The sequence below is a fragment of the Amblyomma maculatum genome, chromosome 6 (genome assembly GCF_055883805.1).
Source record: "Amblyomma maculatum isolate TAMU_Amacu chromosome 6, ASM5588380v1, whole genome shotgun sequence".
Classification (NCBI taxonomy): domain Eukaryota; kingdom Metazoa; phylum Arthropoda; class Arachnida; order Ixodida; family Ixodidae; genus Amblyomma; species Amblyomma maculatum.
In genome coordinates, this window is record NC_139349.1 from 54,803,780 (window position 1) to 54,859,618 (window position 55,839).

Below are 55,839 nucleotides of genomic sequence, written 5' to 3' on the forward strand. Positions count from 1 at the left end.
GCTAATAAAAACACGTAATAGATCATAGGTATAAACATTCGCCGGCTCATGCCGGTTCGAGCTTAAAAACAAATTCACTTAGGTACATATAGCTTTTCCTTTTCCTCACTTACTACAGTTAACTGCCATAACATTTACCATCTCCATATTTTTTTTTTTTTCAGACCTGATCTGGAAAAAAATAAAAAGAAAACGGTTATTGACCCTTAGGCATAGAAGGCGGACAACATGGCTCCTCAATATGAAATTGCTTACTCAGGCAGGTGCTTTTGCATTTCGACTGCATTGAAATCGCCCTGCCTTGACAAGGTATCGAATCCATAAATTCATCGTAAGGTTACCGGCTTTACTGCTTCGCTCTGAGCGATTAAAGTTTTTCATTCATTCATTGGCTTAGCTTTGGAAGATTATGACATAATTTGGCCCTCATATAACCTTTGTATTCGAGGCATGTCTTGACCTTCAGTGCTGTTGATATGGCTTTTAACTTGCGCAATGACTATGCGTACGTGCTCCGCAGTCTGAATTGTAGTAACAGCAATCGCCATCTTCTGCCTACTCGGCAAAATAAAGAGTTTTCAGTGCTTTTTCTCTTCCACAGATGGCAGCACAAATTCGAGACGGGCGTTCGCTTCGTTTGTTGAATACTTGTGTTGATTGCAAAAAGATAACATTGATAATGTAGAAGTCAGCTACATTGGCATACACACATATTCGACTTGTGCAGCAATTTTATAAGCCTTTCGCCGCCTGCTGTAATCCAGCGGTCTGTTTCTACGCAGCTGGCCGCATTACGTCACCGTTTCCCGTAAGGTCATGCGAGACAGTTGCGAGATTCCTGAGTAGCGGAAAGAAAAAAACAAACGACGCCCTTGGCGATTGGTAACGCTCCGAAGCGCAGTCTATTCGCGATAAAAGGTGACGCGGTGGCTCGACAAAGCACGGCACGAAGAGCGTTGACAAGTAATGGAGTTGGCGCGCGAAACTGTCAAGCGCCTCGGCTACCTCGTCTATGTCGTTAGCCCAAACGAGACGTCTTTCGAGAAACATGAAGACGTTCCGGACTACATTGTACAGGTAAGTCCAAAAGAAGCGTCAGCAATACGCTATCACGGTGAAAACCCACGATGAACAGTTGCATGAGGCGCCGCTCGTGTGCACCTTTGGCCGTCACATACTTCTAAGTTAACAAGTGCATATGTGGGTCGCAAAGCAGTTTCGACAGCTCTTTTCTTTATTTTTTCTCCAGAATGTGTAGAAATCTAGGTTTACAAGCTTTTTGCAAACAGCATAACAGAGCATATTACCAAGTTTATACTTTAGATATTTGATAGCACCTGGAAAAACATTTCCATGGCGCCCTCTCGCGGCTGAACGAAGTGACGTCATGGACATTCAAATTTCTGTAGTATCCGCAGAATGCGGGGTTAATTTGCAGGCTTCGTATGGTTGCATGCAGAGCTGGAAAAACTAGAATGAGAAAGGAATAGTTGTGTAATCAAGCAACAATCAGCGTCTTGGAATTCCGTCTTCGCAAAGAGCACACCGTTTTGCGTGTTCGCCAACTGCTGCCGGTATTGTTTGGCCAAGAGGCCCGAGAAGCGCAATAACCGCAGCCGGGATAGCGAGCAGGCTCCAAAAGAACTGTAAGAGAATGGGTCCGAGAAAAACGCGAGACCTAAAACCAACAATTCAATATGCAGACCTATAGCAGAGTCCTTATTCGTAGCTCAGGGCTAAATATAATGCACTGTTATCACGTCGGTAATTCTGTGCTGAAAAACGCGTATTAATAGCCTGCGTAACTTAATTTTATGCAACGAAACACTAGAAGTAATAAAACAGCAAGAGACTCATGGCATTATCTACCCCGAGCGCTTAAATGCATTTACCTATGAAACAAACCGAATTATAGAGGAAACGCTATTTATCTTGAATATTTCTAAAAAGCAGTAAAACACTAATTTCTTTAACTATACATGTGTTCTCAGTTCACATGCAACAAGAGAGCGCCTTAAGTCCGTTTTGAACAATCTACAGTACCGTACACGCTTTCTCTGGCACGTGCATGCGATCGCGACATACCACCTGCATTCCGTCTGGTTAATTTGGCAACCTGCCAAGGATTTCCATGAAGGAAACTTAAAGTCTTTTTATACACGTCTGCACTGTAGAGCAGATGATAGACGGTGATGAATCACGATTGACTGTGAAATGCGCTTCCCACGTGATCGAAATCATAGTGTAGGAAGTGCATCTCAAGATAGTTCCGCTATGTAATTTATTGTCATTATAATATGCTTAAAATGTGCAAAAGTATTAACACCACTGTGAAATGAAGCGGTTCGATTGCTTGTTGACGATCGTTTTTGGCTGTAGCATAGGATCATACATAGTTTTGTTTTTATATTTCGACGTTATTAAGGAAAATCTTTCAGTCGAAGAAAAAGTATACAGTCCGAAAGTGGTGTTTCTTTAGGGGCACGAATGACAGACTCAAAAGCATAGTAAACAAGGCACATAACCGGCTTGCTGGCTCGGGAGAGAGGTGAAATCCAAGCTCAGTGAAAGTTGGTGTACTGTTCGTCTCGTTTATTTCGGCTCCTATTAAATTGTTTTGCTTCATTTGTGATATTTGATTTACACTCGTGAAATTTGTGACGCGATTGGTGTCCTCCGTGTGAGTAGCGTCGACCAAGCCTTCGGTGCACTTTTGTGTCGAGTTTGCGACATATTTTTGTTATTGGCCAATTCGTTCAAATCTGTAAAATATTCTCAGCAAGCAATGTTTTCCAGCAAACAGTCTGTTTCCACGATATTTTATCGGTTGTTTTAGAAATAAAGAGGGAGGTGTCCCTTAGGCCACATTCACACATGCGAGTCGATCGCCGACGTCGCATACCGGATATATCTGTTGATTTCGGTGGTTTCAGAGCGCTCACAAAGCAGGGAAAGAGCACAGAATATCGGCTAAACAAGTCACACGCGGAGAGCGAGACACAAGAAAATCATCCATACCCTTAATTTTCTAGGCGTGGTAATAAACCACCTGTACTCTTTCGTTACCCTCTTCAAGCCATATTTGTCAACTGGCAACATTTCGAGGTTTACGCAGAAGGGGGAAGTTGGCTCTTTTCGTTTCCACAAACAATGCGAAGCTTCTCATAACAAGGCCATTCGGTTGGAAACAGGTCTTGGGAAAACGTTGACAAAGGAATCTGTATAGTTTAACACAAGAGTCTTGTTCTTTACCACTTCACCTGCTGTTGTGGCTACCCACGACACAACACTACTCACACTACTTGGTTTGCATCGGCGGAAGCGTTTTTGTATCTCAAAAAAACCGTCTATTACTTTTACTTCTAGTATTACTCAGACAAACATAAATATTTCATTGGAGCTCATCGTCTGTCGCGATAAACCCTGACGTCTTCTTGTGCCACTGCACTCGTATACTCTTGGTACCCACCTGCATGAGATTGCGCTCAGAAGTTGTGCTAATGTCCTGTCGAGCCTGATTTATAAACTGGATTTGTCACTTTCACAGCATTTCACTAACCCAGTACCAAATATTGCTCAAAGTGCCTTTTTCGTGTGTTTTGCAGGCCGTGCCCCTCTTTACAGCGTTCCTAGTAATTGAGCTCATCTTCAATCTCGTGCAAAAGAACAGTGACCGCTTCCAGTTGGACGATGGACTCACCTCCATAGGGCAAGGAATTATCCAGGAGCTGTCCCGGTGAGCGGATGACGCTTGTAGGAACTTATGCACCTTCGCACTGACCAAGGCGCAGTAATACAATGTTATTTATTGCTCTGCTAACTATATGCGGGTTATCAGCACGGCGCAGGCTTCTCATACATGGATGTTAGGAAGACCTTCCAACCGCTACAGTGAATGCCCGGTTGAATCACTTAAAGAAGCCTTGCAAACACACTTCATGTGCGTCTATATTCCGCAGAATAGAAAATAAATGTGTGGGGGATGGGGGAGGGGGGAACGACCGGTACTCTGCCTGAGAATTTCCTGACGTACATCGCATTTGTATTAACCTTTCAAAGCGTTGCGATATCATTAACTTCTGTTACCGCTCACATTTACTACATTTCTGTCAACAGGTCGCCATGATGGCTTAATTTGTTTTCTGGTACAATTCATCATCATCAACAGCAGCCGGACTGTACCCACTGTAGGGCGAAGGCCTCTCCCATATTTCTCCACTTTACCCGGTTCTGTGCTCGCTGCATCCACTTGACCCCTGCGAAGTTCTTAATCTCATCCGCCCACCTAACTTTCTGCCGCCCCCTGCTACGCTTTCCTTCCCTTGGAATCCACTTTGTTATCCTAAGCGACCATCGGTTATCCTCTCTACGCACTACGTGCCCTGCCCATGTCCATTTCTTCTTCTTGGTTTCTACTAGAATGTCATTAACTCGAGTTATTTCTCTGACCCATTCTGCACGCTTCCTATCTCTTAACGTTACATCTACCGTTTTTCATTCCATAGCAATCTGAGTTGTCCTCAACTTAAGTAGGACCCTTTTCGTTAGCCTCCATGTTTCAGACCCATAGGTGAGCACAGGTAAAATGCAACTGTTTTATACTTTCCTTTCAAGCGATTCTGGTAAGCTGCTAGTCATAATCGGCGAATGTTTGCCAAATGCGTTCCATCCCAATCTTATTCTCCTAGTTATTTCCCTTCCATGGTCCGGATCTGTGGTTACTACCTGTCCTAAGTAGACATATTCACCTACTACTTCCAGTGCTTCGCTAGCTATTGTGAACTGCTATTCCTTCGCGAGGCTGTTGAACATTAGCTTAGTCTTCTGCATATTGATTTTCTAGCCTACCTTCCTGTTATTCCTGTCTCAATCATTCTTTGCAGTTAATACTCTGAGTTACGTACTAAGGCAATCAGCGAATCGCAGATTACTAGTACAATTCGCAAACACAGAAAGGGGTTTTAAAATAGATCTTCACTTCCTTATTCCAAGCTCGAGCCGTTCAGCACGCAACGTATTATTTGTGGTATCGTAATGCTTAGCGTAGCGTCCTTGCTTGATTAGCGACATAAGCAGGTGTAGTGACTGAAACAGTCTATAAATCCCTCTTTTGTACAGACTGTTCACGGAAGGCACCCTCCTCGGCGGTTACATCTATGTGTACAACAACTTCAGGATTGCAACACTCTCGTGGGATTCGACGGCCACGTGGCTGTTCGCTATGCTGGCCATCGACTTCGCCTACTACTGGGTGCATCGCTGGGGTCACGGTAAGCATGTCACATTTCTACATTTAACCACATATGTGCACTTCGAAATGAGCATGCAACGACAATAAAGACAGTTCTAATGGAAATTGCAAAGACCATACAGTATGCCCTCCCTGCTCCCCGCCCTTTCCTCCTCACTTTCTTTTTTTACTTTTTTTTTTTTTTTTGCGTTCGTCTACAAGTATTTCGAGAGACGTTTGTGTCTACGGTGTCGCACCGCAGCCACCGGATACGGCAATATGTCTAGGCGTCCTTGTCTATATATGGTGATTCTTCGTCTAAATAATGGAGCGCTCATGGCAAGGAAAATAATTAAATGAGCAATTTCGCACAGTTGAAGTACTTGGATGCAAGAGCACGACATTTCGACGAAACTCCGCGTCAGTTAAAATGCAAATGCAGTTAAAATATGCAAAAACCAGCAAAAGTTTTATGCATATTTTAGAAGAGGTCCCCTTATCAGATCTCCGTGATTCAAAAAATAACAGGAGTGTTTCTGTGATATTTTGAACTCATCTGAGAAGTCGTGGCTATAAAAACAATTAAGGATCGAGTCAGTGCCTTGCACATGCTTGTGCTAAAAAATTGCCTGTTCAGGAATATAGTTGAGGAGGACAAGTTCAATAAATTCGTGATGCAGTTTGGTCTTCAAGTGAACAAAATACCTTTTAACCAATTTTGATCAATTGCGAATTTTGGACGTCCTAGTTTCTGCACAAATCGTATTACACAAGTTTCTTCAGGCGTCTCCCTTTCGCGTCCGTACGCACGCCAGAATTAATGTTGCACAGGCGGATGTAATTGGTACTATCTGTTTTCTTTCATAATAGTACTGTTAATACAGTAGACGGAAGGGTGAAAACATTTTGGGAAAAAAGGGAAACTTGACCGAAACAACTATCGCGTCTTGAACAAATAAAACAGCGCAAAGAAAGAAGGACAAGGCTAGACGACAAGACATGTACCAACACGCCCAATTTAACACGCTAAACTATCGCGTTATCTGTCTTTCTTCGTTATAGTTGTCATGAAAATTTTTTCCTTCCCATGTTCCGAGCCCAGAGATCAACTTGGCATGGTCAGGCCACCAAGTCCACCACAGCTCCGAGTTCTACAACCTGACAACAGCGATGCGTCAGTCGGCTCTTCAGGCCTACTACGAACCCGTAAGCCAGTCTCTTCAGAGAACGAAAATCATGATGTGGACGTGCTCTCAAATAATATTTTTTATAAAGCTGCGCTACGTTTTCCGCAATGTCTATTCCAAATCCACCTGCGCAGTGTCAAAATATGTGCGGCCCAACAAAGTATATTTCTATTTGAGTCACGCCTTGTGATTTCTGAAGTAATGGACATCATCATTTTTTTTTTAAAGGCAATTCTCACGTTGTTCAACCTGCGCTAAGCGTTGTAGCGAGCATCTGCGATGGTTTGTACGTTTTCGGGTATTATGTGGGTTGAAGGCATATACTTAAAACATTCTTTTCTGCGCGTACCTTTTGCAGCTTCTATACCTTCCCCTGGCGCTGTTGGTGTCACCGAGCATGTACCTGGTGCATCGTCAGTTCAACCGCCTCTACCAGTTTCTCATTCACACAGAAGCCATTCAGACGCTGGGACCACTCGAGTTGGTGCTCAACACACCCAGCCACCATCGAGTGCACCACGGTAATATTTATTAAGACGAGAGCCTTGCTTATTTGGCTCATGAGTCGCATGAACAGGAAGTGTTCACCGCGAGTGGCACAAAAATCCCGCCATGCATCACTGGTTGCCACAGCTAGAAGAGTTGCGCCTCCAAGTTTTCGGCGGAAATTTCTGCTATTCTATTACAGGCACGCACACAATGCAAAAGTAATCATCAGCGCGCAGGATCACACGGTTGCAGAAGGAAATTTTCCGGGAGAGAAGTCCCAAGGGCCCTTGAGAAACTACTTGAATTACATATCTGTCAACTGATGTAAAGTGAAAGTGGAAAGTAGGCGCTCTTTGTTCGGTCTTGTGATTGTGAGACTTTCATTTCTCGGCTGTGGCCCGCCGCGGTGACTCAGGGGTTAGGTCGCTTGACTACTGTTCCCAAGATTGCGGGATCGAATCTCGGCCGTGGCGGCCACTTTTCGATGGAGGCGAAAGCAAGGCTCCCGTGTGCTGCGCAATATCAGTGGACGTTAAAGAACTCCAGGGAGTTGTAATTCCCGGATCCCTCCACTATGAAGTCTCTGAGTTGCCTCGGAATATTAAACCCTGTAAAGCAAAACAAAGCAAACCACGTCTTGGTTGTCGCTAGCGTGCCTGTGCGGTTTTGTCCAGTGTGGAACGCGGCGACGACGCGTATCCAGACGAGCGTAGGAGCATGAAAATAAAAAAAAAACAACGAAATGTGAGTAAATAAGAAAGTAACAATAAGCTCAAACACCTATTGAGCCACCGAATCGACTGGTCATATAGGCGGCTAAAGGTTAAGCAATGGGTAGGCCATGTAGGACGCCTGATTATTTGGATGTGACGCATATAAAACAGGTACCTGACTTTCCTCTGCAGCCTCACAGCTGTACCCTTTGCAGTGTGAGCACAAACAGGGACACGGACAGAGAAAGAAGAGATAACTTCATTGCTACGAGTACTAAGCGTATACGATGTCCTGCGCCCACAATAATCGTGTACGAGTGGCGTCAGCTGGTCCGAGGGTAGTCAGGCCAGCCTGCTACATAGGGGGAGTGGGGTGCGGAGAATTGGGGGACGGACTGGCAGCGCTACACCAGAAAAGGGAGTGTTGTAGGTTGGCATAGGGTTCGTAGAATTGGGCAGGCTGGGGAGGGATGGAGGTGATAGAGAAAGGAATGGGTAAGTGTGGGGTGTGTATTTATGGGTGAATGTGGCGATGAACGCGTAGCTATAATATAGGGGTGGTATGCAGGCTACCACATCATGTACTAGTGCTCTTGAGCATGCGTTTCGCATGAAATGTACTGCTTATCTTTACGTAACGCTCAAGATCGTCTTGCTTATGCCAACATGCAAATCTTAATTAAAGTGAACATAGTCAGGCCGTAGATTCCTTTAGATACCCTGCACTACTGGACGAAAATGCGGTAATCGTCATAATCATCATAAGTATCTGCCTTACTACTTCCAATGCCGGAAAGAGGCTTCTCCCACATGCCTTCATTAACCTTAACGAGTTATGCTAGCGGCGACCACCTTAGCACCACAAACGTCTGAATTCCCACCGACCACCCAACTCTCGGACGCTCCCTGCTACGCTTGCCTGCTTATGGAGTGTGATGGATGGGCAGATAGGACCCGGGTTAAGACTAGAATTCACGTATTAGTCTAAATGCGCAGTGTCGTACTAAGCGTGCATCCAGGAGCAGCAACGTCGATTACAAGGGGTCAGCTACGTACGAACGAGCAAACGTATGGCGCGCACGCGTTTTGCCCAGATTAAATGTCCGATTCCTGAAACTTCGTTGCTACTAAAAAAAAAGTAAAAATTATGCAAGAGCGAGGGCGCGCCTCTTTACCAGGCTATGATTTGAATATCGCCATAAACATTAGGAAGGAAAGCGTAGCAGGGGGCGGCAGAAAGTTAGGTGGGCGGATGAGATTAAGAAGTTCGCAGGGGTCAAGTGGATGTAGCTAGCACAGAACCGGGTTAAGTGGAGAAATATGGGAGAGGCTTTCGCCCTGCAGTGGGTATAATCAGGCTGACGATGATGATGATGATGATAAACATTAGCAACGACACTAGAGTTTAAACAGAGATAAAATAAGCCTGCACTGAATCGTTCGTTCGATCTTAATTATGCTAAACAGGATTGCATGCTCTCACCTCCAGTTTTTATGTTTATCATTATTCTATCTATATATATCGATTTCTGGGTTGCTGTTAGTTTGACTTCCTGTACTTGTTTGTTATTATGCGCCGAGCTAGGCACGTTCTTTAGCAAAGCTGCAGGCACTCGATCGGACACTTGACTCGAATGTGCGACTATTAGCTGGGGTTTCCGCGAGTGTCGTACTTTTCACGTATTTATTGCGTTCGCTGCAGCGCAACTTGTGCCGGCTTGAAGCTATCACAATGGAGCAAGGGCACTCGATGAGATAACACGTACGTCTGACCATTGCCTATCGCTATTTATATTATCTCACTTCTTTCCGTTTCTTTACTGACCGAATTATCTCAGTCTATAGAGACGGCATTGCATGTAGTAACAGGAAACTCTCGTACAAGAGAGCAGGTGCTTTTAAAAACCGTGCATAATCACGACACGCGTTTGTATGCGGCGCGGCTTTGTATCATGTGCCTGCGATTTGTAGTGTGCACGTTCATGTGTCCATTTCGAGTTTACGTAAGGAACTGGGAATGTGTCATGATTATGCATGTGGGTCACGCGACTATCGTTGTCACTTCTGTCAAGTCCGCTCTTAACTGGAAGCAACTGCTCAAATGAGTGGAAGTTTGTAAGAGATGGAACGCAGGCCCTTTATTATTCGTGTTATATCCGGGGCGTTGAAAAAGGAAAGGCTGTTTATAATTGTTCATCTAATGACCAGAAAAGGTTGCTTTCGCTGGCTTTCACATTAACTTTTACATTGACACAAAGAGATTCTAAACAGCAGGGCCCGCTTGCACAAAACAATGTTAAGACTGTCTTAGTTAAGTCCAGACTTAACTGGAGTCTAAAGAATAGGCCACTAGCATGGCCGCTTAAGACCGGCGTCAAGACTGGGCTTCAGTCCTGACTTGAATAAGTCGCTTGTATGATTACGACTCTAGTGCTGTCTTGGTTAAGACACAAGGACGCCAGGTGTTTAAGTAGAGAAATTAGGAAAATAAAGGGATGCGCTGGCACTGTCCCTGCTGTAAGATGTACACATTCCGTCAATTTTGCGTTGTGTAAAATCCGTGCCATTGCTTTTTGCGGCTTAAGATTGTGTTACGAGGAAAAATGCCGCATGTGGTTGCTGAGGCCGTTCTGGGAAGCCACTCTGGTGAACATGAACCCGAAGCGTTCGACGTTCGGAACACGAGCCGTCCTAAATAAGCTTGGTCTTTCTAAAGACACCATTTAAGTCTGGACTTAGCTCGGACTTTATCGTGCAAGCCGGCCCAGGCTTTTCACTCTTCATTGCCTGCACAGTAGCGCTCACGAAATCATGTTTTCTGGAAGCTGCACTACATCTTCTCATTCGCACTGGCAGGGCTAATTGAACAGACGCCACAAGTGCGCAACTTGGCGTAGCGCAGCCAATGAAGGGCTGAATTATTTGCGCTCGTAGCAAATGTCCGGCAGAAAGCCTGCGTTTTGTATCACCGTTATGCCTGCGTCATGCGGAAATAGAAGTTTCTGTGATATAGCACATGGCTTAACGTCCCAAAGCGACATTTCTTATGAGGGGCGCAGTAGTAAACGACTTCGGCTTGCTTTCATCCCCCTGGAGCTGTTCAACGTACGCAAACATCGCCAAGTACATAGGCGCCTTGCATTCCAGCTGCTCTATCGAAATGCAGCCGCCGCGGCCGCGGTCGTACCGGCGACGTCAAGCTCAGCAGCCGGAAGCCCAAACCACTGAGCCATCGGGATGAGGAAAAGTGTTTTCAGGAAACATTGATCTCACGTTGGGCAAATGCGTAGTATTTGTACTGTTGTTGGTGAAAGAGCACTGTTTTTTATTGTTAATTTCATCTCTCACCACAGCAGACCCTTCAGTACTTTCAGAAATTAAAATACTGCGTTTTATTCCTAGTAGATGGCAAATACAACCCACTCTAAGATCAGCACAATCTTTTTGCCAATCCTGCGTCAAAGTTCCGGGGCCACCCTAGTTCCGGGGCCATCCCCTTTCTTGAACGTGTTGCCTCTAACCTTCCGCAGCGTCACATGCAAAGTTTATTTTGTTCTTAGTAAAAGCAGCTTAGAGAAAGTGAGGCATTCTAGCTCTTTTCTATGGCCCTTGTTTGGCTACACGCTGCACGCAGTCGCGATAGGAATGCTCAGTTAAGGGCTCCGATGCGTTTTATTGTTGAAGTCTTTATGCACTTCATAGGCATTAGGAGAACACTTACGTATTACTTATACATGCCTGCTATTGCATCGTTTGTTTTCTTTTATTTTCAGGAAGAGATCGATACTGCATAGATAAGAACTATGGTGGTACACTTATCATTTGGGACCGTCTCTTCGGCACTTTCGCTGCCGAACAGCGCAGGCCTGCTTATGGGTTGACGCATTCTGTGAACACATTCGACCCGTGGTCGCTCCAGGTGCGCCTGCCCTCTTTTTTGTTTGTTTGTTCTTCAATTTTGCTTTTTTTTTTTATTTTCCTTGTGTGTATGAATGTTTTGCTCGTTTCAATTCCACTTAATTCGATAATGATTCAACGGACAACCTTGCGTGTGTGACATCACGGTTTCATGCTGATTAATATTCTCTCAACGTTTGCTTCGGGCTGGATCATTTCAAACTAAACATGATAAAAAGTGCTACTCTATTGCAGCTGGCAGGTAAGACTGTTCACGTGCTCAGATAAGTCCTGTGGCAGTACCTGTGTCGCATGTTTGGTCTTCCATAACGTCAATTTGGTCGAAACCCACGTTCCAAACGTTCCTAAACCCCACGTTCTATAACGCCAGTTTGGTCTATGGTTTTTAGCGTTTTAAAATATTTCTAATAATAATTTCTAAGAACTGATGTTCATGCGCAGAGAAGGGGGCTATTAGGATATGATGCAACTCTAAACTCAAAATGCTAGAAGAAACGGAGCTATTCTTTTTTTTTTTTCTGCTCCCATCGGTCAGAAAAAAAAAAAAAAATTGGTGGTGGCTTAGCCTGGATATCAGAAGCGAAAAGCTTCGGCGATGCCATGGCTTAGCTTGCGTTTCCTTGGCGTAGTTGAGGCTTAACTTGTTGTTCACGGTTGCACCTTATAGATATTCCGTGGCCTATTATCACGGTGAAACTCGATAACAGCCGTATATCACATAAGATTAAACTTTATTCCAATTCCATATCATCATCACAGTTACACTTCTGTATAGACATAAACACAGCCCGGTGAAAGCGCGCGGCACAGGCTAAAGGTCAACTGGTGGAGTCGCGGCGGCGGCTCCGACCACCTGCGCCTCTCCTGTGACGCCACGTGGTTTGCGCATGCGCAGTTGTGGCATTTTCTAACGACGGAGCACACGCGAGACTCAGAGTTGACTAGCCTAGTGAAGCTTTTCGCTTCAAATTTTCACTTAAAGTTCTGTCCAATGGCACCAATTATTTCCAATCAAACTCAATATCTACAAAATGTCATATTGGGAACACTATAAACGGAAAGTCTTGAAACAGCCTTTGAGCTATTCGGCGGTTTAAGTAAAGTAGAAGGAGCGCAAAAAAAAAAAAAAGGGGGGACAGAAGAGAAAGACGCGAACATACACAGCGCCAGTCCTGTCGTTTGTGTCTTCCTCTGGTGTCTCTGTTTTGTTTTGTTTTGCGCAGCGTCTACTTTAAAATTGCGTCAAGCGCTGCGATGACAGTTCATACGATGAAAAAAGGTTTCAAATGTGTAAAGGCATGCATACCAGGAAGACAAAGGCTGATACTGGTGTGAATGCACATGATAATGGTATCAGCCAGAAATTATTACAAAGGAAAGAAAAGTTATATACGACAGCCGAAGTACGTATATTTGTTCAGGCGCGTTTGGGACATTGAACTACTTTATGTCTAATAGAAAACCAGCTTTATTGATTATTCAATGACAATAGGAGAAAACAAAAAGAAATACTTTGGAATCGTCTCGCAAACATTGTGATATATGTACTCAATTTTATATTCAAGAAGGAGCGCCTAATAATAGCACTCAACATTTTGAAAAATGGAAAGCCATGATACCAAGTTCCACCTCATATTGCAATGCGTAAATGGGATTTGCTCCAACGTCGTAATGTGGTCAGGCTGGTTGCCATCTCTCAGGACTACGCGGTCACTGGTATACGCGAACAGATTCCTTTTGTTTTCATTACGTTGAGAAAAATTTGCGCTGTACTGATGGCAACAAGGCAATGGTGAAGGTGAAAACCATATAACGTAACACTTGTTCTCCTACATTTGACTACAGTGTGGTGGCGGAGCTTATGTGACTTAATCCATCTCGGCTGCTTCGTTAAGTCTGCACGTAATCATCGTTCTGTTTATGCGAAACAATCGCCAATGATTTGCGCGTTTATAATGGAGTAATTTAACGTCTATGCTTGTGAATGTCGTGTAATTCCGGTGCCTATTTTGGTTTATATTTTGGTTCATATATTTGTTATTATTTTCAGATATATGGCTATGGTAAATACAGGCCAGCTTAAAATATTCTACTGAATACCTGCTTGTGTAGTGCATGGCACTACACAAATCGTAACAAAATACCCAAGAATTTCCAACAACTCCTTAAAAGAAAGGGTTCTTAAACATTTCATTATCTTTATTCTGACGTTATAACATCACTGCCTTGTTCTCTCTATTTTCAGACGGACCACTTCATAAATATCTGCAAGCAGTTCGTCAGCATTAATGGTCTTAGTAACAAGCTCTCCACTTTATTTAAAGGTCCTGGATGGCAACCTGGGAAGCCAAGATTAGGCGATCCGAACGACATTCCAGATGTGAGTTCACAAAATATAGGATTAAGAATTTGCGCTAATTGCGTTCTAATACGAATTGTTTGTTTGTTTGCTTGCTTGTTTGTTTGCTTGTTTGTTTGTTTGTATTCCTAGCGGTCACCTCACGAAGGGAAATCGCCTCGGCTGATAGCACTCTAACATTCGATTACGCATTCCGCTTTTATTGGATACTACATTGAATGGTAAGCTTTGGCGACGCACATGCATTGAAAATATCTCAAGGGCACCGCCAGTTAAGGAATAAGCTATTTAGCACTCTGCGTAGTCGGCGGCTTCCTAAATTTCGCAGCTTACTGTACCTGTAACGTATACGTACTTTGGTCAGGTACTATATATAGCCTCTGTTTTCTCATCCTGTCTCCTCAATGTGGCAAGAAAATAGAATTCGTTTTCTCCTTTTCACTGCAACGTGAGGGCAGGGAGGAAGAACACAAGTGTAATTAGGAAGAGAGAAAGAATCGCTGCTAATAAGTTCGACCACCTTGGGTTTATTACCGAGCACTCCGGTCGCACAGCAGACGATCCTCTTGCGTTTCACCTTCATTGAGACGCTGCCGAGACTTTCGAGGTTGACTCCATGCATTGACTAGGCGACTCACGCTATGGGGATGATCTAACGTGTACTAGCGTATACAGCATACGGAAGCATTTTAGGTTTCGCCTCCATCGAAATGCAGTCGCCGCGGGTGGGATCGAATCCTCGTTTCCCGACACAGTAAACGAGCAGCCGAACCACTGAGCCACCGCGGCGGGGAAAGTTAGCACTGAGTTATAATTAATAATGTTTGTGTGTAAGATGTTCACCACCTTTTTACCAATATTGCTTGTTGAGGAGGTATGACTTTAAGTCTTGTGCACTGGAAACACGCAGGAAATATTTTCCACTCACTAAAAAGAGAACTGGTGCTGTAGCTAAAACGGCGATGAAGATTGTGCACACCTTTTCAAAAGATCATTGCTAAGACCGATAGCACATCCGGCTTCGAAGAGATCCAAACAAAGAAGTTTAGTAAGTCCTTTTGCCGATTTCTATGCCCACCATAAGTTGACGCTGAACGGGATAATAATGAACGCCGTAGCGAATTCTGGCACAAATACTGAACTGAAGAAAAAATTTTGAAGCAGTACAACTTTCAGGGACTATCATTGATCGGGCAATTACCATGTGCGAGGGATAAAAGGCCTTCACTGTCTCATTTTTAAGCATAAATACCTTTAAAACGGCCGCCTGCCATCGAATTTATAATCTGGTGAAACGTGTAAGACGTTTATCATCCACGAAATAATAGGCAGGGTTCAAATCCGGTCGCAAATGTGAAAAATGCAAGATGAAGGCCAATTATAATCATGTGTATTTCCGCACTAAAATTATTGCGCGCTTAGGTAAAATTGGACCGAATCATCTTGGACGTACTGGGTTCACACCATGCTGGTATTGGTCCCATTGAAAAGTGTGCAGTACGACTGTTCATTGGGTGCTAACGTGGATGCCTTGCTGTAGCGAATAAAGTTTAGCTGGTTGCTCAACAAGTTTTTTTTTCTCCCGTGCAGGTACGCAGACCGGTGGAAACGTACGCGCCGAAGACGTCACTGTTGAGCAAGTTTTACGTAACTTTGCATTTTGCATTGATCGTCATCGCTTACGTGAAACTTAAGCACTGGAGCTCTGTAAGTTGATAATTGCAACTTGTCGTTCTTTAAAATATGCTATTAATGGAACCAACTTTGCGCAGAAACAAACGCTGATTTCTCCGCGTATTTAGATTAATGAGCATAATTTGATCGCAACAGGGATGGCGGCAGCACAGCTAGTGCATGAGTCGGAATAACGCAAGAAAATATAAAAGAACAGCAGATTAATTTTCTTACTTACTTGCTCGCGCACGACTCTTCTATGGCTGACTGAGCAGCACGCCGCCTGCCGTCCGCCTGTCGCCCTCAAGAACAGGTACCGCCATATCCGGTTGAAGATAGTTTTGCTTCTGTTTTCTTTAACGCTCGCTTTGTCACTTTTCCGCCGTATCGAAATTAGACGCTGATTACAAAGTGATGGAGGCAAAACCGAAGCGTTGCACCACGCGGGCTACAGTCGCTGCCGGCAGCACACTGGGCTGCATAGCTTGCGATTGCTTGGAGGTCCGAGTGTGAATGCGGCGTTTGAGTGGAAAAGCTAGGAAACTAACGGCAAAAAAAAAAAAAAATCTCAAAAGAATTGCAGATCGGATGGGCGAACCGGTCTCTGACGAATACAGCTGGACGCCACGCACTTATCTGTTCGCGCTCAGTTTGCAGCTGGTACCATTTACAGTTTCATGACGGTGTGTGTAAACTCAATGATCAATACGAGATCCGCGAGTGTAGATAGAAATGGGACGAGGCGCTTTGCTTTAAAGACAAAAATCTCGGGTGTCGAAAGCCATCCCTTCCTTCAAATAAAGGCTTCATTCATTCATATATGAGCTTCAGCAAGATACGTTGTTGGACAAGTTGGTTCATTGGATGGGTAGGTAGTGAGCGTTAAAAGGTAATCACGAAGAATACAAGGCGTGGCGAGCACATACTTTCAACTGATGTTTTTTTCGAAGCAGGCGTGCATGGGTTTGCCACAGGCTCAGAACGGTATAGGGCAGATATCGTAATAATCACAATAAGCAGGGGTGTTGCGGAGGCAAGTCAGGACAGCATGCCTTCGAACAAACGCATTTCCCTTTCGTATAAGTGCATTGACGTATGTACCCATTTTATTGACGCATTACGCTTCTAGAAGTTCTCGTTTTGCTGTTCGTGGTGTTTTGTCGTTGCATTTGCACAGGATCGCCATTTAATTTAGTAACGGCTTACATTGTGTACCAGGTAATGTTTAGGCAGATGACATTTATCATCTTCTCGAACTGACCTTTCGTGTTCAGAAATGCGGATAATGATGAAGCGGCTAGTCTGCCCTGCATGTTTTTTGCCACCATGTTAGGGGCATCTCATATAATGCGCGCGCATACTTGGCTGTCCGCATAGCAATTTTTTTGTGCTTAATTTACACTACAGCTATTGTATTTCTTTTTGGTGGTGGCTCGGTCAATTCGGGCCCACAAGCAGGTTAGTTTGCTGAAAAAAGACAGCCGGACAGCGTGCTTGTTCCCTACCTTTTTGTCATAAGACGGCACATAACCTGTATGAAAAAAAAAAAAAAAGTGCCTCCTTCGATGTAAGCAATTGTCGATTTCAGTTCGCTGTGGCTAAAACTATACTCAATGCCCGTTTTAAATTGCTCAGATTTGTAAATTTTTTATCTACAATCACCAGATCCGCGCGCACGAAAGCGACATTCAAAACGGCGCACGACCCCATAAGACCGATACACCAAAGTATGATGCCCGCGAGAATTTACGTATCCTTTTCTTCATCATCTCCGGATAATTTCGACCACCTTGGAATCTTTAACGTGCACTCACATCGTACACTATACACGTTAAACGGCTAAATGGAAGCCTCCTCCGCTGTTTAATTTTTCACATCCCCGCGCAGGAATTTGGGCGAAAGGGATTCACGCAGGCCGAAAGCAGACGACTTTAAGAGCTGTCGGAAGTCTGTCCATGATGTCGCGGCCGTCGTGGCTGCAACGAATGGCAGCAGCCTGATGCCAGTGACGCCAGTGGCATCAAGGATACTTCTAAAATTCACCACCAGGCGCTATATCATCTGCCCGCGAATTAAAAAAAAAGGCTGTTTCTTTCGTTGGCTTTGTTCCAGACAGGTATATTTTGGATGATTGCTTCAAAGAACTCGTTCTGCGCATTGAACACTCTTATCGGTGGCCTTACATCACCCTTTTCTGTGGCCCTTTCACTCTGACAATACAACACAGTTTTCTTCTTTTTGATTACGCAGGTTATCGGCACTGGCACCCTGCTTTGCGGCATTTCATACATATTTTTCTCCCTCGCTGTAATGGGTGCATTTCTGGACAAGCGGTGAGTCTAAAAACATTAAGGCGAGATATCTTTTGGTTTGGTTTTGGGGTTTAACGTCCCAAAGCGACTCCGGCTATGAGAGACGCCGTAGTGGAGGACTCCGGAGATTTCGACCACCTGGGGTTCTTTAACGTGCGCTGGCATCGCACAGCACACGGGCGCTTAGCTTTTCGCCTCCATGGAAAAGCGGCCGCCGAGGCTGGGATTCGATCCCGCGTCCTTGGGCACAGTAGTCTAGCACCCTAACCACTGCGCCACCCCATCAGCATCAACCGAAACAGAAACACATTAGCCGCATTTGTTAGGGGGACCTTGTTGGGGAGCACGCAGGTGAACAGAGCAGAAGTATATAGAAAGATAGGCAGAGGGAAAGTCCCTTAAAAATGTTTCTGAAAACTTTAAAAAAAAATGACCAGCTTCCTTCGAAAGGCTTGTGCTGTAGTAATATCCTGTCTGCCTCGACTTGGCCACGATGCACCTTCGCAACGCCACTTCTAGAATCATTTAAATCTTGCGGCCGGCAGTTACCCTTTTTACGATTCTAAAACAGCGTGCAGACTGCGCAGCTACAGTAAACACCATGAGCCCCAAGCTGCAACAAACGCTATCAAGGGTGCCGCTTCTCAACGTTTAGAACTTTCTCCGCGCGAATGCAGACTCTATACCACCCGCCCCGCCAACACGGGACCGTTGAAGGTACTGCTCGAACAGCCCACATTGTATTTGCCAACACTTTACCACTGTAGAGCCCAAAAGTGCGCACTTGCATATCCCACGATAATTGTAGCTCTCTGCTTCAAACAGCCATTGTTACTCCAGCCTGGGCTACGTAGGCAGCCCATACTACGATTGTTTTCGCTCTGACTCTTTGTAACCCGTAACTTAGCTGATGTGTATGTATGGTGCTGCCGTGGTGAGGTGGACTTTGTAACTATTTTCGTGCGCAGCCCTCGCACAGCTGAGTAAAACTCGATTTAAATAAATGCAGATGTATTTTAGCTGCCACCGCTGCGCCTTTTTGAGAGAAGCCGCAACCCGCACTGTTCACGCCAGGCCTACAAGTATCTGTCATCATGCATCTACTATCGGAGGATTGCCACCTGAACTTGTGCCAAATTCGCAATTTAGATGGCGCCACTAAAGTAACAGACTCATAAGCGCTGTTGTGTCTGTGCTGAGCGTCTTACCTTTCACGTGCACTGTTCTTGATCTTTCGAGGCCTCTCGTTTCGCAGGAGCCATGCCTGTGAGTTCGAGGCCCTGAGGTGTGCTTTGATGTTCTTCGTGGACGCCCGTGTGTTCCATCTATCGGCTCTGGCTGACACGGCACTCTCCGCGATGTTTCTTCACATCGTCAGGACAATTTTCGCGGCGTCCTTTGTGGGTTGCGTCGGCTCCAGCGTATGGGACATGATTATTGTTGCTAGGAAAGCAAAACTGGTCTGAAAATAATAGTCGCGAATTATAAGCACACAAAGTCCAGCAAAATAGTGACGAGACATCTTTTTCGGGTTCATCCTTTTCATTTAGGTGTACGCGACTTCGTTCAGAACTCCTGCCAAATTTTATTTTTCAAGGTGAACAAACTTTTTTTCCAGTCCTTCTCTTGATTTAAATGACGCCTGCCCACTAAGAGGTTAAATGGAAGTCTTTTTAGGTGCATTCAGTATCGATTATAGCGTACATATAACAATAAAAATAAGTAGTGTCTCTGAACGAAGATGGAAAAGCACGGAACATATACAGCTTACAGAGATTCGTCTGTTGTGGAAAATGAACGTGTTGTGCAGGCCTTTGTAGTTCTTCCACCAGAGTTAATCACACGCCGGAAGTACGGCACCGACCGCCCACACTCGTTTGTGATAAAGCTTTATGCTATCCATGATGCAATAGACTGTAAATAGCATCCCGCCTATAAGAGCAGCTCACATTTTCACGGACTCTTTTGGGGCCATTAAACTACTCAAATGAGTTCCAAAAACACTCAGCATCACCTAAGAGATGCATGCTCTGCATGAGATAACAATGAAATACATCCATATATATTGGGCTGAATAAAATGCTCATGAATTCCTCCCCCAAATCCCTTCCTCACTAACCTTCCTTCTATCTCCACGTTGTTGTGCTCTTTAAATGGAAGGCTGCCTCAATCCCCGTGCACTTATCCCCTTCACCATAGCCTAACGAGATTGGAGGACGTGTTACAAGGATTATGGTTGAGGTGGCCTCTCAAGACGACACAGTGTCAAGCGCATGCTTTATTTGCTCCACACCGGCCGCTGAAGTGGATCTTCGCCACTTTTTATGGGCGTGGCCAGGGATGCGGGCCAAAGGACCAGGCGATTACAAGACGTTGGAGTACAAGGGAGTGAAACCAGTCCTTATGACTAACGAACAATGCTATGAGTAGGAGCCTGATTTGGCTTCTGATCTCATATTACGTCATATGCCAAGTCTTCGAGTAAAAAAAAAAAACGAAGTGACGTCTGCTGCCTGTTTTGTACTGGCATTTATTTACTTCAGAAGAACGACCCGCAAAATAAAAGTGGCAAAACTTTTGGTTTTACATTGGAACACTTACTGGATGCTAGTCTGCTTCTCTGAATAAAGGTTCATATACGGTTTTGAAGTTTGCTGGGTGGAATGAATGTACACATGGTTTTGGAGGTTGATGGGTGTACTTAATCGAATCAAGCGAAAACCAAATCCATCACAGAGCAGTCGCAGCATATCAATGACAGTGCTTCTATGAAAGTGTAGCCACTTCTATGAAATCTGCAAAAACAGACCCAGAAAACACGGACAAGTGCTTTTCTTAATATAGAATAATTCATCAGCAGTTTTTTTTTTTTTTTTTTCGCATATAATATACGACCGAACATACATTCGCCAATCATTCCATGGAGAACTTGCTTGGGGGGAGCACTTGCGAGAATAGTACAAAGTTTGTTTATGTGACGGTTTCAGCTACTCGTTGCGAGCGCTAAACAAAGTTTAAAAGCAATCTTCTCCCACGCGCATCAGAGCAATAAGCCATTCCAACATAAATATTCATGTCATAGTAGTTTTTACAATATTCCACAGTTATCTAATTGTTGCTTTCGAAAATGCACCCTACTGGTTCTCGTCACAATCTTTACTCGGCACGTTCCGGAAAAACTTGAAGCAAGATATTGCTGCGCACTGCAAGGCTTGGCATTGTCATCAATACTTTTATAACAATATTCTGCTGTTCCTTCGTCATTAGCAAAAAAAAAAAAAAATCTGGATTTTAGAAAAGAGTGGTTTTTCTTTATGGAACAGCTGCTTTTGTTCCCACTTTATTTAGATAATTGAAGTGCCTAGTGGCGCCGTTGTGAAATCGGTGTGCAACCTGCGGCCACTCCTCCCATGGTTTTCCGACCACCTTTTGATGGATGTGCTGGGAAGTTTATGCAATTTTATGAGGAGTATGTTGGCGGCAACACTCCGACAAGATCAGAGTTGCGCTGTAGGTTCTTTTAACTGAACACTGGGGAGGCGGGGAGGGATGAGTGTGAGGGTGCGGGGGAATTTACCTTGGCAATTCAATTAAGCTGAGTACGAAATGCATTCCTCTGCATTTTAGAAATAATGGCAGCCTTGTCGTGTGGCGAAGTTTTTCCTTCCTTCGAACGTGCACCAACTAGGTCGCAAGAATTCTCTACTGCAAAACCGCTCACGCGCCCTATGTAGATTAGTCTTCGACCCTTCATTGACCGGTCCCTCAAGCCACATGCATTATGAGTGCCAGACAACGTAGGCATTGCAAGATGCAGCCGATTTGAGAGGATTTTAGCGCAAATCTTATAATCAACATTCGAAAGCTGAACGTGATAGGCCTGCAGCCATCTAGAAATCAAAGTTTGTTCTTATCGTCAGTTTCTGGTTTTAACACAATATCATTTTCGTCAATGACTGAGGCAAAAATCAAACATCAAAACTGGCCTAAAAATTTGGGGTAGGAAAGAGGATAAAGCAGATTGTAATGTCTTGTAAAATTTGAGACCATCAGGTCCCACAGCTTTCAGCAAAAGGTCAATTCTTCTTTCATCTCAGCTAATGTAAAGAACAACTTATTTCAGCATTCATCTCGGGAGGCGACTTAATCACAGACACAATGTGCTCTGCATAAAGTATATCTGCTGTACCTGAGGTGGCAGAAAAAAAGATATGTAGAATTTTGGGAAAAATTTTAATATTGTGAAAAAGCGACGTTGCCCAAGTTTTTTTTTTTTTTTTCTTCTGTCACCTAGTTATGCGTGTTTGGTTGGACTGAGACACATATTTGCCATCAATTAAAAATCTTCTTTTGTTGATTGACTCTGTCACTGCGGCAACATATTGTTGGACTCACCGTTGCCTCGGTCATGGGTTCTAATGCAGCTATGCGTAGCAAGATGCTGATATGCAGCTGTTGCTATGCTGCTCTTGACCAATCGCTGCTGCTGCACAAACTAAACAGCATTTTTCTCGGGGTAGTAGCCTCTGTATAAGTGCTTTAGCACTCAAAGAAACCTGTAGTACATGATTTGCACACTCGATTAGTATTTCATCTGGATTTGTGAGCAAGGCACACCAAAAATAGAGTTCAAAGACACATTCGGCAGCCGCGTGGCGACGCTCCGTAAACAATGCCTATCAAGCTGGCTCCTCAGAGTGCAAAGCACGTTTGAAATATATGAGATCATAACCGCGGGCCTCCCAAAAGTGCCCTGCATCGAACAGTCTTATCGCTGAACTTTACAGTAGGGATTTCTTTTGTGTACATGCAAGCCAGGAGCCTGACACTCAAGTCGTACAAATTACAAAGCCTCTGAAGCAACCGTTTCTCCTCACCCTAAATGAAGTAAGACCTCATGGAGCTAATCTCAACAATTATGCCATGAACATCTTGCTTAAGCGTCTCCTATGCCGCAAGTTATGGGGCACTTATGGTCAAGCAAGACTCCAGAGCTATATTCACCCGCTGCATGCACAAAATCCACCGCGTTTCGCATCGAAGGGCCATGCTTTCGAAGTGCTCACTGTGGCTGAAATTTTGGAGCGGCGCTTCCTCTAATCTCCACAATGACTATAGAATGATCGAAGAAAGAAATACGCTTGACATCGCATGAAATGCGCCTCATAAGAACCCCTGCGGAGACGTAAATACAGTGATAATGATGATGATAATTTCCTTACTTGTACTGGCACATACCCATGGCCTCGGTAGCTGCTTTCGTCATGTACTAGTCTTCTTCTTTCACGAAGCGCTTCGGATGGCATCTTCAATGTTTTCATCTCCTCTGATAAGTTGCACGAACACGTTAATTACGACTCCTCCACGCTAACAAAACAATAAAGGTGAACATGGAAAGCCGGTCACTTCGTCGTAGCTGAGCTGCTGCTAGCACTAGTGGTTGGGAACACGATGGTGCTGGGGAACAAGTAGAAGTATAAAAATAGAGTGAAGCCAAGGCGTTTCGTACTTTCGAAAAAACTGCACTTCACTAGAGAGCAGCAGAGTCGTCAACAGCGCTAAGCGTCTATCGATTTAAAAGTGGTTGCTAAAAATAAATTGAAAGACCATGAAAAAAACAGTTCACATTTTGCGACTATGTGTCGTTTAAAAGAATTAGGAAAACATTCAAGCTTCGCTTAAAAATACACGAAGAACATGAGATAGTGACTTTAACACCACGTTTTCATTTCGCGAATCTTATGCATATTTGTCAAAAAAAAAATTAAAATGGCTTATAGGGAAGAAAAGGCGCAGTGTCTGTCAAACAAGCTCGTGCACCTCTGAACCGTGCGGCAAGAAGAAGGAGGATCTTGGGATTGAAAGGAGAGAGAGAAATATATGATTTAGTGGAGGGCTGCGAAGTAATTTCGACCGCCTGGGGATCTATAACGCGCTCATTACACGGACACATCGGCGTTTGGCCTTCATCAGAACGTGATCGCCATGGTCGGGTTCGAACTCGATAAACAGTCCGGAGATTCCTCGAGTAAACATGGCGTGTGTTCTCTTGAGGATATTCTAAAACGTGCGGTATCAAACATGGCAACAGGGGTCGGGGGTAAAGGGGGTGATAGGGGCAATCAATTTTTTTAAACCGGATCCTCATCACCGTTAATCCGGCCCTGCCCACCGCGGTGGCGCAGTGGTTTAGATGCTCAACTGCTGTACCGGAGTACCCGGGTTCCAACCCGACCGCCGGCGTCTGCGTTTCGATGGAGGCGCAACGGGGAGGCATCCATGTGGTGCGCGATGCTAGTGCACGTTTAAGATCATCAGCCTTCCACTGCGACTCCTCTTTCTCTCTTTCCACTTTCACTCACACCTTCTTTCCCTTATGGCCCGGATCAAGTGTGCACAGAAAAAGTGTGACAGATACAGCGCCTTTCCTTGCCTGTAAACCTATTTATTTATTTATTTATTTATTTATTTATTTATTTATTTATTTATTTATTTATTTATTTATTTATTTATTTATTTATTTATTTATTTATTTATTTATTTATTTATTTATTTATTTATTTATTTATTTATTTATTTATTTATTTATTTATTTATTTATTTATTTATTTATTTATTTATTTATTTATTTATTTATTTATTTATTTATTTATTTATTTATTTATTTATTTATTTATTTATTTATTTATTTATTTATTTATTTATTTATTTATTTATTTATTTATTTATTTATTTATTTATTTATTTATTTATTTATTTATTTATAGAACACCGGTGCACTCCGATGCGTTGAACTGAACGTTGGTTGTGTTCGATGCAAGACTCGGTCACCCATAGCCAAAGCTTTCGCTCGACATTCGGTTCAGCAGTGTTGAACCCTTCCAATCTTTTAATGCATGCCAAGTAAATATTGCACGAGTCCCCAAAGCGCGATACATTACTGTTGTTGCTGTTGACCAAATGACACATACCAACACAGGGAGATCGGTCAAGATTCTCCAGGCAGGGCAAACAAAATTGATATTACAGAAGCCTGGGAGACTTTGCTGAAAAGCCCAATTCCGGAACACCAGCTACTAGCGGTTCGACTGGCTGAAAAGGCCGCCGAGATCCAGGGGATTTTGGCCAGCATCTGAAGCGGATTCTCACCTACCCCAAGGCGCCTCTCCTCTAGAGGGGAGGACCTGAGGTATAAAAGAGCCTTTTCTGTTGGACAATAAAGTGATTCACTCACTCACTCAATTGGGGTGCAGAGTTTTAGGGCGAGAGCCTTTTGAGACTCATGGTGAAAATTTTGCGTCGGCGAAATTCGTCAGATGTGTCAGCGAGGTTCCGCGGGTGACAGATACGGCACCTTTCCTTTCCCGTAGACCGATTATAGAACGCCGGTGAGCTTTGATGCATTCAACGGAACGTTGGTTGTGTTCGACGAGGGGCACACCATTTACCGTGTGTTGTAGCAACGCTCAGGCTTTCGCATATGTCCACTGCAGATTCTGCAGTAATCTTGGAACTGTTTAGATATATATTTGCGTGCCGATGCGACCGCCCGTTCTAATGGATACAGCCGCGCCATCATCATCACTAACGTCATCATCAAAATCAAGTAGCGAGTTTTTCAAGACATCTTTCACTAATACTGATTCCTAAATTTTAATTTATGTTTGCTACATACCAACGTTTTTAGATGGCACGTGCTCGTATGAATAACACACCCAGAGTATGTAGCAACGTACTTAATATTATTTATTATTAAGAACGTTGCTACATACTCTGTGTGTGTTATTCATACGGGCACGTGCCATGTTTTCTGAGGCAAGATGAAGAAGGACGACGAGCGGCAGCTGCGCTCGAGCCATCAGTGCACGCATCCCACGTCTCGGCGGCCGCACGGGATTTCGAAGCAGGAAGCCTGAGGTGACATTCCTGGCACAGGTAGGCAACTTTTAACCCAGTTCCGTTTCGATCTTGCTTACAGAGCACTTTCAGCGGCGCTGTACACACATTAGAGGCCTGCATTAAGTTCGCAGAGCTGTGGAACCGGCATAGGGTTATTCTGAGCTCTCGATCGGCACTGAGATGGCGACGCGCGAGCTCAGAGAGCCTCCGCTGTGCGCTTCCTTTGTGCCCCACGCATGCATGGAAGGGTCTCATTGATGTTATTTTTTTTTGTTTTTTTGTTCTGTGCAACGCACATCTAGTCAGTAAGTTGTGTAGGTGAGTTTTGCGTGATGTGTCCGAAATGATCCTGCACTACGAGCTAAGCCTAACACTCTTGGTACGTCCACTGTGTACTCTCGCTGCAACGCTTCCTTTGTTTCTGCCTAATTACCCTTAACACAAAGTAACCTTAATATGGAATCGCGCAAGCAACTACGTACAGGATTACATGAGCGATTGTGTCATGCGTGTCTTCCTTTCTACAGTCGGGCTCTGCGGTCTGGAGAATGAAGGCTACCATGGCTTGCGCACTGCTGGCTGCCGTCTTGGTCTTCGCCGCACTTCCGGCAGAGTCGGACGCCTCGTGGGGCGGCTGCCAGTACTTCAACTGCACACTCAGGACACCCGTGAGTACCGAGTTCTCTTGCTTCAGCTCTTGGCGACATGAAGTATCGGTGGTGTAACACCTACAAGAGGACCAGTCCACTTCTGTTTCTCGCGCATACCTTTAAGGGAACAGATACCGTTAAAAATGCATTGATCTCGAAGGCCGGCGCATACAAGATCATTTCTGTCTGATGTCCATGCCAGCGTTTTTACACTCAAGTGCCCCGACAAGAAACAGTTCGTTTTTGTGTGCGTGTTTAATTAAAGTGGTTATGACAGAACGCCCTCTTATAACGACGTGTATAGTGAGAGGCGGCGTTGCGACAAGGGAATTCTAGCCGTCCTCCCGCGAACCTTGTGGCGTGGCACGATCAACGTTCTCTCAAGTGATCAACGCCCACGCGTCTCCAAGCTTCACTCAATAACAGCACGTCAATTTTTGCATTTCCACGGAATGAATTAGCGAAGAGAATACACTGTCGTATCGTGTTCTCGCGAGCAGCGCGGAGTATTGCTTTTCTCTCATTGCCACGTGCTTTGATAATCATGAAAAATTAAATGTAAGGGGACACTTAGGCTCCGCCTTCAAGGGCATGATGACGCGATAGCATTGATGGCTCCCGTCCGCATCTTAATTTGCCGATACTCGTTCACGTACATACGCTTTGCACCCCACGTAATCCCACATCGATTAATTTGTTTGCCTTGGTTGCGTTGGGTTTGGACTCTGCCGCGATGGTGCAGTGGTTAGGGCGCTCGACTTCTGTAGGGTGCGGGATCGAATCCCGGCCGCGGTGCCCGCTTTTCTATGGAGGCGAAAAGCAAGGCGCCCGTGTGCTGTGCGATGTCAGTGCGCATTAAAAAAACCCAGGTGGTCGAAATTTCCGGAGTCCTCCACTATGGCGTCTCTCATAGCCTGAGTTGCTTTGGGACGTTAAACCCCACAAACCAACCAACCAACGACAAAGGCTTCCCTCTGCTGTGTGATGTCAGTGCACGTTAAAGATTCTCAGGTTGTCGGAATTGTAATCCTCAGCCCTCCACTGCGTACGGTACCTCTTTCCCTCTTTCTTCATTCACCCAGGTAACCACCGAGAAGTGTGATAAATACAGCGCCTTTCCCTTTCCTATAAACCAAATTTACATTTACATTCCTCACAGCACCACCGGAATCGACCGACATCTCACTATACGCGTATACGCGGGCACCATCGAAACGCGCGCGCAGCGGCTGGTACTTATCGGCGTGCTCGCCGGGTTCAAGTGCGCTAACAACTGAGCTACCCCGGCGGGTACTCATTAGGTACCTGTCACTCGAAATCCCGAGAAATGGAGACATTAGCTTTTTATATATAGTAGGTCGGCCGGCGAAAGCATGATCCTTCCCTGCTCAGGTCCTGTAGTGACGTGACGGTACACATTGCTCCTGCAGAGCTTTAGGAACTTTCTGAACGAGGCGTGTTTCCTTCTTTCCCGCAGGTGCGGCCAAGTGACATGAGCAACTTCATGGAGGCCTTCAGCACGTTCAGCTCCCATCCTTGCATCAACTGCACTTTTTACGGGAACATCTTCCAGGCTCAGTTGTATTCCCTATGAACACTCCTGGCATACATGTTCTTTGCAAAATTGCCTCTGAGAGCGATATAAACATTCCCTTCACAAGAAGGAAAGCGAACTTGTAGTTTCTGTGTGCCATGGTAAACTGAAATACAATTCTTTCCTTTCCGCGGGTACGTAAATGACTTTGATATCAAATGATTCCACATAGAGGCAATACACTATCGACTTCCCTGTACCTTGCTCCTGCATCCTCAAAGCAAGGCGCCCGTGTGCTGTGCGATGTCAGTGCACGTTAAAGAACCCCAGATGGTCGAAATTTCCGGAGTCCTCCACTACGGCGTCTCTCATAGCCTGAGTTGCTTTGGGACGTTAAACCCCACAAACCAGGCCAATCAACCTGAGAGATGTTGGCATTGCCCAACCGCATGCACAGCCTAATGCAGAGACTAACTTCGGCGCCCAAGGGCTGTCCAAGAAAACGTGCATTTATATGTCGGCACTTGAGAGGCAAATATTGAAAAAAAAATGCAATGTTGAAGCCAGGTACAATTTCTCTCTCTCCCAGTTCTCTATTACAAAAGCACCAAAATCTCGCCAACTTCTCACTTCAGTATGATTTTACAACAAAACTGAATTTTGTGTTAAACTGCATTGTCTTAAGGCCGTTTCACATGATGCGACGCGCACGAAAAATTTCGCCCCAGTCGCAGAGTCGTTGCGGCACCAATCGCAACAGTCCTTTCAGAATGCGGCGCCTGCGATTTCTGTCGGTGAGACACGTGCGGCATCGGCAAAATTTTCCAATAACAAATGTAGAAAACTCTTAACATAAATATCAAGCACTATATTTAAAAAAGGTATATTTAAACTTTTCCTTTCTACACAACTACGCACAATATATTTTACTGTGGCTAAGCGTCATTTTAGCGCGCTTTTCGACATTGTTTCTGCTGGCCCAGAATTCTAAAATCCTCTCATTTTGTTGGTGGACGGGGCGCATATCTGGCGAACCACTGGTCGTAGACACATGCGGGTGGTATCAAACGATTTGTCTTGGCGAGATCTATGTGAAATGCAGTTGCGATGGATAACAACTTAAGTTCTTGCATTTCGACGCCTGTCGGCGGCGGCTGCACCTTTTCCCTCGCGGCTCGGTTGAGGTGGACACCAAAGATTGAGCCAGCTGCTTTGACTTTACTAGAATGAACTGCGAATAGGGCTGGCTTGGAAACTAGACCGTCTATTTGTTCAATACAAGCGGGCCAGGACCTTAGCCTTTTTTCATAAGCTTTGAAAGCACCTGCTTCAGATATCAATTCCCCGCTAGAATGCACATATTTGGAAAACGACAAAGGTACAGATACCCTCAACTTAAGTGCTGTTAAGGCATATTTGTAACGGGAAAGTCCTGAACTTTTAACCCTCTATGGGGCCAAGTTATCAATTGGTAACGTACCGCACATTACCCGACCACCGAGACTCAAGCACTTGTATCTGTTCACTAACGCGCCAAGCGATTATTTGATAACACACTTTTTTTTTTTCTTCGCTAACTTGCCATAAGACATAATATAGAAAGCCATGCAAATCGTTTTCTGCCAGAAACTGGAGCTGGAGAAGCCTTTTGCTTTTAGTGTTGTCCGTATGCCACTTGGAGAAATCCTCTTCCCTCGTCGCCGACAGTCCTACTTCCTAGGGAATCCGCGTCCTTGACGCCCTCGTCCCTGCTCAAGTTCATAGGAAGTGGCGAACATCCACCTCTGCAGCCGCTGTAGAACATTTCGGGCAGGTGGTCAGTCGTATGTCTTGGAAGTTCCATCGACACGTGACCGACGGGGTAGGGGCCGCCCCAGCCCTTATCCTTCTAAGGGAAACTTCCTTCGGTATAGTTAAGTTATTAGGGAGGGTTTCTCGATGCTCCTAGTTCTCATTTTCTCCGCGACGGGTGCCGCGACTAGAACTTTCCGTCGAGGTCGCAGCACGCATCCTTCCGTTATTTACGGTAAGTTTTCCTTTTATTTTTATATAAATGCATGCTCTTATCTTGGGAATGCTAAAATGGTGCACAAATGTATCAATAAGCGATAGATGTCTGCGCCTCAGTTAAAAGTTTCCCCATTTATCACGAACTCGTTACACTGAATTTTACGTTCGTGACCGTATGGTAACATGGTGCAAAAATACACAATACTTGCCCGTCTTTTCCTAATGGGCTTTGTGATTTTTTATCAGTCGGTGGCTCCCTATAAGCTATAAACGTATTTGTTGCATGCCGACGCAATAAAAAAAAAATGCACGTGGGGACTTTTTCAAGAACGTAGCTTCTCAGGCGAGAATAAGGTGCTCAAAATCATGTACGTAATCAGAGAGTAGCATGGCGCGTTAGGTTCTGCATAGGCTTTTATTCGTGTATTCCTATTCAACTTTCTCCGATTCTATTCATGCATTAGAGCTTTTTTTCTTCTTTTTTAGGTGGATGCCGGATTTTTATAAGCATTCATCGGTACGCGTCAGATGCATACCGAGTGGTAGTAAAGACTGAACTCAGTGGCGACGACGACCCTGACTGTATGTTTGTATGCTTTGTGGGACGATTTACCTCATTGCGATTATTATATTTTGTTTTTGTGTGCAGTGGTCTGTTGGGATGTTTAAGTATTTTGTACCACTTCTCTGCGCTCTTTTGTCTTTTTTCTTTTCTTTTTTTTTCTTTTTTTTTTAGATGTGCCCTTTGCAGGAACGCTTTTTTCTGACATGAATTCGGAACCTGAGGCCTCAGACCCCGAAGTCAGCGATCCACTGGATCATTCAGCACCAGCTGCGCCTTCGAACAACTACTGTCAGCCTACCAATTCTGTGATACATGTGCCATACAGCGGTGGCGTGCAACTGCCGTATCTCATTTTGGCAGGTAGAAAAGGAAACCAAAAGGTAGCCTGAAGAGCAAGAACTACCAAACAAGAACTGTTGATTTCAAGGGATCAGAAGCACTGCCAGGACATATCCTCAGTATGGAAAAGCTTGCATCATTGCTTTAGTCAAGAAATGGGCTGCTTATATGCCTTCCACACAACGGAAAAGTAACCTCTATCACGCGGCATGTTACCAAACGGTAACGCACCTATTTCTATTTTTTAAATAAAAGATTCAATTCTTTTACATTCGTGTAAGTGCCTATTTGTGCGCAGTGCGATGGAGATAAAATTTTAATGATTATTTTTATTGTACGGCCCCATATAGGGTTAAAGTTTGTTTGCCGGCTAGGAGGAAATTTTACTGTAACGCTATCAATTCTTCCGTTTATGTCCTTCCCGATGTCGCCACCTTTCACCGGCGTTTGTACCCCGATAGTTTAAAAATCTCAACTAGGTACCCTTAAAATATTTACCGGACAAATTATAACCTCGGTATGGGGAATCAAGCGAGTGTCAAAAAAGGTGCGGAGCTTTCATACGCATAACTTGCACGCAGGGTAGTTATCGTATCTTGGTTTATTTTGGACGCAATCGTAATACGGGCCAGACCACGCCGCAGAATACCGGCCTTATTTCTACATGCATTTTTGTCCTTCGATTCCTCCTTTACAAAACGAACAAAACAAAATTGTTGCAAAGACGCCACAAAGGTATGTACAGAGCCACATATCAGGAGAAAAACTTTCCACAAGAGCATTACATGACTCGGCAGCTCGAACAAGTGGAAGGCTCTTCTTCGAAATAGACATCATCACTAAGGTGAGTGCCCTCAAGAAAGCAGTCGCGACACGTTCTTTCACAGCGCACGCCTCGGCATATCTTTTTGCCACACATTTCTGTGCACTGGGAACGCACCTCATGCGCGTTAAGCACTGCAGAACAGGGAACCCTAACGACGTGGTCGCAAGGGCTCAAGGCATTCACCATGACACCGCACTGCGCCAGACAGGGTTCGCCGCAAAGAGCCTTGCAAGGATGATCGCACGGGAGCAACTTCTTGCACGGCTTGGTGCAAGCTATCTCTTGGTGGTCTCTGTCCGTCAAGTGACAGGTTTTGGGACATGGATGTCCGCAGGGCAGGTGGGCGTCGCAAGGTGTACTGCAGCCGCCGTCGAGCATCGCGGCAAAATCTTTTGCTGTCGAGACAGTAGTCTTCTTACCTGGGTGTACCTGGCACGTAAGCTCCAACGGTCCCACCAGGCCTTCAGAGTGCAGGACAGGTGCAACCTGCTTCCAAGTCCTGCTGTGTTCCTCCAGGTAGGTCATGTTGCCGACGCAGTACAAACCCAGCATGGATGAAGCGATAGCCTGGTAGTGGTTCCTGCTGGAAAGCTCGATGTCGTACGTTGTGTTAGGACACGAGAACGACATAAGGACAATTTCATTCTTGCAGCCTTTTGCTTTATCAAATGTTGTGACAAGGGGCTCCTCTTCCAGGCCACACATGTTTGACTTAATGAGCTCGACTTGATCTGTGGTTGGTGCATAGACAGTGATCTGATAGGCGCGGTACCCCTGCAAGAGTAGATATCTGGCCAGTGATGCCACAAACTCTGCTTCTACGGCGCATGCAATGATGACGTCCTTATCATAGCAAAGGCAATGATCTACAAACCGCACACCCAGCGATACTCCCCGAACTTTGGAATGTTCTTTGTGGAATTCGTACCTTTCAAAAAGTTTCTTCGTCTTAAATGCTTCCAGAATTCTCACTGTCTGGGGGTTAAGTTGGTACTGGCCTAGAAGCTGGCAACAAGCTACACCTTGCTCCACAAGACGGTCGAACAATGAGCTCTGAGAATCTGAATTTTCCAGCACATCGAAAATATTACGGGTGTCACTAACAAGCACAATGTGGTACGGGTTGAGTGCAATGACAGAAAACATAAATGGTTCTGGAATCGATCGTCCCTCTTGGACTATAATCACCTGTGGCCTGATATCCCTCAGAGAACGCCATACTTTTTGCAGAGATGCAATAGTTGTTCCCACAATTTTCGCTGTGCTAAGTGCCTCCAACTGCAGCTTTTCTTCCACCTCTTTCTTCAGAGACAGCAAAACTTTAAACCTCTCCACAAGATTGGTCCACTCTTGAGATTTTCGATCGTAGTACGCATCCCTCCAGTATTCGTACAGTCGGTATCTGCTCTCCATGTCAAGCGCCCATACATCGCTAATGTAGCATACCTCCTCGTCGGATAAAGAGCTATGTTGTTCTGAAGAGAATCTGGAGGCAACGTCTTCATTATCAGCCAGCAGCCAGTCCCTAAGCTTGTCTTCAGCCCCGGTGAATAATGTGAAAAACAAGCTCTTGTAATGTGTCTCGCTCATGACGGACTTGAGTTCGCTCTCTCCCAGCAGTCTGGATGGGGTGCGTCTCAGGTTATCCTGTTCGGACCTCGCTCGTGCCTTAAGGTATTCAAGTTCATCTACATGCCGCCTCAATAGGCGTAAAGCTGTTGGTTCCACTGTTTTATTCTTCGGATCAGATGACAGCAAATTCCTGCCAATTTGAAAGAGGTCACTTTCTGCGGTCACTACTTCAACGTCGTCGAGTACTCCATCAAATTGTGTCATGAATGAGCTGAGGCTTTCTGCGTCTTTAGAAACAACTAAAACAGGTCCTCCATGAAAAACGTCCCTGTTGTCTAGCATGACGGATATGAGCCGAGTGGTCATAAACGTTTTTCCAGTTCCAGGGATTCCCTCCACAAGTGTCACAGCTTTTGAAACCGCAGTTTGAACGGCGTCATACTGGTAGCGATCCAGTACGCTCTCTTCGCTGCCGGGCCAATCTCGGTCCCTTTGTGGGCGTATGAAAACGCTCTTCTGAAACAATGCTTTCATGTCAAAAACCGTGTTGTTGTTCATGTAGCCAGGCGACATGGGATGACAGCGTCCTTCAATAATGTACTTCCTGAAAGGCATCTGTAGCTGTTCAGTTTCAAACTCTCTCATCACAGCAAAAACGGACGCGTAGTCATCGTAGAACTGAGGGCACTCAGTCATGACAAAGCCGCGCGCTGGCGCCAAGGCTTCCAGCCGCCTGTGCTCGAGAAAAGAGGCAACCATGTGTCCCCTTTGCCTGTCCTTGAAACTTCGCCAGATCACCGTGCCAAGAAAGATAGTCTGAAAGCCATCATTACTCACACATACCATGGACCCTGGTAGCAACCGCGACTCGCAACCTCTGCTGTCAACGACTGAGAAGTTTACCTTGTGGCCGACCCCGTTGAACGTGCAGATTGGAGGGCCTATTTTGACCCTTGTATATATAACAACGCTGCTGGTGTCAGCAGGCGCAGGGTATGATTGTAGCGTGGTCAAAATTCGCCTGAGCGGTGCCAAGAAAAGTTCCCTGAGGCGACTGTATTGGAGGCTAAGGTAATCGGCTGTAGTGCTTGTAGGAGCAGAGTCGAGTTCCGCTGCTTCGGTAAGGTTCGCAGTCTGGATGAATTCGGCCGGCAGTGCTGAGAAGGACTTCTCTTCGCCGTCTCCGTCACCAGGAAACGAGGCATCTCGGCCTCTACTGACGACACGATGGGTGTCGGGCTTGTTGGCTTCAGCTAAGTGAGTGCCGATACTTTCGACCACCTCCACGATATCAGCGTCGACGGGCTGCGTGTCCTGCAAGCTGTTGTTGACAAGATCGAGTAATGCGGCAGCCACGCCGCACAGGTTTGTCTTCAGCCCGCGTGGAAGAAGTTGCACAGCCTTCTCCACGACTGTTACCAGGGGCACGACAAACTGGTCCCAGAAGACGGGCAGCCGCCGCCTGTCAACGAAGAACATGAGGAAGTTTGTAGTTCACAGGTTTTGATAAGAGAAGCATACAGAAGAAACGATAGTAAAAGAAACGACAAACACTAACCAATTCACAAATGTAGCCGTGAACCAAGAGAAGTCCCCTCTGCCCAATGGCTGCCCTATACAGCCATGCGCTGTGGCGTAACGTGCAAAGCATGCCAGGAACAGAGGAAAAAACTTAGCCGAAAATAAGCACATTAACTAAAACTGTCAAGTCGCCGGCATATTGAATCTCTAGAATTTTTCCGCTGCCTCCTTCCGTCACACTGTTGGCTTGAAAATAGCCTTTACCTCACACCAGCTCGGTCAACGTCAACATGACTTTGCCCTGACCTTGGCCTTGCTCTTTACATGGCTGGCGCTGATTGATTTAAATATAGTGTCGCCATTTGATACATTCGAAAATCAGAAATGCTGTATGGCTTACAATGTTCATTTCCATTATGAAAACGTATTAAGGTTGTTAGCGGGCAACGACCACCAAAATAATTTGCCTCGCATAGCCATCAGTCAATCGCCACCAGTCTATCGCTCAATTTATGTCGCTTCTTCTGCTCGATTTCTTTCATTCGTCTAGTATTTCATAGCTAGCACTTGTTCTTCCCTCCACGCCTCCCACACTCACGATAGCTATGAACGGCACTGCAATAAATACGTACAAATGAATAAATTCCAAAATTTGTATTTTTGAGTAAACGTGGAAGCAAATATACCAGGCATCTGTGAGAAGGCCAGCCTGAAATGTTTCACTTTTAATCTTAGAGATATATGGCCATAGATACGCTTTTGGTCATTTTCTTGGATAACGTCAATTTCATATGCGCCCCGATGAAAACTCTAAAGCACATGATCAATCGTCTTACTTGCCGATTACTAATTGTTTCTGAACTGCATTCTTCTGTCTCTTTACGACACAAAGAAACTAGTACACCCGGCTGCATCGTTGTTTCACTGACACACATAAAGCATCGAGATATGTAACATCTCTGTTCCTTGCAGTGGCGTGGAGACGCGGCGGCTTACTGAGGCACTTGTACGTCCCCGTCACTTTCCCGGGATACCGTGAGTCCCATAAAACATCCCTGAAAAGTCCAGATGCATTTTATAATGTCTTTCACTGCGGCTTAGTTACTGTTTCTCCTCGGCAAGGTTTGCTAGATTCAATAGGCGATTTACCCGCGCTTATAATGCTGAAATATATTGTGGTTCATTTTCAAATATTAAAGGTACATCGGACTTATCTGTTATTTTCGTACTATCTGGTTACGCTCTGTTTCTGGGAGTGTTGTATGCTCCATGGTTTATGCATGTGTGTATATGCAGAGCTGAAAACGCGTTCTGTTTCATCGCGCCGTTTGCTCGGCAGTGATGCGACGCTTTCGTCAGTGACGCGGTCACCAAAAGATGGCAGCAGCATGACAAGGATGGATAATGGAGATGGGCGCCCAGCGCTCCGTACCTGCACACGAGCTGCTGCTCGACGTTGCGCAGGAACCTGTCGTTGGCCGCCACCATACCGAGCAGGAGCCTGAGATGCTCAGCCTGGCGGCACATGCATGCCTTGACGAGTAGGGCGAGCACCATGTTGAGCGCAGCGCAGTCGAGCGCGGCGTTCTCCAGCAGAGCATCCAGGTTGTGCCCCATGAGGACGAGAGCGAACAGCACCTCCGTCTCGGAACTGTCCAGTAGCCGCGATAGGGTAGCCACGTCCACGTTCCTAGAAACGTGCTTCCAGGACCTGTTCACAGCGAGTAAAAAGTGTGTTCTCTGCCTTGGATAATCTGTACCCTATATTTCTTTTACTGCTGAAGCTTGAGATAAACGAGGGCTGTACTGAAGCTGAAATCAAGACTGTACAATTTGTTTTTCGTGACCTCGATATTTCGCGAACTGGTGTTGTTAAAGCTGCAGTTTAGTAATATTTTAATAGCATTCAACTTCGTGGACCAGAGCAGTAACCTCTTGTCCCACTTCTTCCCTCTTCTACAAAGCAGGTTCAAGAAGTGGAACGCCGAGCGAGTAGGACGGGCGTTGGAGTAGGAACAAGGTTTACTGAATATAAGCTAGTTCACAGACTTGGCACGGCAAAGCTCTATACAATGCATCCTTCACTCAAAGGGTAAAGATCTTGTGTGGAGCCGATACGCTGTGGCAGGTATGGAGTAAGTACGCACGAATTGTGGCTTGCATCGCTGCTTTGCATGAAATGCATATTGAAGACGGCGATTTACTGATGCCTAAAAAAAGTAAGAGGTATCTATACACTTGCCACTGATGGATCGCGACAGGCGATGCACTGACGACAGGAAAACTTGCACTCCTTTAATAATATATTTTAGTCGATTTATAGAACAGCCTTTTTTGCGCATTACTGCTCCATAGTAAGCGGTAACATTTTGCCTTTTGCGAGTTCGGCAGGATTCGCCCAAAATGATAAAATTAGGTTCAAAATTTCAATTAGGTGCAAAAACATATTAAGTTATTTCGAGTAGGCACAGACAGGAATATACTGTAAAATAAATGAAGAGGACGCTAAGGGAAGATAAATGCAATGCAGGATGGTAGAGAATAGGGCGAAAAGAAAATATTTTAAAATGTCCTCACATATTGCGTGCAAATGCATTGTGAATGACTTGCTCGTAAACTTTTACAAGAACTTCAACTTAATAAATCACAATAATTTTGCAAAAACATAAGCTCTATGGCATTCCTGGGTAAGCAATCATGTTATAGAAACCTTACCTATCACACAGGACACAACTAATTGATATAAATATTGTATGTTCAGACGTAAAAACATTGCATTGCAGTGTAATGCAAGGAAGCATATGATGACGTCTACTGTTTAAATAATACATATATTACTTTTGAAATTTTAAACTTGACGCAAAACTCGCAATAAATGCAGAAGACACAAATATACTTTTTTTGCCGGAACTGAGATCGTACATACAATCTCAATCATCTAAATGCACTATTACAATACTGAAATACATTGCTCTTGAATGCCACGCGTATAAATGGAAATAAAAATAAAGTCGCAATTTCTATAGACCAAAAATAAAAACTATGCCTTCCACATGACAATATTGTGTTCACTGCACAAACTATAGAGAATGTGTAGCATCTCAAGTATCAGTCAATAAGACCTGGGCTTAACACATCATTTATTTAGCAAGGAAGCCAGCGAAAGTAATAGGTATAATAGGCAGAATTATGTATCTTGTTCGCAGACGGGACAAAATTCTATGCAACACTCTCTTTTATTCAAGTCTTAATAACCGTAAGCCGCTGCGGGGAAAAGCTCCTTACTCCTTTTCACTAACCCAGAGCGTGCTTATTTACAGCAGCTGAAGTACGTTTTATAAATATATAATCCAAAATATGGATCTTCTAGTAGAAATCTCTACATTTAGTCTAAATATTATAAAACTTTTCACCTATATATATATATATATATATATATATATATATATATATATATATATATATATATATATATATATATATATATATATATATATATATATATATTACGACTAACCACTAAACTTAAATTTGAGAAGCATAAACGTAAACCTAGTCTACAAAATCTAGCTCAAATACAACGTAAAACTATTATCGTTCGGCATTATCTTGATGCCCGTTTACGTATTTTGCTGGTCAGTTTGTGTGCCTTGCCTCGCAGGCACGTTCCTACGGCTTGGTTAGAGCGGGGCTTCATATGTTGGTCGGCATTTTCTTTTATTTCCACAGCCCATTTATACATACATTTAATTATAAGTGGGAAGGAAATGTAATTCGGTTTGATTTGATTTGATTTGCGGTAGGGTGGGTGCACTTGATACGAGGCAGGCTGAGCTGTTGATGGAGACAGAAGAGAGGAGCCTTTATCGCACAGACAACTCAACATACTGCCGATGGTCACGATGATGACCAGAAATCTTAAACTGACCCCGTGTGATTGCAAACAAGTTGAATTTGCCTCTAATTCGTCAACACTCACAGTGAGTCAATTTTTTAAAGAAACTGGAAAGATCCTTGAGCCCCTCCTTTAAGTATATGAGGCGACAGGGTTAATGGCCCCGCATGCAGCTCCCCTAGATAGTCTTCGTTCGCGTACAATGACTTATTTGCTTCTCGCTTAGTCACAACTATCTCACTGTGTACCTCTATTACCTCCCACATGCTCATTAGCATGCAGTGTGAGCTACCACATTATGCAAGCGACAACCAAGCATAGACATATTAAGGCCCCGCTTTAAGCCAGATCCGTACGAACTTGCCTGCGTGCTCTAGGAGTAGCGTGTTAGACTAGGGACCCAAGGGCCCAGAAAGGTTCGACCCCCTCCTACCGCAGCATCTCATAAAAGTAGTCCGAATTGGTGGCTCCTGCTAACTTCGTGACGCTGCAGAACTCGATAGTCACTTGCCAATTCTACCACCTGAGGGTAGCATTCTGCTGAATTTTCGCTCACATGCCGATGCCGGAATTTTTGGAGACGGAGACTTCAACACTCGCGCATTGAAAAGTGAAAACGATTGCTGAAGTTTTGGGGCAAGAAATTGAAGGCAGCGACAATACACTCATGAAGCAGACTGGCGTTAGCAATGTGAACACAACCTGCGGTGATCGATGAGGCGAAGAAAGCGACACAGATTTTATTGCGTAAGCAACACTAAGCGAGGTTTCAGCCCGTCGCGTAAACCCGGCCGGTAGCCACGTTTGACCTTTGACCTTTAGAAAAGAAGAAGAAAAAAAAGAGAAGAAAAAAAGAGAAGCAAAAGAGAAAGAAAAAGAAAGAGGAAAAGTAGAAGAGGAAGAAGAAAAAGAAGAAGAAGGTAAACCCCAGCTAATGTTTTCATTTAGAGCGAATGACTGTACTTTCAACATTTATGACGTGCTGAATCATGGGTCGGCGGGGCCTACTACGTTCAACAAGAAGCTGTTTGCTGCTATAGGGAGTAATTGCTGACGACACAGCTGCTTTCATTTTGTTGTCAGGGGTAGTACTATCGCCTCCTAGCTGTTCCGGCATGCAAAGCTGAAGCTACACGCTGGACCAAATAGCGCTTGTGACGTCACCTAAGCATTCTTTATACATGACACACGAATAAAGGCTAGTGGAAGGGATGGAACCTAACGAAAGGGATGGAACCTAACCTAATGAAATTAGATGCAGCCAGTTGTGTTCTCCCTTGAGGTTAGCGTCTTAGGGCAAATTTAATTGAGCGTATGAATATGACAGATGTCTAATATACGCCGGAATATGCAGTTGCGCTTCTCCGGTTAAAAGCTGTATCGCTACACGAGGCGCCTATTACGTGTCCTAAGCGCAGTTTTACGTTATTCACTGGAAAGCTAGATAGAGTTAACGGCGTGCACCGAAGATATCAGAAATTGTCCCAATATTGAATGCTGGACAATGATCACGTACTGATAAAGGCGGAAATGTTTGGCGCAATGAGCGCAGGCACTGAGTTCCCTAGTGGTGTCGTGTAACTCAAATTCACATTTTTACAACAGAACTCTGGAAGGCGAGTGTTTCAATTCATTATGCTCTGGCGGAAGTCGGGGCCTTTTTGAGGACTTGAAAACTATATGACACATAAGCATCTGAAAAGTTACCTCTGCAAAGATCTTAAAAAAGTGAGCATCGCGTTAAGAAAAGAAAACTTTCGTGTCGTACAGTATCTGTGCTGTTTTTCGTGGTGCAGATTCACGTGCGTAGAGCTCACCTTGACTTCGCCGCTGAGCCCACTGAGGAGTCCCCATCGTTGCTCAGAGAGAAGCCGGCTCTTTTGGAGTAAGTGTGGCAGTTCCTGCCCGGCCGTACCAAGTCCCGGCATCCGGGCTGCACGGTAACCAGCTTGGCCACGGCCTTGTGCTCGAAGCGCGGCAGCCGGGACATGAATGCAGGGTCCGGCGTGAGGTCGCCGTCATCGTCGCTTGTGCTTGATGAAGTGCTCGAGAAGGACTCGTCGGCGCTGGCCGAGCCACTCTGCTGCGTCGACTTGTGCATGCTGGCACGATGAGAAAGAGAACAGTAAAAGTGTGAAGTGCACGTCACACGGCCCCGTTTTCATTTCACAATGTGTCCATATATATCGTCCACCCGACGCTAATAAACTTACTCTCACCTTTCGCAGCGCCTCCACATAGTAGAGACCCACACAGCAGGAAAACGACAAAGTGATGGCGAAATAAAATGGTAAGACGCTTTACCAAAATCAGCTGCGCTCCAAAAGGGTCATCCACCAGTCCGACTTCACACCCAACCTTCACCCACCAGTAAAATTATTTCGCATTTGTGATGCACAGGCTTACAGTAATGTCATTCATTAGATTTAAAGCATTGAAGTAACGATCTGGGATAAATCTAACTGTTCCCGCAGAATGATCACGAAAAATGTCTGATCAGACTCTAATTTTTTTTTTTCTATCTCGTTAAGCTGGCAGTGCACCGGTCTACGCTCAGGCAGGGTGCCCGTTAACGACTCTTTTGAAGCGACAGTTTCACAACGCGAGGTAAAGCCAAGATCACCGTGTGCTTCTGATGACCTCCAAACAGCTGAGGTCAAGTTGGAACTTAAGTCACAGCCACTTTGGGTAGCTATGTTCCCACCAAAGGTCATGGTCAAGGTCAATTAGGTTAATTGACGGGGGAAGTAGCTTAATGCGTGAGCAGCTGAGTGGCGAGACACATGATCGCTGACATAAATTTCGAGTATATATAGAGGCTCAACCCGCCTCGCACTAGGTTTGACCGAAACTAAACCACAGCCTTCTTTTTTTCTTCGGGAATTAGAATTCATCTCGAATTCCTGAGCCTCAGCAGGGGCTCAATTGGACCTCGTTCACAGAACGAATAAAGAACCTGAATAGCAAAAGCTGTCAATAATTCGGGTGGCATTCTCGTCGCTGATGTTATAAGTTTCACGCAGAGAAGGGATGCGCGGCACAGAGATGCAAATACATAGAAAATAAGAGCGCAAAATAGGATAACGCGTTAGGCAGAGTACCCTATATACTTCACCTTCAACACCCAGCCGTGAGAAGCGAACAGTCACCTTTCTTATTCAGTATGAGTACGAAACGACATTTCTCCAAAATTATTTGCAAGACCCTATTTTCTTTTTTTTTTTCTTTTTTTGCGAGACGTGTACCACTCGTGACGGGGAAATTTAGCCTAACTGTAACGTGCGAAGCACGACCGAACATGAAAGAGACAATACAAAGCAGCACTGGAACTCACAACGAGTGGGTATTGTATCAAATTCATCTGTCCTGTGGTAAGTTGTGCTTTACAAACATTGCTCAGATAGTGCCTTGTGTGAGCACACGCCTGAACAAGTTTGTAGCCTTCTGGAACAGCTTTAATTATGAGACAACTGCGAGATTTTTTACTGTATAGGTGTGCAGATGTTGACGGGAATACTCTAGTTAAGGTTCTCATGGGTACCAAAATTTCTGTTTTAAAGTTGTTGTTTTTTCTCGCACTCGCCTCGAGTAGTTAAATGTGTATATATGAGACCAATGGGCTTCGTTTTAAAATAGGATTGAGGCCACTCGCAAGATACTTTTATGAACAGTGACAGAAATAGACGAGTCTTCCAATGCATAGAAAAATTTTGCTTCTGAAGATTGTCCTGCACTCACAACAAGTAATTAAGGCTGTCACAGAAAGTCAATTAGGTGCTTTTTTTTTTATTTACGGAAACCTACAAGCCTGACGAGGAAGGATCTCCTAACATATTGATCGTTATAGGACACTTATAGACCTTTGCATCGTGCGAGGGGGATGTGGAAATGCCTCCTTTCGGGGCTGTTGAAAACGGGTTCCTCTGCCACTTCCGCCGTGCTGATGTCAGACGCACACAGCAGCTTAGCGAGCAATATGGTAATACCAAAGGGGTCCTGTTGCAAAGGTCTTTAGCAGATGCGGGAAAATTACATTCACAAACTTTCTCTAAATTAGCCTATGGTTATCCGCTCAGCTCTGACTTAGCTCTTCAACATCTAGACTGCAATGGTTCGTAACCAAATTTCAAGAGTACGAGGATAGCACACAGAAAGCGATTTAAGTGTCTCATGGTTGAAGCACCTTTGTATTAGAGTACGGGAAGGCATGCGTAGCAATCCTTTCACTAAAAATACATAAAGATGAGATTGTTTTTCTGTAATCATTATTGTAAGCCATGACTGATTATCTCCGAGTGTACGTTTAGCCATGCTTCTTAATTGTGTCTTTTATAAAGGATCAGGGCATATGCAAATGTCGAGGTGTGTCTGTTCACCCATATTATCGTCCCCTTTATGACATCTGAAATGTTCGCAGTGTATGTTCGTTTTACCTGGCCCATAAATACAGCACTTTTAGTATAAAGGACTCAGTTGATAGTCAGCTTTGTGTTGCCCTCCTCCTTTCTTGGTGTGGCGCCTTTCACGCCGCTATACCGTAGGAAATCTAAACAAACTTCCCAGCTCTTCGTGCTCCAGGAGGAAATTAGGCCATTGCAAAAATTGAGTGGTTCGCAGCACAATAACACTAAAATGGGTATACTTCCTCAATTAATAGGCACAGAGGTACCTGCACATTCCAACCGAACGGAGGTTCTAAACACTAGATTTAAATACATGAACTATAGGCTGTTCCAGCAGCCAAGGTAGAGGGTATCATTCCTTCTAAACCCTTTCTCCGCATGTATAGGCACCTCTTTTGACTAAAGGATTTGTCATATAATGAGATGCGCGTGCATGCACGACAATAATGCCAGCAGTCGTCCAATCGCACTAGCGATGGTGAACTCGAGTAACTAACTGTACATCGAGCGACCCCATGACGAAACCGTAAATTTAAATTGATCTGATATTTTCCTGCGCACCAAAATAAGCGATAGGCCCGACGGTGATTCACTCACGCATAGCTATCCTGTTACCTGAAAGTTCACAAGGCTCGTTACCATGTACGTGGTAAAGCAGAAAATGCACAACATTTTGTTTAGTCCCCGGCTTGCTTCGCGACCAACGCGCGCTTCCTTTAAATGCCACCAACTTGCGCGTAAAAGAACGCGGGCGCAAATGTAGCACACGTCTCACCTACTCAACTCTGAACGGAAGACGGAAGGACATAAGTCGAGTCAATTTTGGGCCCGGATGGTTGCTGGAGAGACGAAAAAACCGCAACGAAGGAGGACAACACTAGTCTTCATCTTCCTTGCAGGTCAAAAACATCAGTTCAAACAAAAACTTCATCCACTTCTCCTACTCATACTGGCGGCAGGAAGCCATTTTTCCGGCACTTGTGAAAAAAGGCTCATTTAAAATTTCAAACGATATGCGAAAGTAAAACAGAGATGTATTATGTCAAAAAGTCAGCTTTTGCTTTCGTTTGGTGCTTAACTGGCACTATGAGGTACCGTGGAGATGTATTATACTTCTATGGCATTTTGTAAACCCGAGCCTAATGTTTATATATTCAGCGATTTTTTTTATTTATTGATTCGACAAGCATGTAATTAGGCTCGGGATAATAATAGCACTGGAATATCGGAATGTCCTCCACTTGCTTCATGAATAAAGGCGCCAAGCAGTTCTTTTGCTGGTACATATTAACATAGCCGTGTTGCATGTGCACTTCTTGCAGCTTACCCTGGCAGCGTATGCATCACAATTATAAAAAACGCTAACTAAAGCATGTCTTAATGTAATTCAAAAGACCACCAATATATTATGGCATCTATGGAAATCATAGACGAAGTAAGTTTTCTTTCTGACGCTATTTCATAGAGCTGGAAAGACTTTCTAAGTGGCATTAACGACTGCTAGAGCAGAGGACCACTCATTGACCGACAGGCAACACTGATAGCAAAATCCTAGCTGATCAGGTTCCTGAATACAATAGCCTCCAGTTCGTTCTATAGCGTACTGAGTGTAGTGTGCGATAGTGTATTATACGACAGTGTAGGTCATCGAAATAAATAAATAAAATGTCTCTTTTATAGGCGACGCGATGAAATTCTGCAGCATCGTTAGATCGTCGCTGTTGCCTTCGGCCATTAAAAGAAAGAAAACAAAACCCACCTTTCATGAAGCCGTGTCCGATCTTCAAGTCAAACTTCAGCTACGTGCGAGTGCACCGTCGGACGATCTCACCTCATCGTATACGACATCATCCAGGTTGTCTGTCGGCCATCGAAGCAAGCGCGTGACTCTGGCCGACCAACACGAATGTCGGTACACCGGTACCCTCCTCCCGACTTCCTTTGTATCAGGTTGCCACCGACGCATTGTCGCCGCTGCCTTGTGCGAGAAGCGTGCTGGTCGAAGTACGCGTCGACGTTTCGTAGATCCCTGAGCGCATGTCCATTGGTTATCGCACTCTGCATATGCGTTCGCTGCGCTGTCTCCGGCGTTATTTCGGAATTTCTTTTTTTTTTTTTCAGAAACAGCTGACTGTGCCTGCGAATGGTGATGAATAAATGCACTTCTCATCTGCTGTTAGGGCTCACGAGATAGAATTTTGAAGCCGGAAGTTGTCCGGTCCCAGTCACAATTGATCGCAAGAGTCGGGCTGTGGGAGAAGGGGTGTGATTTTGGAAAAATATGAATTTAATGAGGTGTGCAGCATACATGGCAAAATTACCTTTAAAAAGTAATTAGGTTCCTTACTAATTACTTTGCTCAAAATTCAAAAAATGTAATTAAATGTCATTACTAATCAATGCTCCAAACAGTAATAAATTACAATTACTTCTGCTGGGCATTTCGCTTACTTTCAAATTACTTTTCGGTTTTCATGCAAAAACTAAATAAAAGTACTAAATAAAACAAAAATTCCCTCTCCAGGGCCCGTATTCAGTGTTTGCGGATCTTTATCGAAAGTGTCGCTATCTCCCTGACCTCGAGTCACCTGATTAGGGCAAACGTCGGAACGGGGAGTGGTAGTGACATCTGGGTGATCGTGACATTTTACTCATACCGGCGAGCTTTTCTAGAAAAGGCCACAGCCCTAAGCAAGAAAATTATGGAAGAACTTAAGCTCCGCCTTTAGGAGTGACGCGATAGCATAGGCTACCAGCACACATATAAAGTCCCGCTCTAACCAAGCCGTATGAACGTGCCTGCGTGGCCTAAGGGTACCGCGATTTCAAATGTGATGGCAGGATAATTCTAATACTTCCCTCCCACATAAAAGGAGAGGCGTTGGCAGCCGCCAAACATAATGTTTGGATACCCTCCTTTAATTACAAAAATTCTCTGTGGTACGCCAGATGGCTGGCAGCTGTATGCAAGTGGTTTCTTTGGTTTCTCTGGTTTCTCCTCAGATGTTTAATTTTTTTTTTTAACCCTTGGCTAAAGGCACAGGAACACGACGTTGGGATCACCCATTTCACCGCCTTCCTCTCCAGACCTCAAATAGTGGTGCGGTGCACGTCCTGCCTCGTGGCATCGAGAGCTAGACTGTCGGCGACTATTATCCATTCCTCATTGGTTTGGACCCACATTGCCAGCGCCGCCGTAGATGCTGCTGGGTCACAGAGTGGGACTTGTTCAGAAGGGTCACCGCCGCTTGCGGCGGGGGCTAGCCTGGCCCCGAATTTTAACTGTTGTGGGCCGTCATTGCACCCGTCACTGCTTCGGTGGTGGACGACAGCTGTTGTTGCGGCGCGCGTCTTTCTCTCCCTCTTCTTTTTCTTTCTTCTCTATTTTCTCTTCTGTCCGCACGAGGCAGCGGAGGTGGCTCAGCTACAGAGACAGTAGCCGGCCCGTGCATTTTTTTTCCTTCTTCCTACAGCCACACACAACAACAACATACTAAACAACTCCTTGTCTACAGCTACAGATCCACAGGAAGCTTTGCGCACAGTGCTACAAGCTGCAACTCATTCCAGTTGGATAAAGGAAAACCAACCGCCTCCGGATCTGCATCTTCATCGGCTATGGGCGGCTTGTCGCATGGGCATAACTGGCGCTCAGAGAACCAGTCTATTTTGAACGCCGAGACACATTACACCGGCTAACAGCAACGGCACGCTGACATGAGAAGTGCCTTTCTCGTCAGCGATGACAGGACTGGTGCGCATCTCTAAACGCAACTTCTACTGCACAATCAATATGGCACGCCTTCCGGTACATGAAAATCGGTGGGCGTTGAACGCCTGTCTAGCATCTGGACAAACGCCAAGCCATATTGCATTAGTGGTGGTCAGGAATTTATTTTCGGATTTAGACCACATTCCACTTCAATTCGCCAGCCCGAATAATTTCCCATCGGAAGCGGGCTCACGTCCAAGTTAAGAGGACTTTGAAGGTATTGAAAAAAATTTCACAATGGCCGAGTTTATTGCAGCTATTGGCCAGACGAAATCGTGCAAAGCTCCGGGGCCGGATGGACTGACATACGAAGTGTTTAAGAATATTGACCAGCCAGCTTCAGAGTGGCTACTTGAGGCCCTGAACACAATTTGGATCTCTGGAGATGTCCCGACTCCTTGAAAACATGCTGAGGTGGTGCCAGTCCATAAGCCTGGGAAGCTTCCCACTAAGTTAGGGCCCAATAGTACTTACGTCCACACTTTGCAAGCTACTAAAACGCATGTTAGCTATGCGCCTCTCATGGTGGCTTGAACAAAACAAGTGGTACCATCCAGATCAGATTGGCTTTCGTCCTCACTTGAACACTGAGGATGAGTTGAGGAAGATCTCGAAAAATTCTTTCCATTAACAATGGACGTCCACAAGGCCTATGACAACGTTAGCCACTCAGCGACCCTAGCCATTCTACGCTGGCTTCGTTTCCCACCCAGCGTATGTAACTTCGTCAGATAATTCTTAGAAGATCGTTCCATATCCATACGCATTGGTAAAGAACGTGTTGGATGCTTCAGCGTGAAAAGGGGCGTGCCTCAAGGATCCGTGCTGGCATCAATACTGTTTAACATGGACCTTCTACATTTGGCCTGGCAACTAGCAACCGTTCCGGAGATATTTTATCAGACGTGCAGACGACGTAATGGTATGATCACTACACACGGACCCAAGCCGCCAAGAATTAGGCCTTCAGACTGCTTTTGACATGACATTTCAGTGAAGCACGAATATTTGTCTGGCGCTCTCAGTAGAAAAGACAAACTCTATTTTATTGCGTAAGCATTACAACGCCAGGTTTCAGCCCATCGCGTAAACCTGGCCGGTAGCCACGTTTGGCCTTTAGAGCGACCGCAGATGGGGCTCCTCTTCAAGCCGTCGGGTAAACCCGGTCGGTAGCTACGCCGCGCCGCAGAAGCAGAAGGAGAAGCAGTATGAGAAGACTTTGCTTACGCAACCTGCCGGGATTAACTAAAGCTAAACCCCAGCTAATTTTATTTATCACGAACCGGTGGTGTAGATGCACTTTTACAAGCACCAATACAGCTGTCATTGAACTGGGGTTTACTCACTACCACTTAGTCGGTGCGAGTCCTTGGTGTCGAACTGGATATAGTTCTGGTTCTGCAGCGCCATGGGTTCAATCTGCACGACAGAAGGCCGCCAGTACCCTGCACCTATTTCTGTGCATTGCCCAGAAAGCAGGTTACGCTCGCTGAAACATGGCTGGACCGTTAGTGCGTTCTGACAGCCACGACTTGTATGTCAAGCCCAATTTCAACGTTTCACATTAAAATAATGGAACCACATGGAAGCGGTTAATAGAGAGGCAAAGCATTTCATCACTAGCCTCCCTCGCCTGACATCCATTCCCACTCTCCAAGCGTGCCGGTGCCAAGTCTTCGCCCGTCTATATAGGCGAAAGCGTGCTGCATCTCACGGCAGCGTTCCGGTTGGCGTACGCCAGTCGGAAAGACAGGCGTGCCGGTTTACTGGCTGCGATAAGCCAGAGAACGCAAGAAATATCGCAGTACGCGTAGCTGAAATTCGCCGAGGTGGTCAGAAGCGCTGTGGAGGTTATGTGACGCAGTTGCGCCAACTGGAACTGCGCCGTCCAACTTCTCCGTTTTCTGTTGGATGAGTTGAAAGTTACCGTATTGAATCGAGTAGCTGAGCGATGTTAATCTTGCTTATGATTGCGAGAAATGCTGTTGTTTCCTCGCGAGAGAAGTGGACATGTCCTGAGCACGCCCCGTTCGGCAACTCCCGCATGCTATCTGCCCGTCTGTAAGCCGTTAGTGCGGGTCGGATATCGCCGGAAGTCTGCATTGGCACGCCTTCCCACCATCGGCAATACGATGCGCCGCTCTGTTTAGATGCAGCACGCAAGTCGACTTCTCCCTCCCGATAGAGCCCCGACTGGCGGCTTAATGCGAAGCGCGTTCCTGGCGCATTATGCCGGTTTACACGAGTTCGATACGCCAGAAAGTTAATACGATGCGCTCTTGTCGCATTCATATAAACGCGGCTCGAGAGTTGTTGGCATTAATTGGTGCCACAGGCCTGCATCAATATATTTGGACCATTATGCAGAAGAACATATTTGAGCAATAAAAAAATTAAGAAACCCTAGGTCCAGTTAGTGCTCGGCCATGTCATCTGCCAGCTACGGCCTGGCAGTGCCGTGCACATGATCTTTCGCCCAAAAAGCCATCGCGGCGGTTGGCCACCAATGCCAGATTTTTGATGAACGGGGTCTTTAATGCTATCGGGTTACAATGTCACCCTAAACAAAATACAACCTACAGTCGATACAGCCGGTCAGTCGTCGATTGCAACTGTAAATTATTGGGGTCAACAGATTACGGTCGACTCGGTCGTTACCAATGACCTGGAGGATGCGCGGAGGAGGCGGCGATCGCCCTCGCTATAAGCACAACCTACGCCTAACATGTTACGAGTTACTCTAAAACCGCAATAAGGAACTACAGCAAATGCAGAATATCCCATATTGCACTGAAATTGCTGCTTGACTCTCAAATGAAAAACCGTCCCGTGCAGCTAATCTGGACGTGAGCCCATTCTTCCCTTCCCGGAAATCAGGCTGCCCGCAATTTTGCCCGAGGACCCGTCAGTTGGGCGTCACCACCCCTCATATGTCGAATTGGAACCGTGACGTTTCCTATTAACAAATCACACTACGCTTGCGTGAAACACGTGCTACTTACCTCGGGACGCTGATCTCACAAAGGCACAGGGGAGGCGCTGCTCAGTATTTCAGACGCTCGGGAACTGAAACGGAATTTTAGGGTTCGAACCCGACAGCCGGTTGAGTTTCGATGGAGGCGAAATGGAGAGGCGTCGGTATGCTGTGCGATGTCAGTACAAGTTAATCAGACGATCGAAATTATTCTGCAGCCCTCCACATAGCACCTCTTCTCTTTTTCTTCTTCCGCTCCCACCTCCCAGGTCGCCACTAAGAGGTGTGACAGATACCCCGCCTTTCTTTTCCTAAATGATTTCACAATCTAGAAAACTGAAAGCTAGACGCAGAACGATCTCTTCTCGCTGCCGAGGCAGAAATGAGACACCCTGAAGCGCAGTACAGTTTTCCTCCAATTCTTGTCACGCTTACATAGTTTCGGCGGCCAGACTGACTGTCACTTGGTGTTTCCTGTAGGAGCTGTCAAGCAAAGCAAATCGATTTTATCATGAAAGGCTCCCGTTGTCGGCGACCTTGAGGTGACGTCGAGCCCTAGCCGAGAGCGAACGTCCGGACATCGAACGAGATTTAACGAGTCGCGTTGGGATAAAAGGCTTACGCGTCATTCCCAGGTGTCCATTCCTCAGCAAAGCCTCAAACTCGCCTTCAAATTAGACACATTCCGAAGGAGAAGGGAGACACCGATGAGCGCGGTGCGCCTTTTTCAGGGCTGCTATTGCTGCCCCGGCGCCGTACTCAGCTGCGCGTCCGCGACTGTTCCTGACGGCGGCCGTCAGTACAAATGCCCAAACAGGCCAGCACGGCTGCCCTGCTTGACACTGTTTCCAACGGCGTCTCTGAGATTCGGCCCACCCGAGAGCGTGGATCAATCAGCCAGCGTTCATCTCCGTCGGTCTAGGCGTCCTCCCTGTCAACATGGTTTGGTTTGGTTTGGTTTATGGGGGTTAATTAACATTCCAAAGTTACTTAGGCCATGAGAGTCCCGTAGTGAAGAGCTCCGAAAATTTCGAGGGTCTGGGGTTCTTCAACACACGCTGACATCGCACGGCACACGGACGCCTTGCTTTTCGCCTCCATAGAAAAGCGGCCGTCACGGCCGGGAATCGATCCCGCATCCTTGGCCACAGCAGTAACGCGCTCTAACCGTGAACTGCCCCACCACGGTGGGGTTTACCAACATGTGCAAATGTTTGGCGTCGGTATAATAAACCCATTTCATGCTTATATTTACTCTCGACTACGGGAGCGGCAGTGATTTTTTTAAGTATGCATGCTGGCTCGCCTTGGGCATATACCTAACCAGCTTTTTAAGGCTGTATATATAGTTTGTGAGATTGGCTCAGTTCAACTCTGGTAGAGCGTGCGCGAAACGTCAGCCTGGAAAGGTAGATTGTAGTTGTGTGTCGAATAAGAAAACTAGTCCTATGCATAGCTCTACAATATCTCTACAATAGGCAGGAACTTCTGAAGCTCAGAATACTCTCTGAGAGGTAATTAACCATCTGCTTTCGGAGACTGCTCCTGATTATCTCAATTCTCTGAAATGTGCAAAAAGAGAGAGAAAAAGAGAAAATAGGATGAAAAATTAGGGAGGTTAACCAGGCGATGCCCAGTAGGCTACCCTACACGTGAGGAGGGGGACAAAAGGAGAAAAAAATATGTGTACTAAATAGGCTGCATGCCTTTTAAAAAATTAGTTGTGGTTTAACTGTAGTTAACCCTAATTGAATTGCGATAGCAACAGTGGGAGCTTCTTTTGCCTGCTACATTATTCCTCTATCATGCCCTATCAGTGTAAAGTGCTACATTATTGGGGAAACCTCTCATCCTTTAAGAGTATGACGCGAGAGCCAGTCTTCTTCTTCTTTTTTTTGTGTTCGTCCTCCTCCTCTGCTGTTCAAAGTCGAGCGTGACCTCCGCCAGGACCACGTGACGGCTAGAAACCTGGCGCAGTATTGCTATCACAATAATAACCCCTTCACTCTCCCGTCAGCATTAGAGCAAGAGATTCTGAACCCATTTCTGAAGGTGTGATCTCAAGCTAACAGACTCCGAAACCCATTCCCAGAAATTACAATGCGATTCCAGAATGTGCCCCGCCGGGGTGGTGCAGTGGTAAGACGCCCGACTACTGTGCCGGAGTTCCCGGGTTCGAACCCGACCTCGGCGGCTGCGTTTCGATGGAGGCGAAACGAAGTGGCGTCCGTGTGCTGTGCGATGTCAGCGCACGTTAAAGATCCCCAGGTGGTCGAAATTACTCCGTAGCCCTCCACTACGGCTTCTCTTTCTCTCTTTCCACTTTTATTCCCACCTTCCTCCCTTCCCTTACGGCGCGGTTCGGGTGTCCACAGAGCAAGTGTGACAGTTACTGCGCCTTTCCCTTCCTGTGAACCAATTTAACTTTAACTTTTTTATTCCAGAATGTAAAACGCGTATGCTGCTTTGAGCACTTGCTAACAGCGCCAAGGCGAGCGAAATGGCAGACCATTCACCATACGGGGCCAGACAGATGGTGCTGATGTACATTTTGGCCAGTGCTATCATCTTCTATCATCAGGAGGGTCAAATTCTAATGTTAAAGCTCAGCTACTTTGGTCATCTGATGAGAAGAGAGGAGGCGCTGGAGAAAGATTTGATGTTGGGAAAGGTTGAGGGTCGCCGGAGAAGGAGTAGGCAGCGAACGCTGCCTACCCTTTCAGATGGCATCCTCGAGGCACTGCAGATAAAGTTATGTGATGTTAGGGAGGTAGTGAGAGACCGGAAAGCGTGGCGTGACTTGGTCCATAGGGTCGCGAAGAGTCGGACACGACTGAACGACTCAACTGAACTGAACTGATCATCTTCTCCTGATATTGTTTTTTTTTTATACGCGATTGTTATAATATGCACGAAGAAACCTCGGCGCATCTACACATAAGAGTTCGACAACCTGAAAATAACTACCAAGCTAGAAAGACAACTTCGACATAAAGCGCATAGAATACAAAGAACATGTCCAGTGCTTCACTTAGTAATCCAGTTCTGTTTCGTTAGTTGCGTGCCTATATGGCTTGTTTTGTGCATGTGACGCAATGATACCTCCTACGATTGCTCACATGCCGCAAGCTGCAAGCACTGTAGAATACCGTCGACCTGCGCTTGTTGGTTCAGTATCTTTCTGTGCAACGTACATGACGACGCGGAAAGCGTTTTCCTGAAGAGAAGGTTCGATAAGCTGGCTGTGACGCAACATGACTAACTACGAAGACTTGGGGTTATCTAAGGATATCTGGGAGCTCATTTAGATAACTGCAAACTTGCCAAGTTCGTGTTTGAAATGACATTCAAACGTGCAGGAAACTACGTTGTCATGTTATTACGAAATGTTGAATCCGTCGAAATTCCTTTTTGCGTGCTGTACTAGAGGCCCCCCCCCCCCCCCCCCCCTTCTGCCTAAAAAAATTGTTCTCCGGTGACGTGTTGTTTAGTGCTTTTACAAAGGCTGAACCAAGGCGAAGGACCGCCCACGTCGCCGTCTGGGTGCTTGGTCTTTAAGCCTTACCTACCGCGTGAGTCTGCATTGTGTAGAGCGTCTGGAGACGCTAAAGGATTTCGGAGGGCAAATAATTATGCAGTTCGTTGTTGCACAATGCACTCCCTTCGAGGGCTCTTATTGTTCTACTACACTCACTTTCTTTATTTAATCTTTGTTGTTTACTGTTGTCTTTACCCATGCAAGGAGAACGGGCATTGCCTCAAGGAAGCTTGGGGCAGCGTCATTCCAAGGGTGCTTTCTTTCAGAGTAAAAGGACTTTTCTCAAGTAAGAAGCACTCTAGCTGGGCGAAGACATTTGTTTTGTTTTCTTTTGCTTTCTTTTGTTTTTGTTTTTGCATGTTACAAAAAAAAAAAAAGCCTGTGCTCAAGGTTGGTTACGCAGTGCGAGTAGTGTCTTGCTGCTGGAGTGTCACTGTCCTTAGCGGTAGCTGCGTACGCCGCCAGCTACGTGCGGCACGCGAATTAATTGTGTAATAGGAAAGACCTCCTGCTGAGTTAACTGCTACCATCACTAGATCTGAGGGCTCTATACCAAACGCTTGAGAGAGCAGAGACCCCGTATTTAGCCGCCATGTCGCACTTTTCGGAAGCAATCCACTGTGATCGAGCCATACTATGACGTAACGCAAACGCTTTATAAAATTTACATTTTAACTAATTGTTTCAGATTTGCATACGGCAAAGTATCTGCAGCATTTGATGTATGTAGTGTCTCAATGTACGATAATAGTGCAGCGAAAGCCTGCGCTCGCATTACTTTAACTACTAGAACTTGTAAAAGAACTGCCAAGGACGCTTATTTCTTTCAGCTTTGTTCTGAAACATTGTCAGGTGTAGACAGTGGTACAAAATGTTGATGCTTGGTTGCTTGAGTACGCTAATGTAAGTTACATGGACAATTGCTGCAGTTAATGAACAAGATTAAGCACTAGCGATCCAAAGTTGCTTGCACTCTGATTATATTGGTATTTCTTTTGGATACCTATAGTCTGACAGAGATTACCGGAGAATGCCGAGAATCAACTAGTCTGTACTAGTAAAGGCGTACAAGGAAACAAATAAATTCCTTGATTTATATGTAACCAGCAAAGTTATCCGTGCAGACCACCATTAAAAACCTAACATGGCAATTTTAAGCGTATGTTCCTTATCGACTAAATATACTGCAGCTATAGTGCATTAAGAATTGTTGTGGATTAAATGGGATGTGCAGTCGAGAGAAGGACGAAGGTAATAAATAGCTTAGCAAATTTGGTCCGAAAACTAATCTTCAAAAAGGAATTCGAGCGATGAAAAAAAGAAATACGAGTTGTAGAACGTTCAGTGCCTCTCACGTGTGGGCTGCCTGTTGAGCTCTCGTGACCCGTGACGGTTGAACAGTAGCAGCCACGGCAGATTCCAAAAGGCATGGCGTCACGTGCGAAGTAAATGGAAGCAACTATATAGCGCCACTTGCAGTTCTAGGAAATAGCTTCGCCTGCAGATTGGCATTTACATGGCGCTGAGCACCTATAGCTACTTCGCCTCTCTCTGCCAGACAGGCACGGGGGCTCCGTGGGGATTCATTGCCGGAAATGCAGGGTTCTTAACTCTTGTAGCTTTCTGGAACTTGTTGTATCGCCCTGTTCCTTCGTCGATATATACTACAGGAGTACGCTAAAGTTGCTTACCTGGTCATATTTAGTGGAAATGCTCTCGCAGCGAGTGCACTGAGAGCATTTCTAATGGGAAAAAAGAAACTACAGGAAATTTTTTTGTTGTTACAACTAAACTTTTTGCATTAACACCAGAATTTCCGTGTACTAGTTACAACCGAAAATTATGCAGTAACATCAGAATTTGGTGTAGCTACAACAGAAAAAGTGCAACACAAATACAGAAAAGCCTGAAGTTGCGGCAGAACAACAGAATATTAAGTCGTATTTTTGGCAAAGTTCTTCCGTTGTATTTTTTTACGAACTGAGGAGCCTGCAGAGCTGAGGCTCCAAAGAGCAATGAAATAAAAAGTAAACGAAATAATTAATAAGGTCGCAGCTGCTATCTGTTTTGTTTTCGCTTGTAGCTGGTGATACTCGTTGATTAGCCAAAAATTAGCAGAAACAGGCTTTTCCTTAAATATAAATTTTAAAGAGACAAAAATTATATTGTCAAAACCCCCGTGCTTTACATAACTGAACTAGACTTATTTTGCTCCAGGTGTGGCCTAAGGTAAGTCAATAATAATTCTTAAAGGCTATTGAGCACTCATCCAAAGTCATTGAAATGCAATTTAAAACTTAGTGAAGCTGACGCAGGTATGTTCTGGCAGTTATTGGCCAGCTTCGTATAATTTATGGGGATGGTTATTAATGATGCGAAACTACTGAATGCTCACCACCACCGACCAAGAATATTCTCCGATTTTTTATTGCTTTCTTCCTGCCTTTGCTTTCACATTA

The 55,839-nt window shown here is 45.2% G+C and overlaps 2 protein-coding genes across 5 annotated transcripts; one reads left to right on the plus strand and one right to left on the minus strand.

Moving 5' to 3' along the window:
• The first annotated feature begins 704 nt into the window (after positions 1-704).
• Positions 705-25,031, plus strand: LOC146185774 (alkylglycerol monooxygenase-like). 4 transcript variants are annotated; one of them, XM_084606696.1, is made up of 10 exons: positions 705-1,077; positions 3,606-3,736; positions 5,119-5,270; positions 6,333-6,436; positions 6,776-6,938; positions 11,393-11,538; positions 13,783-13,917; positions 15,487-15,532; positions 17,821-17,903; positions 24,912-25,031. In XM_084606696.1, the coding sequence occupies exons 1-10, from the start codon at positions 967-969 to the stop codon at positions 24,930-24,932; spliced, it is 1,092 nt and encodes a 363-aa protein (XP_084462822.1). In that variant the 5' UTR covers positions 705-966; the 3' UTR covers positions 24,933-25,031. The 4 variants fall into 4 exon arrangements, with proteins under 4 accessions (XP_084462822.1, XP_084462820.1, XP_084462823.1 ...); XM_084606694.1 differs by having other exon boundaries at positions 706-1,077; positions 15,487-15,603; positions 24,912-25,027; XM_084606697.1 differs by lacking the exon at positions 24,912-25,031 and adding an exon at positions 19,138-19,284 and having other exon boundaries at positions 706-1,077.
• A 4,876-nt stretch (positions 25,032-29,907) lies between these two features.
• On the minus strand, positions 29,908-40,794 carry LOC146185775 (NFX1-type zinc finger-containing protein 1-like). Its single transcript, XM_084606698.1, has 3 exons — positions 40,511-40,794; positions 36,231-36,509; positions 29,908-34,739 (listed from the first exon to the last, which is right to left on the minus strand). Exons 1-3 carry the CDS (start codon positions 40,792-40,794, stop codon positions 31,661-31,663), a joined length of 3,642 nt encoding a protein of 1,213 aa, XP_084462824.1. The 3' UTR covers positions 29,908-31,660.
• Between the last annotated feature and the right edge of the window lie 15,045 nt (positions 40,795-55,839).

What these genes read in the sequence shown, in the direction of transcription:
- LOC146185774 (XM_084606693.1), top strand. Translation starts at nt 967, where the DNA reads ATGGAGTTGGCGCGCGAAACTGTCAAGCGCCTCGGCTACCTCGTCTAT. An exon ending in CCACCATCGAGTGCACCACG is followed by an intron (nt 6,939 to 11,392) that starts GTAATATTTATT and finishes TTTTATTTTCAG; the next exon opens with GAAGAGATCGATACTGCATA. An exon ending in TCGACCCGTGGTCGCTCCAG is followed by an intron (nt 11,539 to 13,782) that starts GTGCGCCTGCCC and finishes CTCTATTTTCAG; the next exon opens with ACGGACCACTTCATAAATAT.
- LOC146185775 (XM_084606698.1), bottom strand. Translation starts at nt 40,794, where the DNA reads ATGCACAAGTCGACGCAGCAGAGTGGCTCGGCCAGCGCCGACGAGTCC. An exon ending in GGCTCAGCGGCGAAGTCAAG is followed by an intron (nt 36,510 to 40,510) that starts GTGAGCTCTACG and finishes CGCTGTGAACAG; the next exon opens with GTCCTGGAAGCACGTTTCTA. An exon ending in GAGCAGCAGCTCGTGTGCAG is followed by an intron (nt 34,740 to 36,230) that starts GTACGGAGCGCT and finishes CTTCGTTGACAG; the next exon opens with GCGGCGGCTGCCCGTCTTCT.